The sequence below is a fragment of the Neolamprologus brichardi genome, chromosome 10 (assembly GCF_056152115.1).
Source record: "Neolamprologus brichardi isolate AB-2024 chromosome 10, ASM5615211v1, whole genome shotgun sequence".
Taxonomy (NCBI): Eukaryota; Metazoa; Chordata; class Actinopteri; order Cichliformes; family Cichlidae; genus Neolamprologus; species Neolamprologus brichardi.
In genome coordinates, this window is record NC_142113.1 from 4953441 (window position 1) to 5025529 (window position 72089).

General features: G+C 39.1%; 3 protein-coding genes across 7 annotated transcripts in view; all 3 read right to left on the reverse strand.

The window, feature by feature from the left end:
• Nucleotides 1–1172: 1172 nt before the first annotated feature.
• Nucleotides 1173–4270, reverse strand: zgc:153990 (uncharacterized). 3 transcript variants are annotated; one of them, XM_006808605.2, is made up of 5 exons: nt 4182–4270; nt 3133–3350; nt 2474–2902; nt 2275–2328; nt 1173–2200 (listed from the first exon to the last, which is right to left on the reverse strand). In XM_006808605.2, the coding sequence occupies exons 2-5, from the start codon at nt 3257–3259 to the stop codon at nt 1758–1760; spliced, it is 1053 nt and encodes a 350-aa protein (XP_006808668.1). In that variant the 5' UTR covers nt 3260–3350; nt 4182–4270; the 3' UTR covers nt 1173–1757. The 3 variants fall into 3 exon arrangements, with proteins under 3 accessions (XP_006808668.1, XP_006808667.1, XP_006808666.1); XM_006808604.3 differs by lacking the exon at nt 4182–4270 and adding an exon at nt 3991–4102; XM_006808603.3 differs by lacking the exon at nt 4182–4270 and adding an exon at nt 3939–4102.
• Nucleotides 4271–28501: 24231 nt separating this feature from the next.
• Nucleotides 28502–37558, reverse strand: capns1a (calpain, small subunit 1 a). Of its 2 annotated transcripts, none has more exons than XM_087847092.1 (11): nt 37442–37558; nt 36205–36261; nt 36077–36113; nt 35885–35977; nt 33878–33935; nt 33679–33743; nt 32561–32629; nt 32024–32102; nt 30755–30871; nt 30598–30656; nt 28502–30490 (listed from the first exon to the last, which is right to left on the reverse strand). In XM_087847092.1, the coding sequence occupies exons 2-11, from the start codon at nt 36249–36251 to the stop codon at nt 30464–30466; spliced, it is 651 nt and encodes a 216-aa protein (XP_087703218.1). In that variant the 5' UTR covers nt 36252–36261; nt 37442–37558; the 3' UTR covers nt 28502–30463. The 2 variants fall into 2 exon arrangements, with proteins under 2 accessions (XP_087703218.1, XP_087703219.1); XM_087847093.1 differs by having other exon boundaries at nt 32024–32098; nt 32557–32629.
• A 14920-nt stretch (nt 37559–52478) lies between these two features.
• The window catches only part of nova1 (NOVA alternative splicing regulator 1), a 29688-nt gene continuing 10077 nt past the window's right edge, over nt 52479–72089 (reverse strand). The window contains exons 3-4 of one of the 2 annotated variants that reach the window (XM_006808606.3): nt 62255–62421; nt 52479–61887 (exon numbers count right to left, since the gene is read on the reverse strand). In XM_006808606.3, coding sequence (XP_006808669.1) covers nt 60868–61887; nt 62255–62421 — 1187 coding nt within the window. In that variant the 3' untranslated portion in view covers nt 52479–60867. The remainder of the gene's footprint in view (nt 61888–62254; nt 62422–72089) is intronic. The other variant, XM_006808607.3, reaches the window with a different exon arrangement.

Here is a 72089-nt window from a genome sequence, read left to right on the forward strand (position 1 = left end):
CCCATCCAGACACAATAATGCTGCCCCCTACCACTCAGCGATGGAGGAAACGGCATCAGATTGTTGAACTCCTGCTGGATCCCGCCCTCCTCCCCTCCCTGCTGCGGCACGCCGGCCCAGCCCTGGCAGCTGTTTAACCAACTGAGGCAGAAGGGCTGCAGGAGAACAATGCAGTTCGACTTAACCATTCCTCTTTCTCTCTCTGTGTGTGTGTCAGTATCTGTCACTGCATTTAATTAGGAGAAGCTCTCTATAAATGAGGCTACCACCACCCCAACATCTGACAATGCCAGGCTGCATATTTATGCCAAAAGACAGAAACTTCATTACGCTCATTAAATCTGTCAGCGGAGAGACGGAAATTCATGTTTTAGTCTACAGTAAACAACAGAGCGTGGATTTATTGGGATACATTCAGTTTATTTCTGTCAATCCCAAAAGAGAGTTTGGAGCACAGCCACAGCAATGCAGTAGATGTGCACTGACTTCTAAACTGTTTGTGTTCTATCTTGTCTTCTGTAAAGGTTTCAAGAGGTGTCGTGTACAGAAAGTTAACATTCTTCTTATTGTTGTTGTTGTTGGAATGATCCACAAACTAACAAGCTATTCTGAAAGCTTCACACAGTTGTGTCCATATAAGATGCGTTTGCACATTGATGTAGAGAATGCTTATACAAAAAAAGCACAGACCATCCTGGACAATCAGTGCAGCAGAGCCCCCTGCTGCTACATCTGTACTCCTGCAACACTTGCTGGGTGTTTCTGTCGACACCGCTGGTCTGCACTGTCAAGATTTAGTGAGAGCTATTTAAAGATAACACAATCTTGGGTGATAAAATACTACACATAAATGATAAATCTTTAAATGCATTTCTAAGATATTTAAGCTACTATGTGCAACAGCACTACTGTAATCTCCTGAGGGAAGAACATTCAGTAGAAATGACCCATATTCGCTAGATGTGCCTCAAACACAACATGACGTTTCCCATTTGACACACTGCAAGAGATCAACCAAGCATCTCAGATGTGCTAGTCGTCAGAATAGGACTTTCACGGTGTAATTTAAAGATGGTAGCTTCACCGGAAGCACTAAGTTCCTGCACAAAAGGACACTTGGAAATTGTAGAGTGTTTGCATGTTATAGATCACAGCTCAGAGGCTGGCTTAGGTTCTGTTTAAATACACCAGTTTATTATATTTTTAAAAGAACTTAGTGAAATTTTCATATTCAAGTGTTCATGTTTGCAATGTAAAAAAACAAAATCAATCACAAATAATATACTTACTTGTATTTTAAAAGTATCTAACACACACCACAGTTAGCGCTCAGACATAAAGACCATATAATGGTCAAGTGCAGACATCCACTCACCATTACAGTACACGTGATAATCTCCAGACATAAAGTAAGGGAAACGTACAACATAAGGACACACAAACGCATTCTGAGAACTTTTCAGAGGCTTTAAACAAGTTGTTTTATCAATAGAAAATGTGGTGGAGTCTCACTGTCAGTAGCAAAACGAAAAACTCTCCAGGTTCTTTCTTTATGGCTAATATTGGTTGTTTTTGCAATCCACTTTCATATAACCACACAAACAGTAATTCCAACGATACAATGAGTCTACCAATAGTTTTAAAATATAACCACAGAAAATCTGCTGATTTAAAAACCACAGGTGAAGTTCCTGCACCTGAAGGTCATGTATGACGTCAGTGAGATAACAGACCATCACCTCCATGTGTCACTGCTGTTATAACGCCGGCCGTCCATTCAGTTTGTCATGCATGAGTGCGATGGCTCCACCTGTGAAGTCTCTGAGCACCTGCACCGTCTCCCGCTGGAGCTGCAGCGACTCACGCACAAACTCCTGCTGAGTCTCTGCCAGCTGCTGCACCGACTCCGACAGAAGCTCCAGGGAGCGCGACACAGTCTCCAGCAGGATGTTGGTGGCGTGCTGCTCCTGAAGGCTCAGCGACGCACTGTGCAGCATGCTGTCTCTCGTGCTCTGCGAGGACTGACCGGGCGCCGGAAACGCAGCCGCAGATGCCGGCGCTCCAGTAGACGTGTGAGGTTGCGCTTGTTTCTGGGTGCTGTTGTTAGCTTGGTGATCATCTTTTGGCTTTGCCGTCTGAGTTGAAGGAAGCATATCGTCTCTTTGTTCATCGTCCGAGTCTCCAAATGCATTTTCAGTATCTGAGAAAAATAAGACACATCAGCATTTTCTAAGTACTAACATAAACCAGAAAAGCAATTTCTTGACAGCTCACCTTCTGCTGGAGGCACCTCATATTGCACATCAAAAGATGGCTGTGATGAGTCCCCTGCAACATTAACAGTTCATATAAAACTAATTGCAGGAATGTGAAAAAAGACACTGCATGCAATAATTTATAGGACGTGTGTGCATGTTCACAATGCACTCATGTTTAGACTGAAATGAGGTCAATATGTGACCCCCTTTGCTACCTGACTGTCCTATCTTGTAGGAAGAAGGTGGAGGCATAGGTGTCATGTCCAACCCGCCATTAGGAGAGCTCTGCATTGCAATCATATCGTCCTCGTCCAATTCTTCTTCCTCCTCTGGCACATCGTCGTCTTCCCCCAGCGGGCCGAAGTCGCCGGAGCTCTGCTCCTCATCGTCCATCTCCAGTATCTGGAGGACTATTTTCTCCGTCTGGTTAAGATCCCGGGAAAGGCGTGAGTTGAGGCCTCTGTTGGGCACTGTCCCCGACCTCATAGCAGCCACTTTCCGTTTTGTGTCACACTTTAGGTCAGACCACTTCTTGATGACTTCTATGACCTCACGTTGGCACTCTCCAATCTCATTGACCCGTGCAGTAATCTCTGCCCATGTGCGCTTTTTCATGTCTGTTGGCACGCCACGATTGAATTTGCCTTTGGGAATGAAAAAGGAAATCCGGTCACTGTCAGTGACTGCACAAGATTAAAGTTATTATAATTCAGAAATTCGCACTCAGTTCTTGCATACTTTTAACATTTAAATGTTTCAATTACCTCTGCTGGTAACGTTTTTCATGACCAGCCACATCACACTCATTTATTCATTCTCCAGACACAATCTTTTCAGAAAGAGCTGAATTAAAAACTGATAAGCTAATACATACCCACAACAACCATACGGTGCTTCCTAACTTCATCCAGCAATATGTGGACTTCACTGAAAGAGAAACGAGCCTTTCTTTTCTTGAAGCGTGTCACACTGTCTTGATTGTAGTATATGGGTGAAGACATTCTTCACACACTGTGTCGGTAGGTATCAAGCTGCTCTGAGGTCTCTGCTGTGCTTCAGCTCCTCCAGGTGTCTGATAGGAGGCTCAACAGTCTGATTAACAACAAAGTGTGGACGGTAAATCGTGTCTTGTCTCTCTGATGTGAGTTTAATGTTAGATTAACGGTTATACAAAAACAACTGGCATGATGAAAGGTCAGATTAGTAGTATTCATAATCTGTTATTCTCCTGCATGTTTAAAAGAGCCACGGACACCTCTGGAGCTCGAGTTAGTCGATAAGTTAAACTCATAATAAACTAATATAATTAAAATTTAAGTTGTAACAAACACAGCTTTCAAGGTTAAGCAGGAAAATAGCTCAGGCATAGCTTTACACTATCAGCTCTGGAGGAGTGAATGAACAATGGAGGATGCTGTGCTCACTTCACACATGCGATAGCATAGTTAGCTTGTTACACTTAGAAGCCACTCGGAGCTACTTGCTAAGGATACCTTTGCATACCGCTCGTTATTCTATTGAGTGATGGCTCTGTCATCTCCCATTACAGTACGCTGAACACTTAGCTAGCCTAAAGTAAAATTACAAAATATCCACTATGCTAGCTATATGCACCAAGGCAACGTTAGCTAACGCTACGCTTGTTTGGCTAACAAACACGTTGTTAAAACGCAACCTCACCTCAAGAGGTACATGCCGATAGCAGAAATAGCTAATGAGATTATGAACATACCCCCGAGTTAAATAAATTGGGATTTAGTCCGGAAACGTGAAGATAAACTTCCTTATCGCCAAGATAGCAATTGTCAAGTTACCCGCTGTGACGCCATCACTTCACAATTTGTGTCCGGTTAATATTAACTACATAGCTAAGTAAAGCTTGTTGACGAAAACAGGGGCATTAGAGTGGGAATTCAATCTTACCTATGAGTGTTTGGTTCACATCTAACATATAGCGACGACAATCATTTATCTGACCATTTAACTGCGGAGTTTTATAATCTATTTTAGAGCTGTGAGACTTTTATTTTGAAGGCTCTAGCCGGATTTGGGTATCGTTTGCTAGCTTGACTGAAATATAAACACAAGGTGGAACTATGGATGTGTGTCCCAGAGCAACGTGATCTCAGCAGAGGTAGCAAAAGTACATACAGTCTGTACTTAAGTAGAAGTACAGATACTTGTGTTTGAAAATACTCTAGTAAACGCTGAAGTACTGATTCAACTTCTTTACTCAAGTGAAAGTAAAAAAGCACAATCTCTGAAATGTACTCAAAGTCCGAAAATAAAAAGTAGCTCCTTGAAAGACAATTATACCATCTATTTTTATGGACAGGTAACTCTGCTCTATTAATGTCATACAAATACAATATTAGAATAGAATACAATAGAATAGCCCTTTACTGTCATAATATATATGGACAACGAAATTGTGGGTGCTCCACACCAACTGTGTCAGAATAAAATATTAATTATTCAGACATATGAGAATACAAATGTTATTTGAATCTAAATACTAATTCTAATGAATGTGCTTAGCTTCAATGTGTTATTTAGACCACAAGAGGGTGACTTTGCTCAGAATCATCAGCTTAAATGTAAATTAATCACACTTGATGTAAACCAGCACTAACCACCACAGCCACTGTGTAGCAGTGTTTTACTGTGAATTTACCATTTTAATGCAAACTAACCTTTTTATCCTTCACAAACTACAGAGTATTTTCATGTAACCCATAAAACACATCATCTGGTTGTAATGTTTTCAGTCAATCACCCAAGTGACTTCCTGAGTCTCAGATGAATGCAGGTTTCCCCATCCTTATAAAAAGTACATCGCAAATTCACTGAAACTAGCACCATGGGCAAACAATGAGATCAGTTTCTTGATCATTAATATGCAAATTGGCATGGCCCTTGATCAATGGGCAGTTGGGGAATGGCTGCAATCACAACATTGTAAGATGGTGAAAGATGTACCCTTAGGCCCCCTCCTCGATTCAGAGATGGTCTTTCCTTTTTCACCTAAGTGGCCTCCTTGACTCCCCACTCAAACCAGCGTTCCTCCCTGTCCAGGATGTGTACATCCTCATCCTTCTCCTTTATGTCAAGTCATGACATTTTGCATATTAATGACCAAGAAACTGACATCACAGCCCATTGTTCAGCAGTGTGTTTGCTGATTTTGTTGAGCTGATAGAAATGTTATGTCGAGTAGAAACGCTACTCCCTTCATGCTTACTCCTCATCTGTAGTGCTAGCTAGAAGCTGACTACAACATATGCCTACTTTAACCTACGAGTATAAACGCTGTAAATGATACCACTGAGCCTAAAGTACTGAGCCTGTTTTGAAAATGGAAGTAGTTGAAAGTACAGATATTTGTGTTAAAATGAAGGGAGTAAAAGTAAAAAGTTATCAGAAAAATACTCGTACAGATACAGAAAGTAAAGTACAGATACCTTGAAATTGTACAGCAAGAAAGAATTCGCACTTTGTTACGTCCCACCTCTGTTTCTCAATCATATATTTCTGACTCATTAAAGTAGGCGGCATTAGTACTTAAGCATCCCATCATGCAAAGTGTTTATTCTGAGCTTTGCAGAATAATTAATTTATTTTAATTTTAATAAGGTTTGCACAAAACTTCAAGGAAATATTTGACAAGTCTCAGTTTCACCAGTTTGTTTTTGCCATGACAACCTTGTGGATCTAGAGCAGGGGTAGGCAATTCCAGGCCTCGAGGGCTGGTGTCCTGCAGGTTTTAGATCTCACCTTGGGTCAACACACCTGAATCACATGATTAGTTTGTTACCAGGCCTCTGGAGAACTGCAGGACATGTTGAGGAGCTAATTTAGCCATTTAAATCAGCTGTGTTGGTTCAAGGACACATCTAAAACCTGCAGGGACACCGGCCCTCGAAGCCTGGAGTTGCACACCCCTGATCTAGAGAAAGTATATGATAGGATGCCAAGAAAGGAAATGTGGTGCTACGTAGGTCAGCAGTGGCAGGGTAGCAGTAACAGACATGTGTGAAGTCAGTGAAACAGTGTTGAGTGCATTATGAGCTGGGATCAAGATGGGGGTGGGATTTCATCAGGGATCTGCTCTGAGCCCCATCTTGTTTACAATGGTGATTGACCTCTTTAACTTACGAGGTCAGGTAGGAATCTCCATGGACTCTGATGCTTCCAGATAATATTGTTATGAGCATAGTAAGCAGGTGGAAGAGAATCTGAAGAGGCAGAGGATGCCCTGGAAAGAAGAAGAAGAGTGAAAGTCAGTAGAAGCAAGACAGAATACTTGTGGGAACAAGAGGAAACAGCTGGAAATGTGAACATGCAGTAGAGGTAGTGAAGGTAGATGAGTTTAAATATCTGAAGTCAACTATCCAAAGCAGTGCACAGATGAGGTGAAAATTAGACTACAGGCAGGATGGAGTTGATGGAGATGAGTGTGACAGGAGCTCAGGTGCAAGAGTAAAAAGGAAGGTTTAGATGGTGCTATAGAAGGTAGAGAAGGAGGCTGAGCAGTAGGTGGCAGAGATGAATATGTCAAGGTTTTCACTGGGAGTGACTAGGATGAACAAGATTAGACATGAGTACTTTACATCAGAGGTACAGCTCGAGTTGAGTACTTTGGAGACAAAGTTAGAGAGGCAACGCTGAGATGGTTTAAACACGTGCAGAGGGAGAGTGGAGATAGTGAACAAAAGATGGTGAATACAGAGCTGCCAGGAGGGAGGAAAAAGTAAGATCTCAGAGGTTTATAGATGAATGAACGCAGTAAAGTGCAGCATGCAGGGGGTCGGTGTGACAGAAGAGGATGTTGGAGACAGTGAGATGGAGTCAGACTGTATGCTATGGCAACATCTAAAAGGAGCTACATAAAGAAGATTTTTGCCATGCTAACATTTCATCCTTGTGGCCTGTATCCCAACCAAACATCAGACTGTGGAAGAAAGGTGATGTAAGTGACTGTCAATGTTAGTGCCAAACAGGCTGGTCTGAGTATTTTAGAAACTTCTTATCTACAGAGATTATCTACACAGCCATTATCAGACGTTGTCAGATCTAATGAGTCTCAATTACGAGAGGGTCAGTATTTGGCTGTAAATGACTGCATAGATCCAGCCTGCCTCGTGTTCCTTTAATGACCACAATGTGCTCATCTTCTGATCACTGTCAGCAGGATACTGGTCCATGCTTTAACATGACATTGAGTTCACTGTATTCTAACTGCCTCTGCAGACACCGGATCTCAAACCAATTTGGGATGTGATGGGATGTGTGATGCTGTCAAGTAGGGCTGCCACGATTAGTGCCAAAATCGTCGACGACTGATTTAATAGTCAACGCGTCGTTTGAAGCTTTGTACGATCACAAAAGACGCAGGAATAAGTAGTAGGATTTAAGAGTGTAATAACGGACTGAAACAGAAGATGGCAGCACTGCATGTACAAGGATGCCAGCTGCCGTTAAACCCCGAAGAAGAAGAAGCTGTGTCCCAGAATTCATAGCGCAACCCAGCTCAGTTTCCAACAATGGCGGCAGCTAGTTGTGTGGATGCTTTAAGGCATCCACACTATTGTTTTCCTGTTTCTCTTTATTGTGTGGATGCCCTCATAGGGCATCCACACTATTGAGTTCCTGTTTCTCTTTAATCTTTATTGTGTGGATGCCTGAAAGGGCATCCACACCATTGAGTTCCTGTTTCTCTTTATTCTTTATCCTTTATTATTCTGGTTGCTTCCGTACACTTTTTGGCGCTTAACTACTCCCTCAGTTTTTGTGCTATTTGCACCGTTCAAATCTTAAAAAATTCTGCTCTTTCTGCTAATGCCGGCTATGACTTTTGGTGCTCATAACTTCTATACTTTTTGAGATATTGAATTTTTTTTGCAATATTTATTGCTCTTTTCTGCCACATTATCAGTGGCCTCACTGATTTTCCTTGCCGGGTTGACCTGTGTTTTAGCTCAGTGAGATGAGCATCCGTTCTCAGACTGGGAGGCCCGGGTTCAAATCCCGCTTATGGCAAAATTTCTTTCAGTTAACAGTTAAACTTTTTTAAGTCTTTTCAGCAGAAATTCTGCTGATTGAACTCTTTTCAGCAGAAATTCTGCTGATTGAACTCTTTTCAGCAGAATTTTAAATTTTATCACTACTTTTAAGCACAAATCCCAGCTTTTTCAGCTGTTTTCAGCAAAAACCTCTTTTCAGCAGAATTCTGCTGATTGAACTCTTTTCAGCAGAAATTCTGCTGATTGAACTCTTTTCAGCAGAATTTTAAATTTTTTCACCACTTTTCAGCACAAATCCCAGCTTTTTCAGCTGTTTTCAGCAAAAACCTCTTTTCAGCAGAATTCTGCTCATTCACCTCTTTTCAGCGCAATTTTCTTCTTCTTCCATCTTTTCTGCAGAAATTCTGCTCATTCAACTCTTTTCAGCAAAATTTTAAGCCTTTTCACTTCTTATCAGCACAAATCTCAGCTGTTTTCAGAGAAAACTCTTTTGAGCACAAATTCTGCTGATTCATCTCTTTTCAGCAGAAATTCTTCTGATTCACCTCTTTTCTGCAAAGATTTCAGTCTTTTCACCTCTTATCAGCACAAATCACAGCTTTTTCAGCTGTTTTCAGCAAAAACCTCTTTTTAGCAGAATTCTACTCATTCAGCTTTTTTCAGCAGAAATTCTGCTGATTGAACTCTTTTCAGCAGAATTTTCACCTCTTTTCAGCACAAATCTCAGCTGTTTTCAGAAAAAACTCTTTTCAGCAGAAATTCTGCTCATTCACCTCATTGCCATCATTCAGCCTTTTCACCTCTTATTAGAACAAATCTCAGCTGTTTTCAGAAAAAACTCTTTTGAACAGAAATTCTGCTGATTCATCTCTTTTCAGCGCAACTTTCTGCTGCTTTCCATCTTTTCTGCAGAAATTCTGCTGATTGAGCTCTTTTCAGCAAAATTTTAAGCCTTTTCACTTCTTATCAGCACAAATCTCAGCTGTTTTCAGAGAAAACTCTTTTGAGCACAAATTCTGCTGATTCATCTCTTTTCAGCAGAAATTGTTCTGATTCACCTCTTTTCTGCAAAGATTTCAGTCTTTTCACCTCTTAACAGCACAAATCCCAGCTTTTTCAGCTGTTTTCAGCAAAAACCTCTTTTTAGCAGAATTCTGCTCATTCAGCTTTTTTCAGCAGAAATTCTGCTGATTGAACTCTTTTCAGCAGAATTTTCACCTCTTTTCAGCACAAATCTCAGCTGTTTTCAGAAAAAACTCTTTTGAGCAGAAATTCTTCTGATTCACCTCTTTTCTGCAAAGATTTCAGACTTTTCACCTCTTATCAGCACAAATCCCAGCTTTTTCAACTGTTTTCAGCAAAAACCTCTTCTTAGCAGAATTCTACTCATTCAGCTTTTTTCAGCAGAAATTCTGCTGATTGAACTCTTTTCAGCAGAATTTTCACCTCTTTTCAGCACAAATCTCAGCTGTTTTCAGAAAAAACTCTTTTCAGCAGAAATTCTGCTCATTCACCTCATTGCCATCATTCAGCCTTTTCACCTCTTATCAGCACAAATCTCAGCTGTTTTCAGAAAAAACTCTTTTCAAAAGAAATTCTGCTCATTCATCTCTTTTCAGCGCAATATTTTGCTTTTCACCACTTTTCAGCAAAAAATTTCTTCTTCTTCACCTGTTTTCATCACAATTTTCAGTTTCTTCACCGCCATATAACTTTTTGCAATTTTTTAACTTTTTCAGCCTTTTTCAGCAGACATCTTCAGCGTTAAGGCATCCACACAGCATTTTCGCAGGAAATGCAAATTTTTCTAGTTATTCTTCTAGTTGCTTCCGTACACTTTTTGGACCTTAACTACTCCCTCAGTTTTTGTGCTATTTGCACCGTTCAAATCTTAAAAAATTCTGCTCTTTCTGCTAATGCCGGCTATGACTTTTGGTGCTCATAACTTCTATACTTTTTGAGATATTGAATTTTTTTTGCAATATTTTTTGCCCTTTTCTGCCACATTATCAGTGGCCTCACTGATTTTCCTTGCCGGGTTGACCTGTGTTTTAGCTCAGTGAGATGAGCATCCGTTCTCAGACTGGGAGGCCGGGGTTCAAATCCCGCTTATGGCAAAATTTCTTTCAGTTAACAATTGAACGTTTTTAACTCTTTTCAGCAGAAATTCTGCTGATTGAACTCTTTTCAGCAGAATTTTGAATTTTTTCACTACTTTTCAGCACAAATCCCAGCTTTTTCAGCTGTTTTCAGCAAAAACCTCTTTTCAGCAAAATTCTGCTGATTGAACTCTTTTCAGCAGAAAGACTGCTGATTGAACTCTTTTCAGCAGAATTTTAAATTTTTTCACCACTTTTCAGCACAAATCCCAGCTTTTTCAGCTGTTTTCAGCAAAAACCTTTTTTCAGCAGAATTCTGCTCATTCACCTCTTTTCAGCAGAAATTCTTCTTATTCACCTCTTCTGCAAAATTTTCAAACTTTTCACCTCTTATCAGCACAAATCTCAGCTGTTTTCAGAAAAAACTCTTTTGAGCAGAAATTCTGCTGATTCATCTCTTTTCAGCGCAATTTTCTGCTTCTTTCCATTTTTTCTGCAGAAATTCTGTTCATTCAACTCTTTTCAGCAAAATTTTCAGCCTTTTCACTTCTTATCAGCACAAATCTCATCTGTTTTCAGAAAAAACTCTTTTGAGCAGAAATTCTGCTGATTCATCTCTTTTCAGCAGAATTTAAAATTTTTTCACCACTTTTCAGCACAAATCCCAGCTTTTTCAGCTGTTTTCAGCAAAAACCTCTTATCAGCAGAATTCTGCTGATTGAACTCTTTTCAGCAGAAATTCTGCTGATTGAACTCTTTTCAGCAGAATTTTAAATTTTTTCACTACTTTTCAGCACAAATCCCAGCTTTTTCAGCTGTTTTCAGCAAAAACCTCTTTTCAGCAGCATTCTGCTGATTGAACTCTTTTCAGCAGAAATTCTGCTGATTCACCTCTTTTCAGCAGAATTTTAAATTTTTTCACCACATTTCAGCACAAATCCCAGCTTTTTCAGCTTTTTTCAGCAAAAACCTCTTTTCAGCAGAATTCTGCTCATTCACCTCTTTTCAGCAGAAATTCTGCTGATTGAACTCTTTTCAGCAGAATTTTCACCTCTTTTCAGCCCAAATTCTTCTGATTCACCTCTTTTCTGTAAAGTTTTCAGACTTTTCACCTCTTATCAGCACAAATCCCAGCTTTTTCAGCTGTTTTCAGCAAAAACCTCTTTTTAGCACAATTCTGCTCATTCAGCTTTTTTCAGCAGAAATTCTGCTGATTTATCTTTTTTGAGCAGAAATTCTGCTGATTCATCTCTTTTCAGTGCAACTTTCTGCTTCTTTCCATCTTTTCTGCACAAATCCCAACTCATTCACCTCTTTTCAGCGCAATGTTCTACTCCTTTCCATCTTTTCTGCAGAAATTCTGCTGATTTATCTCTTTTGAGCAGAAATTATGCTGATTCATCTCTTTTCAGCGCAATGTTCTGCTTCTTTCCATCTTTACTTCAGAAATTCTGCTCATTCAACTCTTTTCAGCAAAATTTTCAGACTTTTCACCTCTTATCAGCACAAATCCCAGCTGTTATCATAAAAATCTCTTTTGAGCACAAATTCTTCTGATTCACCTCTTTTCAGCGCAACTTTCTGCTTCTTTACCTCTTTTCAGCAGAAATTCTTCTCATTCAACCCTTTTCTGCAAAGTTTTCAGCCTTTTCACCTCTTATCAGCACAATTCTCAGCAGCTGTTTTCAGTAAAAACCTCTTTTCAGCAGAATTTTCACCTCTTTTCAGCCCAAATTCTGCTTGTTCACCTCTTCTGCAAAAATTTCAGCCTTTTCACCTCTTATTAGCACAAATCTCAGCTGTTTTCAGAAAAAAAAACTCTTTTGAGCAGAAATTCTGCTGATTCATCTCTTTTCAGCACAACTTTCTGCTTCTGTACCTCTTTTCAGCAGAAATTCTGCTGATTCACTTCTTTTCTGCAAAGTTTTCAACCTTTTCACCTCTTATCAGCACAATTCTCAGCCGCTTCTGCTCATTTCAGCAAAATTGTCAGTCTCTGGGCCTGCTCTTTGTGAGAATGACTTTGGCTCAGTGAGATGAAAATTTCTCCATCTTTACCCCTTTCAGTAGAATTTTTTGCTTTTCACTACTTTTCAACAAAATTTTCTGCTTCTTCACCTCTTTTCAGCAGAATTTTATGTTTCTTCACCACCATACAACTTTTTTCAACTTTTTCAGCTTTTTTCAGCAGACATCTTCAGCGTTAAGGCATCCACACAGCATTTTCGCAGGAAATGCAAATTTTTCTAGTTGTGTGGATGCCCTCAAAGGCATCCACACTATTGAGTTCCTGTTTCTCTTTATTGTGTGGATGCCCTCATAGGGCATCCACACTATTGAGTTCCTGTTTCTCTTTAATCTTTATTATTCTTCTAGTTGCTTCCGTACACTTTTTGGACCTTAACTACTCCCTCAGTTTTTGTGCTATTTGCACCGTTCAAATCTTAAAAAATTCTGCTCTTTCTGCTAATGCCGGCTATGACTTTTGGTGCTCATAACTTCTATACTTTTTGAGATATTGAATTTTTTTTGCAATATTTTTTGCCCTTTTCTGCCACATTATCAGTGGCCTCACTGATTTTCCTTGCCGGGTTGACCTGTGTTTTAGCTCAGTGAGATGAGCATCCGTTCTCAGACTGGGAGGCCCGGGTTCAAATCCCGCTTATGGCAAAATTTCTTTCAGTTAACAATTAAACGTTTTTAACTCTTTTCAGCAGAAATTCTGCTGATTAAACTCTTTTCAGCAGAAATTCTGCTGATTGAACTCTTTTCAGCAGAATTTTAAATTTTTTCACCACTTTTCAGCACAAATCCCAGCTTTTTCAGCTGTTTTCAGCAAAAACCTCTTGTCAGCAGAATTCTGCTCATTCACCTCTTTTCAGCAGAAATTCTGCTCATTGAACTCTTTTCAGCAGAAATTCTGCTCACTGAACTCTTTTCAGCAGAATTTTGAATTTTTTCACCACTTTTCAGCACAAATCCCAGCTTTTTCAGCTGTTTTCAGCAAAAACCTCTTTTCAGCAGAATTTTGGTGATTGAACTCTTTTCAGCAGAAATTCTGCTCATTGAACTCTTTTCAGCAGAATTTTGAATTTTTTCACCACTTTTCAGCACAAATCCAAGCTTTTTCAGCTGTTTTCAGCAAAAACCTCTTGTCAGCAGAATTCTGCTGATTGAACTCTTTTCATCAGAAATTCTGCTCACTGAACTCTTTTCAGCAGAATTTTGAATTTTTTCACCACTTTTCAGCACAAATCCCAGCCTTTTAAGCTGTTTTCAGCAAAAAACCCTTTTCAGCAGAAATTCTGCTGATTCATCTCTTTTCAGAAGAATTTTAAATTTTTTCACCACTTTTCAGCACAAATCCCAGCTTTTTCAGCTGTTTTCAGCAAAAAACTCTTTTCAGCAGAATTCTGCTGATTGAACTCTTTTCAGCTGAAATTCTGCTGATTGAACTCTTTTCAGCAGAATTTTAAATTTTTTCACTACTTTTCAGCACAAATCCCAGCTTTTTCAGCTGTTTTCAGCAGAATTCTGCTTATTGAACTCTTTTCAGCAGAAATTCTGCTGATTGTACTCTTTTCAGCAGAATTTTGAATTTTTTCACCACAAATCCCACCTTTTTCAGCAGTTTTCAGCAAAAACCTCTTTTCAGCAGAATTCTGCTGATTGAACTCTTTTCAGCAGAAATTCTGCTGATTGTACTCTTTTCAGCAGAATTTTAAATTTTTTCACCACTTTTCAGCACAAATCCCAGCTTTTTCAGCTGTTTTCAGCAAAAACCTCTTGTCAGCAGAATTCTGCTCATTCACCTCTTTTCAGCAGAAATTCTGCTCATTCACCTCTTTTCAGCGCAATTTTCTGCTCCTTTCCATCTTTTCAGCAGAAATTCTGCTCATTCAAGTCTTTTCAGCAAAATTTTCAGCCTTTTCACCTCTTGTCAGCACAAATCTCAGCTGTTTTCAGAAAAAACTCTTTTGAGCAGAAATTCTGCTGATTCATCTCTTTTGAGCAGAAATTCTGCTGATTCATCTCTTTTCAGTGCAACTTTCTGCTTCTTTCCATCTTTTCTTCAGAAATTCTGCTCATTCACCTCTTTTCAGCGCAACTTTCTGCTTCTTTACCTCTTTTCAGCAGAAATTCTGCTGATTCACCTCTTTTTTGCAAAGTTTTCAGCCTTTTCACCTCTTATCAGCACAATTCTCAGCCGCTTCTGCTCATTTCAGCAGAATTGTCAGTCTCTCCACCTCCTCTTTGTGAGAATGACTTTGGCTCAGTGAGATGAAAATTTCTCCGTCTTTACCCCTTTCAGTAGAATTTTTTGCTTTTCACCACTTTTCAAGAAAATTTTCTGCTTCTTCACCTGTATTCAGCAAAATTTTAAGTTTCTTCACCACCATACACCTTTTTGCAATTTTTTCAGCTTTTTTCAGCAGACATCTTCAGCGTTAAGGCATCCACACAGCATTTTCGCAGGAAATGCAAATTTTTCTAGTTCTTTATTATTATTCTTCAAGTTGCTTCCGTTTTTTCCGTTTTTTGGACCTTAACTACTCCCTCAGTTTTCATGCTATTTTCACCGTTCAAATCTTAAAAAATTCTGCTCATTCTGCTCTTTCCTGCTATGACTTTTGGTGCTCATAACTTCTATACTTTTTGAGATATTGAATTTTTTTTGCAATATTTTTTGCCCATTTCTGCCACATTATCAGTGGCCTCACTGATTTTCCTTGCCGGGCTGAGCTGTGTTTTAGCTCAGTGAGATGAGCATCCGTTCTCAGACTGGGAAGCCGGGGTTCAAATCCCGCTTATGGCAACATTTCTTTCAGTTAACAGTTAAACTTTTTTAACTCTTTTCAGCAGAAATTCTGCTCATTCAACTCTTTTCAGCAGAATTTTCAGCCTTTTCACCTCTTATCAGCACAAATCTCATCTGTTTTCAGAAAAAACTCTTTTGAGCAGAAATTCTGCTGATTGAACTCTTTTCAGCAGAATTTAAAATTTTTTCACTACTTTTCAGCACAAATCCCAGCTTTTTCAACTCTTTTCAGCAAAAACCTCTTTTCAGCAGAATTCTGCTGATTGAACTCTTTTCAGCAGAAATTCCGCTGATTGAACTCTTTTCAGCAGAATTTTACATTTTTTCACCACTTTTCAGCACAAATCCCAGCTTTTTCAGCTGTTTTCAGCAAAAACCTCTTGTCAGCAGAATTCTGCTCATTCACCTCTTTTCAGCGCAATTTTCTGCTTCTTTCCATCTTTTCTGCAGAAATTCTGCTCATTCAACTTTTTTCAGCAAAATTTTCAGCCTTTTCACCTCTTATCAGCACAAATCTCAGCTGTTTTCAGAAAAAACTCTTTTGAGCACAAATTCTGCTGATTCATCTCTTTTCAGCAGATATTCTTCTGATTCACCTCTTTTCTGCAAAGTTTTTAGACTTTTCACCTCTTATCAGCACAAATTCTGCTGATTGAACTCTTTTCAGCAGAAATTCTGCTGATTGAACTCTTTTCAGCAAAATTTTCAGCCTTTTCACCTCTTATCAGCACAAATCCCAGCTGTTTTCAGAAAAAACTCTTTTGAGCACAAATTCTGCTGATTCATCTCTTTTCAGCAGAAATTCTTCTGATTCACCTCTTTTCTGCAAAGTTTTCAGACTTTTCACCTCTTATCAGCACAAATTCCACCTTTTTCAGCTGTTTTCAGCAAAAACCTCTTTTTAGCAGAATTCTGCTCATTCAGCTTATTTCAGCAGAAATTCTGCAGATTGAACTCTTTTCAGCAGAATTTTCACCTCTTTTCAGCACAAATGTCAGCTGTTTTCAGAAAAGTCTTTTGAGCAGAAATTCTGCTGATTCATCTCTTTTCAGCAGAATTTCCACCTCTTTTCAGCATAAATTCTGCTTATTCACCTCTTCTGCAAAATATTCAGCCTTTTCACCTGTTGTCAGCAGAAATTCTGCTCATTCACCTCTTTTCAGCGCAATTTTCTGCTTCTTTCACAAATTATACATCAAAGCGTAGGTATTTTTGCTGGCTTTAAGACAGTGTCACTATAATTATCGTGCGAGTTACGGTTTTTTCACAATTTGCCTCGAAGTGACACGAAGTCTAAAAACTCCCCATTTACAGTCTATAGGGAGGTTGTGAAACTCAGAGCTGAAATACTGAAACTGAAGGCATTTTCAAATCGTCATATCTCCTTAACGAAGCAAAGTTAAGACATGAGGCTTGTGCCAATTCATCTTCAGACACTGCTGACACTCACGGTCGAAGAAGTTTTTACAGTCATCTTACCGTTGAGCCATAAATTACGTTTGTTTGAGGGGTGGAAATCTGTCCTCCTCTCAGTTTTCAAAACTCCGAAAATGAAGCCGTTACTTCTCTCGTCATATCTCCGCGACCGATGTACAAAGAGCTATGTAAATCGCAGTTAAAGTTCACTAAAGTCCGCTGATTCACCCAGTACAAGAATTATGCTTCTATCCCACCTAGTTTTTGAGTTACACGACGTTTTGTAACTCCAAAAAACGGCGTTTTTCCAAAATTCGGATGATTCATCTCTTTTCTGAAAAAAATTCAGCCTTTTCACCTCTTATCAGCACATTTCTCAGCCATTCTGCTCATTTCAGCAAAATTGTCAGTTTCTCGACCTGTTCTTTGTGAGAATGACTTTGGCTCAGTGAGATGAATAGCCGCTTTGAGACCAGGAGGGCCAGGTTTGAATCCTGCTCAGGGCAAGTTTTTTTTTTTTTTTCACCACTTTTCAGCAAAAATTTCTCCGTCTTTACCCCTTTCAGTAGAATTTTTTGCTTTTCACCACTTTCCAACAATTTTTTTTGCTTCTTCACCTATTTTCAGTAGAATTTTACGTTTCTTCACCGCCATGCAACTTTTTGCAACTTTTTAACTTTTTCAGCTTTTTTCAGCAGACATCTTCAGCGTTAAGGCATCCACACAGCATTTTCGCAGGAAATGCAAATTTTTCTAGTCTTTATTATTATTCTTCAAGTTGCTTCCGTTTTTTCCGTTTTTTGGACCTTAACTACTCCCTCAGTTTTCATGCTATTTTCACCGTTCAAATCTTAAAAAATTCTGCTCTTTCTGCTCTTTCCTGCTATGACTTTTGGTGCTCATAACTTCTATACTTTTTGAGATATTGAATTTTTTTTGCAATATTTTTTGCCCATTTCTGCCACATTATTAGTGGCCTCACTGATTTTCCTTGCCGGGCTGAGCTGTGTTTTAGCTCAGTGAGATGAGCATCTGTTCTCAGACTGGGAGGCCCGGGTTCAAATCCCGCTTATGGCAACATTTCTTTCAGTTAAACTTTTTTAACTCTTTTCAGCAGAAATTCTGCTGATTGAACTCTTTTCAGCAGAAATTCTGCTGATTGAACTCTTTTCAGCAGAATTTTGAATTTTTTCAATACTTTTCAGCACAAATCCCAGCTTTTTCAGCTGTTTTCAGCAAAAACCTCTTTTCAGCAGAATTCTGCTGATTGAACTCTTTTCAGCAGAAAGTCTGCTGATTGAACTCTTTTCAGCAGAATTTTAAATTTTTTCACCACTTTTCAGCACAAATCCCAGCTTTTTCAGCTGTTTTCAGCAAAAACCTCTTTTCAGCAGAATTCTGCTGATTGAACTCTTTTCAGCAGAATTCTGCTCATTCACCTCTTTTCAGCAGAAATTCTGCTGATTGAACTCTTTTCAGCAGAATTTTCACCTCTTTTCAGCCCAAATTCTGCTGATTCATCTCTTTTCTGAAAAATTTTCAGCCTTTTCACCACTTTTCAACAAAATTTTCTACTTCTTCACCTGTATTCAGCAGAATTTTAAGTGTCTTCACCACCATACAACTCTTTGCAACTTTTTCAGCTTTTTTCAGCAGACATCTTCAACGTTAAGGCATCCACACAGCATTTTCGCAGGAAATGCAAATTTTTCTAGTTCTTCTAGTTGCTTCCGTACACTTTTTGGACCTTAACTACTCCTTCAGTTTTTGTGCTATTTGCACCGTTCAAATCTTAAAAAATTCTGCTCTTTCTGCTAATGCCGGCTATGACTTTTGGTGCTCATAACTTCTATACTTTTTGAGATATTGAATTTTTTTTGCAATATTTTTTGCCCTTTTCTGCCACATTATCAGTGGCCTCACTGATTTTCCTTGCCGGGTTGACCTGTGTTTTAGCTCAGTGAGATGAGCATCCGTTCTCAGACTGGAAGGCCCGGGTTCAAATCCCGCTTATGACAAAATTTCTTTCAGTTAACAGTTAAACTTTTTTAACTCTTTTCAGTAGAAATTCTGCTGATTGAACTCTTTTCAGCAGAATTTTAAATTTTTTCACCACTTTTCAGCACAAATCCCAGCTTTTTCAGCTGTTTTCAGCAAAAACCTCTTTTCAGCAGAATTCTGCTGATTGAACTCTTTTCAGCAAAAATTCTGCTCATTGAACTCTTTTCAGCAGAATTTTGAATTTTTTCACCACTTTTCAGCACAAATCCCAGCTTTTCAGCTGTTTTCAGCAAAAACCTCTTTTCAGCAGAATTCTGCTGATTGAACTCTTTTCAGCAGAAATTCTGCTCATTGAACTCTTTTCAGCAGAATTTTGAATTTTTTCACCACTTTTCAGCACAAATCCCAGCTTTTTCAGCTGTTTTCAGCAAAAACCTCTTTTCAGCAGAATTCTGCATATTGAACTCTTTTCAGCAGAAATTCTGCTCATTGAACTCTTTTCAGGAGAATTTTGAATTTTTTCACCAATTTTCAGCACAAATCCCAGCTTTTTCAGCTGTTTTCAGCAAAAACCTCTTTTCAGCAGAATTCTGCTGATTGAACTCTTTTCAGCAGAATTCTGCTGATTGAACTCTTTTCAGCAGAGTTCTGCTGATTGAATTCTTTTCAGCAGAAATTCTGCTGATTGAACTCTTTTGAGCAGAAATTCTGCTGATTGAACTCTTTTCAGCAGAATTTTAAATTTTTTTTACCAATTTTCAGCACAAATTCCAGCTTTTTCCACTGTTTTCAGCAAAAACCTTTTTTCAGCAGAATTCTGCTCATTCACCTCTTTTCAGCAGAATTCTGCTGTTTGAACTCTTTTCAGCAGAAATTCTGCTGATTGAACTCTTTTCAGCAGAACTTTGAATTTTTTCACCACTTTGCATCACAAATCCCAGCTTTTTCAGCTGTTTTCAGCAAAAACCTCTTTTCAGCAGAATTCTGCTGATTGAACTCTTTTCAGCAGAATTCTGCTGATTGAACTCTTTTCAGCAGAGTTCTGCTGATTGAATTCTTTTCAGCAGAAATTCTGCTGATTGAACTCTTTTCAGCAGAATTCTGCTGATTGAACTCTTTTCAGCAGAATTCTGCTGATTGAACTCTTTTCAGCAGAATTTTGAATTTTTTCACCACTTTTCAGCACAAATCCCAGCTTTTTCAGCTGTTTTCAGCAAAAACCTCTTTTCAGCAGTATTCCGCTGATTGAATTCTTTTCAGCAGAAATTCTGCTGATTCACCTCTTTTCAGCGCAATTTTCTGCTTCTTTCCATCTTTTCTGCAGAAATTCTGCTCATTCACCTCTTTTCAGCAGAAATTCTGCTGATTGAACTCTTTTCAGCAGAATTTTAACCTCTTTTCAGCCCAAATTCTGCTTTTTCACCTCTTTTCTGAAATGTTTTCAGCCTTTTCACCTCTTATCAGCACAATTCTCAGCTGCTTCTGCTCATTTCAGCATAATTGTCAGTCTCTCCACCTCCTCTTTGTGAGAATGACTTTGGCTCAGTGAGATGAAAATTTCTCCGTCTTTACCCCTTTCAGCACAATTTTAAATTTCTTCACCACCATACAACTTTTTGCAACTTTTTCAGCTTTTTTCAGCAGACATCTTAAGCGTTAAGGCATCCACACAGCATTTTCGCAGGAAATGCAAATTTTTCTAGTTCTTTATTATTGTGTGGATGCCCTCAAAGGCATCCACACTATTGAGTTCCTGTTTCTCTTTAAACTTTATTCTTATAGTTGCTCCACGTTTTTCGGCACTTAACTACTCCCTCAGTTTTCAGCCGATTTTCTCCATTCAAACTCTAAACTGTTCTGCTATTTCTGCTAATTCCAGCTATATCTTTTGGTGTTTATTACTATTATACTTTTTAAAATATTACACTTTTTTCCTTTTTTTGTCCCATTGAAATGAATGGAAAACTTCCACAATTCTGCTAAAACTTGCTTGTTTTTCAAACTTAACTACTTCCTCATACTTTCACCTAGAAACTCCATTAAAACTTTAAAACGCTCTCAAATGATTGGGCTTTTCGTGTGTGATTCAGCTTTTTCATATCTGTTACCATTTTCATTTAATGCCTTTTTAAGTTTTCAGTTGCAGATTTGTGATTTTTCAGAAAATACATGCGTTGCTATGGTTGCTATGCAATTAACTCAGAGTGAGCACTGGTGCGTTCTGAATTTTCTCTTAATGTCTGAACAACTTCTTGCTACTCGCTCAATTTCCACTCATCCCCGACAAATTATATATCAAAACGTAGGTATTTTTGCTGGCTTTAAGACAGTGTCACTATAATTATCGTGCGAGTTACGGTTTTTTCACAATTTGCCTCGAAGTGACACGAAGTCTAAAAACTCCCCATTCAAAGTCTATGGGGAAGTTGTGAAACTCAGAGCTGAAATACTGAAACTGAAGGCATTTTCAAATCGTCATATCTCCTTAACCAAGCGAAGTTAAGGCATGAGGCTTGTGCCAATGCATCTTCAGACACTGCTGACACTCACGGTCGAAACAGTTTTTACAGTCATCTTACCGTTGAGCCATAAATTATGTTTGTTTGAGGGGTGGAAATCTGTCCTCCTCTCAGTTTTCAAACTCCGAAAATGAAGCCGTTTCTTCTCTCGTCATATCTCCGCGACGGAGGTACAAAGAGCTATGTAAATCGCAGTCAAAGTTCACCAAAGTCCGCTGATTCACCCAGTGCAAGAATTATGCTTCTATCCCACCTAGTTTTTGAGTTACACGACGTTTTGTAACTCCAAAAAACGGCGTTTTTCGCCTCTCACCGCGATCTAATTCTGACTGCTCATCAGCCTGTTTTCCAGGTGCCAACTCTCTTTGCCAGTGGCGCAGTTGGTAATGACACGGGTTTGAAGCCCAAAGGTCGTGTGTTCAATTCCACCTTATCCACATGTTTTTTTCACTACAAATTAATACACTATCACAGACCAGTAATTCATATTGATCATTTATTACAATTCTGCAAACTTTTATCATTTTAGCAGCTTTTCTAATGTGGACCTCAGATTCTTGTTAACAGTCCATGGCAGAAATACATACAAGTACACAGCCTGATGAAGCAGACAGAAGCAGTACCTCTGATTGGTGGACTGAAATTGAGCAGAACCAGATTGTTCTGCCTCTTTTCACCAGAAAGATCAATGTTTTCTCAGCATCTTCTGCTGTTTTTAATAAGAATTTTCAGCTTTTTCACCTTTTTTCAGTTATATGAGAACCAGTTTGGCTCAGTGAGATGAGTATGAGATGAAATTCTGCTGATTGAACTCTTTTCAGCAGAACTTCTGCTGATTGAACTCTTTTCAGCAGAATTTTAAATTTTTTCACCACTTTTCAGCACAAATTCCAGCTTTTTCAGCTGTTTTCAGCAAAAACCTCTTTTCAGCAGAATTCTGCTGATTGAACTCTTTTCAGCAGAAATTCTGCTTATTGAACTCTTTTCAGCAGAATTTTCAGAATTTTCACCTCTTTTCAACCCAAATTCTGCTTATTCACCTGTTCTGCAAAATTTTCAGCCTTTTCACCTCTTTTCAGCACAAATCTCAGCTGTTTTCAGAAAAAACTCTTTTGAGCAGAAATTCTGCTCATTCACCTCTTTTCAGCAGAATTTTAAATTTTTTCACCACTTTTCACCACAAATCCCAGCTTTTTCAGCTGTTTTCAGCAAAAACTTCTTTTCAGCAGAAATGCTGCTAATTGAACTCTTTTCAGCAGAATTTTCACCTCTTTTCAGCTCAAATTCTGCTTATTCACCTCTTCTACAAAGTTTTCAGCCTTTTCACCTCTTATCAGCACAAATCTCAGCTGTTTTCAGAAAAAACTCTTTTGAGCAGAAATTCTGCTAATTCATCTCTTTTCAGCGCAACTTTCTGCTTCTTTCCATAATTTTGCAGAAATTCTGCTCATTCAACTCTTTTCAGCAAAGTTTTCAGCCTTTTCACCTCTTTCCAGCACAAATCTCAGCTGTTTTCAGAAAAAAACTGTTTTGAGCAGAAATTCTGCTGATTCATCTCTTTTCAGTGCAACTTTCTGCTTCTTTACCTCTTTTCAGCAGAAATTCTGCTGATTCACCTCTTTTCTGCAAAGTTTTCAGCTTATCAGCACAATTCTCAGCAGCTCCTGCTCATTTCAGCAGAATTGTCAGTCTCTCCACCGCCATGCAACTTTTTGCAACTTTTAAACTTTTACAGCTTTTTTCAGCAGACATCTTCAGCGTTAAGGCATCCACACAGCATTTTCGCAGGAAATGCAAATTTTTCTAGTTATTCTTCAAGTTGCTCCTGTTTTTTGTCCGTTAACTACTTCCACAATTTTTGTGCTATTTTCACCATTCAAACTTTAAACTATTCTGCTATTTTTGCTAATTCCTGCTATGATTTTTGCTATTTATAACTATTATACTTTTTAAAATATTAAGCTTTTTTCCTTTAATTTGTCCCATTGAAATGAATGGGAAACTTCTGCAATTCTGCTAAAACTTGATAGTTTTTGAAACTTAACTACTTCCTCATACTTTCACATAGAAACTCCATTTAAACTTTAAAATGTTCACAAATTATTGGGCTATTGATTTATGATTCAGCTTTTTCATATCTGTTACCGTTTTCATCTTATCCCTCTTTAAGTTTTGAGTTTCATCTTTGTGATTTTTCACAAAATACATGGGTTGTTATGGTTGCTATGCACTTGGTTCTAAGTGAGCCACTTTAAGTTTCGCAGTCTTCTCTTCATGTCCGAACAACTTCTTGCTACTTGCTCAATTTTCACTCAACTTCCACAAATTATACATCAAAACGTAGGTATTTTTGCTGGCTTTCAGAAAATGTCACTGTCATTGTTGTGGGATTTATAGAATTTTGGCAAATCTCCTCAGACCAACACAAAGTCTCAAAACTCTCCATAGAAAGTCAATGGAGAGTTTGTTCAAAATCACCGCTGGATTTCTGTCATGAGAGGCATATTCGAATCGTCATATCTCCTTAACGGAGCGAAGTTAAGACATGAGGCTTGTCCCGATAAATCTTCAGACACTCCTGACGCTCACAATTCAAGAATTATTTTCTCACCTATTACCATTTGGCCATGAATTACGTTTGTTTGAGGGTAGGAAATTTGTCCTTCGCTCAGATTTCTTCAGCTTTCAAACTCTGGAAATGAACCACTTTTTTCTCTCGTCATATCTTTTTAATGGATTTCCACAAAGACCTGAAAATTTCCATGACTGTTCACCAAAGCCTGCTGTCTCTTACGGTGAAAGAATGATATCGATACTCCAAATAGATTTAGAGTTACAAAGCGTTCTTTGATGGCAAGTCAAGGCAGTTTTCGCTTGACTCTACTCAGTTATGGTGCATTACAAGTCAAATATCTTTAATAATTCATATTTTAATGATAAATTGTGAACACTTGAAGATTCCCCCATCTCTTCTGAACAAAACGGTGTAAGAATGACCGTTCTAGCCCTTACGGTTCGGAAATTATGGCCATTTGTTTGGAGGGTAGTCCTCACTATGAGAAATAGACTGCAAAAATCCTGTCTCTCTGCTGTGTGTGTAAAAACGGCAGCACCTGTTTTGGCGGGAAAAAGTACACAGCCTCTCTGATTGGTGGATTCAAATTCAGCAGCTCCCAGGCTGCTTGACTGACCTACAAAGTTGCTTCTCTCTGTTTCTGTGTCTGTCTGTGTGTGTTATAGTATTTCTAAATTATAGTATTTCTGCTTTTTATAGTATTTCTGCTAAATTATAGTACTTCTGATTAATTATAGTTTTTCTACCAAATCATAATACAGTATTTCTGCTTTTTATAGTATTTGTACTTAATATAGTATTTCTGCTTTTTATACTATTTCTGCTTAATATAGTATTTCTGCTTTTTATAGTATTTCTGCTTAATATAATATTTCTGCTTAATATAGTATTTGTGCTTAATATAGCATTTCTGCTAAATTATAGTATTTCTGCTAAATTATAGTATTTTTGCTTTTTATAGTATTTCTGGTAAATTATAGTATTTCTGCTAAATTATAGTATTTCTGCTTTTTATAGTATTTCTGCTAAATTATAGTATTTCTGCTTTTTATAGTATTTCTGCTAAATTATAGTATTTCTGCTTTTTATAGTATTTGAGCTTAATATAGTATTTCTGCTTTTAATAGGATTTGTGCTTAATATAGTATTTCTGCTTTTTATAGGATTTGTGCTTAATATAGTATTTCTGCTTTTTATAGGATTTGTGCTTAATATAGTATTTCTGCAAAATATAGTATTTCTGATTAATTATAGTTTTTCTCCCAAATCATAGTACAGTATTTCTGCTTTTTATAATACTTGTGCTTAATATAGTATTTCTGCTTTTTATAGTTTTTCTGCTTTTTATAGTATTTGTGCTTAATATAGTATTTCTGCTAAATTATAGTATTTCTGCTTTTTATAGTATTTGTGCTTAATATAGTATTTCTGCTAAATTATAGTATTTCTGCTAAATTATAGTATTTCTGCTTTTTGTACTATTTCTGCTTAATATAGTATTTCTGCTAAATTATAGTATTTCTGCTTTTTATAGTATTTCTGCTTAATATAGTATTTGTGCTACAACATAGTATTTCCACTAAATGTAGTATTTATGCTTAATCATACTATTTCTATATATTACTGCCAGGTCCCCAGGCAGCCAATCCTCTGCGAGGACTTAGACATTCAAATTTACAAATCAGAGCCTGCACGGCTTCCCAGCCAGCCAATCATATCTGAGGGCTCAGGCATTCAAATTTGCATATTGGGGCCTTCACGGCTTGTAAGCCAGCCAATCATATCTGAGGTCTGCCGTTTCTTCTCTCGTCATATCTCAGTGACGGATGTACAAAGAGCAATGAAAATCGCAGTCAAAGTACACCAAAGTCCGCTGATTCACCCAGTACAAGAATTATGCTTCTAGTCCACCTAGTTTTTGAGTTACACGATGTTTTGTAACTCCAAAAAACCGCGTATTTCGCCTCTCACCGTGATCTAATTCTGACTGCTCATCACCCTGTTTTCCAGGGCCTTGCTCTCTTTCCCAGTGGCGCAGTTGGTAATGACACGGGTCTGCAAGCCAAAGGTCGTTGGTTCGATTCAACCTTGGTCAACATGTTTTTTTCCCTACAAATTAATACACTATCACAGACCAGTAATTCATATTCATCATTTATTACAATTCTGCAAACTTTTATCATTTTAGCAGCTTTTCTAATATGGACCTCAGATTCTTGTTAACACTCCATGGCACAAATACTGTTCCCTTTAGGCTCTGTGTATGTGTGTGTGTATCAATATTTCTCCCATTTTAAAGTATTACTCCACCATAATTGTATTTCTGTTAAATCAAAGTACTTTTACTACATCTTAGTACTTCTGCTCAATCATAGTATTTCTGCTAAATCATAGTATTTTTGCCAAATCATGGTTTTTGTGCCAAATCATAACACTTGTGTTATGTTATAGTATTACTACTAAGTGGAGGAATTTCTGTCATGTTACAGTAAATGTGCTGATTACAGTATTTCTGCTAAATCATACTATTTCTACTATATTATATTTTTCTTTCTAAATATAGCATTTCTGCTATATAATTGTATTTCTGCTATGTTATAATATTTGTGCTAAACCAGAGTATTTGTGCTGAAACATAGTATTTCTGCCAAATGATAGTATTTCTGTCAAATTATAGTATTTGTGCTAAAACATAGTATTAATTTAAAATTACAATATTCATAGTTCATCACAGTGTCTCTGGTAAATCACAGTATTTCTGCTATGTTGTACAATTTTTCTAAATCATAGTGTTTCTGTAATGTTTAAGTATTTTTGGCTAAATATATTCTTTCTGTTATCTTATACTATTTCTCCTAAATTCTATATGCTATTGTATTTCTGTCAAGTATTATGTTTCCTCTAAGATATTGCAGTTCTGCTAAGTTATTACTTTTTAGCAAAGTTCCTTTGCTTCTGCAAAGTTTTTACAATTTCTGCAACTTTTCAGCTTTTTCAGCTAGTTTTTGCAGACAGCTTCAGCTTTAAAGCATCCACACTGCATTTTCGCAGGAAATGCAAATTTTTCTAGTTAGTTTTAATATTACTCTTATTATTCTTTCTGGGTCACAAAATAAACGTTTAACATATTTTGAATGTAACATATAGAATGTTACTGTATAAACCTCAAATATCTGCTCAGTTCATCAAGACACCACATATTTTCAAAAGCGCTCTGACGTTTTCGGAGACGTCTGTTACCCACTAGCTCGATAGCTAGCCGGGGGCTAGGCTAACTAGAGCCGTGAGAACACCGGACTCCCGGCAAATCGTTTTCAAACCCACCGCCGTCTTTCGCTACTCAGGTTAAACATGATATATAAGTCACTTGGATAACTTAAAAATGTTATTGTTTGGCTTTTTTCAGTATTTATTTGTTCCTGAGTAAATCGGTTTGGCTGAGATTAAAGTTATAGTTTTTACACAGCTGAACAAACCTCAGGCAGACAAATGATTATCATAAGTGTGAGATGCTCATCAATTTTTGGACTTTCAACTGTATCTGTAGAAGTCGTACAAGTTTTTGGGCTGATAAAGACCTCCCATTATTAGATATTCAAGTATTATTAGATAATCAATGAAATGACAGAAAAGCTCCTGTTTTTTCACCATCTACTAGAAATGGATATTTTCATTAATCAATAAAAACTACAGAAAGGTCTGGGAAATAACTTACCAGAATTTTTTCTGCAATTTTACGCATTCACCATATAGCAAACGGAGACATTAAGATCAAAGTGAGTGAGTCTGACAGCTCTGCCTTAGAGTAAATGCATTTTAAACACTTTTCCAAACAAGAAGCGTCTTTGTTTAAAAGTGATAAGATGCACATGAAAACCAGAAGATGATGTGCCACATACAGAATACAGAAGGATGTTTTTACAGAACTTTGGCTGTATCCCAATTCAGGGTCTGCAGCCTCAAAGTATGCAGCCTCAACGATCCTCAAGGGCCGCGTACTTAAAGACCGCTAAGGCCGGAAGTGCGAGGCTTGTGAAATGGGACGGTCTAGCCTCCGTTGCGCTGCCCAGGTTGCCTAGCAACCATGATACTAACAGCTGGAAACGTTTCATACAGCTTTGTTTGACAGAAATGAAGGAGAAAATCTTTTGTTCATTTGTTTGTTTGTTTCTACATGAGCTTTGATCATTCTCTGTAAGATTAAGGTCAGCTATTGAACGGCGTATATTTTAAAGTAAAGGCTTTAAAACCAAGTTAGTACAAACGTCACTAATGTCACATAACTTTGCCGACATGTGGCCAACAGTAATGTTTTAATGTTCTTCGTTATTAAACATTTGCACATAAATAAGTGACATAATATTCAGTACTTACTTAAAGTTTACTCTTCGGGCGCCCCTCATTCGCCGTTTTTTTTCTGCAAAATTATCCACACCCACCGCTGCGCTATGCATTCTGGGATATGTTGGGCCACGAAGTCTACACCGCCACGTCCTTAAAATTCAGGGAAATTAAGGACGCATTTGAGGGCCGCATTTCGAGCAGCCTTCGAATTGGGACAGCCTTCATCGCGTCGCGGTGACGTAATCAGCCTTAAAATGCGGCCTTCAAGGCTGCAGACCCTGAATTGGGATACAGCCTTTGTTTCAACTTTCAGAGTCTAAGATCACATTGAAGCCGTTTACAAAACATCCATCACTGATTATCTTCCGCTTTAAACTGACCAAGGTGTCACTCTTTAATAACCCACGCAGAGTATTTGTCAGCAGTACACCAATAATAAGACTGACATATTTAACATGATGTTTTTATTCCAAATGCAGTGCAGCTCATTTATCAAGCAAATCCAATAACAGTTTAATGGCTGTGGCATAAAGAGCTACAGGATCAAAACCCCTTAATTATGGCATTTCACTTTGGGCTTCATGCATTAGTGGCATACAGCATCAGCTCACACACTATGCTGGCATCATCTAATGGAGGCATAAGTGATCAGAAAGCTGAGACACACAAAGCTATGGCAGACTTTCACTTCAAACAGAAAATATGGCACATTATCTTTCGAGCAAAGCTCACACCTTTCACACTTTAATCTACATTACTACTATAGATGGAAGATAAAGTCAGCTGTGTTGGGTCGTTGCATTAACTTACCATTAAGTGCAGGACCCAAAAAGTACAGGATTTATATGTTTAGAAACCAAGTAGCCATCTAGTGGCCGTAAAAGGCATTCTGATAGTGATAGTGATGCAATAACAGTCTATGATGCAAAAGAATGGAGTGTAGAAATCAATAATTCATGCTGTGTGTTCCTACAGTGCTGTAACTCACAAATCTGTGAGCCAGTACAGTCTCAGTGAGCACAAATCTACAGTCAGAGGAGCTGGGGCTGGTTTCACAAACGCTGGATATAACCCAAGGTTGAAAAGTTTAACATCAACGGTCTCTTCCATGGCAGAGTGTCAGCAAGGATACGGTGCACATACCTGTTTTTAAAATTAAACCTCTTTCTCTGAGCTGCATGGGTGTGCACAGGCTGACAGCCTGTTTATCCTGTTGCTCATGCTTGCTTAGACACACACCCATAACACACCCATAACATTTAGAACTGCAAGAGATGTGGCCACATGTTGCACTCTTCAGCCACAACACCTGAAAACAGCTCTTGGTATCACTGCATGAGTGACAGCCATGATAAGAGGAGGTCAATGGAAAGGTGTTTATTTGTTAATAATAATAATAATAATGTCTCTACATAATTTCTTCTGGAAGGAATATTCAGAGTGACACATCATTCAGCTAGGTGTGAGCTGCCTTTGGGGGGGTTTTTGTCCTCTGCTCAGGATGAAATTGGGTGGAACTACTGAGAATTTATGAAATTCTAAGGACCTACATGTTTACTAATGAAATAGGCTACCTGCCCCAACAGGTGTAACAGAACTAATAGCAGCCACAAAGAGTTGTGAACACAGCAATCAGCGCTCACACACCCACACAATTCCTAGAAAGATCTAATCTAGTAGAACGGGTGGAAAGAGGTGTGCGATGCCTAGTCTACCACACCGCAGCTGACCTCTGACATCTTTAATAAAGTGACACCTGAAGGAGGTTTGTGTGTCTTTTACAACACTTGTGCAGCCCACAGGTGCATTCGAGCAAAGTTTGGAGTTAAAAGGCAGAAAAAGAAGGGAAAAAAGCCAGCTGACGATCAGGTTTTAGGATAAAAACAACCAATGAGCAAAAACATGTTTCTACCAATTCTCTAAGACATGGTGATTGTCAAATCAGCCCCAGACAAAGAGCAATACTGCTTTCACATTAGATTTTAAATTACAAATCCCAGGGCGGCAGAAGCAGGATCTTCTTGTGCCATTTAGAAATTTGGGGTGTGAGGAAGATCAAAAGAAAATGCCAAAAAAATGGCAGCAATTCAACAAACTATCACTTTTACACAACTATGTGATTTCACAGCTGTCCAAAGCGTTTAGTAGCATTCACCTTTGATCATCGTCAGCTACGGGCAGCATTCTGCATGCAGCTTTGTTAACAGTGTTTTCCAATCTTTCGTGTAAGTTTTAAGAGCTGTGAAGAATGCCACCACGTTTCCATTAACATGCAATTGTGAAAATAAGCCTGCACGCACAAGGGATTTGCTAACACAGGAAGTTATTGGGATGATGATTAAAATATCTCGAATTGTGTATATAAACAAAGTGGTTCCATGAAACAAGCCGGAGAAACATGATCTGGACTTAAGAGTACATGGTGAGCTGCAGCCACTGAAAAGACACAAAGAAGAGCAAAGAACAAAACAACCAGTCAAATACTTTAAAACGGTCTGAACTGAAGTCAAAACCACTGATACAAACAACTGAGATTACTTTACCTCTTGAACATTAACTTTGATGGTCCCGTTGTTATCCTTATCCAAGGTTTTGAAGGCACCTGATTCAGAACAGGTATTAAACTTCCGAGTCAATCATTCCTATCACACTAAACTATAAAGAATTAATTTAGTGATTGGTCTTTTAAATGAAACTTACGGCACATTGCATCCAGCCTTACGAGACAGCCAATGTAGTTGTCAAAATCCATGTTTCCATTTTCATCGCTGTATCTGCGAATGATCATCTGGTACAGCTGACCATTGAGAGGGAAGCCTAACGAAGAGACGCACAACTGTGTGTTACAATTAAGCAGTACAACAACAGGTACATGTGCATTATGTCTGGATAAGGCTGTGCTGCTTATATCTAGGGATGGATATTGTTTCGGTTTTATCCGATACCGGTGCCAAACCTGTACTTTTGAAACGGTGCCGGTGCTTAAAGAATGGAGAACACAAAATTGGTCCAAAAACCTCTCATGTTCAGCTGTTTTTTTGTAAAAAGATAACAATGTTAGCCTTTTCTGCAGCTATGGGGCATATATGGTATCACTCTTGGCTGGAAGCAGCTTAAACAATGGAAAAAACACAAACTTTGTCCAAAATCCTCTCGTTTAACTTTTTTCCACTTTTTCTTTGGTCATTTTAGCCTTTTTGTCCAGGGTGAAGGGAGTATCTGCCATCAAACAAGAAGTCAGCCGCATGTAACTACGATGGTGTTTGCTAGTTCACCTTACATGCATCAATGTAATAACGTGGTTAGCCTACTCAACGTAAATTACACACGAACAACATTGAGCTACTCATGCAGAGAAGAACGGCTGCTGCTGCATCATCATCCGTCATCATTTCTGCTACACTGGCAGGGCTAGGGGCCAGGACTCTCCTCTTCGGGTTCTTGGGAGATGTTGCTAACTCCGGGTCCGATAACAGGCACCACACCCGTAGTAGATACGGTGCATTTCTCAACTTTAAAAATAAACCTGCTATGCGTCGCCAGGTGTTTCATCAGATCCGAGGTCTTACCTCCTTTGCACAGTATCACCTTAAAGCACTTGTTGCAGGCTGCTGAGTTTGCATTGCAAGTGAAACAATGTGAGTCTACATACTGTATCCATTCCATTGACATTTTCAATCTTCTATTGTGAACATGCCGTTTTCTGTTTTTCATTACATTTCATACAGTGTCCTAAATTTTTCAGACCTGTGGTTGTAAATGACTAATTATTAAACCAAGCCTCAAAGTTTTTCTGGCTTATTAAACTAAACACGAACCTTAACATCATATACATACAACAGTTATTGTATGTATAGGTATTGTTTTTCCAGTGTCTCTTCTTAGAGGATTAAGTCAATCTTTTCCCTTCATTCTTGTGAAGTGCTGTGGAACCATTTGAACAATGCAGAAGAACAAAAAAATTCTCACCAGCAGCTCTGAAAGCATCAGGCAGCTCATTTGCCCCAATGACACCGGAGTGATCGGAGTCGTGGGCCTTGTACACTCCCTAAGTAAGAACAATAGAAGCAGTTAAAACATTTGTGGCAACACAGGTTTCCTGGTAAGATTACTGACAACCTAAAAAGGGTAAAAGAAAAAAAGGAAAACAGCTGCTTTCACAACTCCCAGGCCATTAAGGTTTAAATTCAATCACCACCACATACAAGTTACAACTTGTATCTCCTTCAACAAAAAAAAATGATACAGATCACATACCTATGTTGTAAAAACATGGCGGCTAACCAAATTAGGGAGAAGTTTGGCACAGTGTGTATTCAAATCAGCCCGCCTAAGCAGCTGATGCTGTAAAATCTTTAAGCCACTTATTCTTCTGTGACCACCCCCCCCCCCCCCCCCCCCCCCCCCCGCCCCTGCTGTAAATAGTTAAGCCTGACCACAGTAATGCCTTACACTATGCAACAGAGAAACAGATGTGCAGGATAAATAAAATGAAACTGTACTTGCCTGCCATCTTTTTATATTGTCCCAGAGGTGTTTGAATTCATGAAAGCCAAGTTTTCCAGTGCTGTCAGACTGAAAAAGCGTTAAGGCCAAAAGACAACAACTTCTCCAGTTAAGCAAATAGTTGCGAAGTTACTTGCACAGTGTTTGCACACTGGGTTTCACGTGCCTTTTCAGTAGGGACTCCACAACATATTACAAAGATCTCATTTAACTGTTCTTTTCATAAACATGCAAATAAGAATGTCAGCTGACACTTTGTGGTCCTCTCAGTGTTCAACTTCCCAAACATTTTAATGTGATTCATCCACCCCATCCACTGCTACAATATTATGTTGGCTCAGGAGAAAAAAAGTCTTTAAGTTTGAGTCCGTCAGATGTTTTTTAAATCCACAACTTAGCAATACACGAAGGGCTAGCTAAAGCTTTTTGTTATTGTTCAATTAGGACAATGAACAGAATTACAGAATATATACCCCTGTCAAACAGCCAACTGCGGACAGCAGAGATGAGCAGTCATTCCTGTCATACTACAACAACCCAGTGAACTATAACGTGCCTATAAGTGCGTCACCTATAGTGCTACGTGCAGTGCTATATTACCAGACCACCTTGAACTGTTAAAAATGTTTCGTTGCCTTTCAATAGGCCATTCAGATTTTAACTAACACACTTCCTTATATATATAATTTAACAGTGCTCAAGTCATTTTCAAAAGACATATTTAGACATGTTCAAAGCAACATCCATTTCTGCATTTTGTAAAGTTGCCGTTCTAAATTGTATAATGGCTTAGTGTCATTTTTTTTACTTTTACCCAGATATGAACTGTGTGATGGCAGGGGCCTAGAACAGAGAAGGTAAAAGAAAATGTGTATGAAGGCTTCAATTTATTTTGGTTTTCTCTGGATTTCAGTCCACTGCAGGTTTAAGGTTTTATTCGGTCCATAGTGTTAGTAAGCCACAGGTATGAATGGACCTGTTGAGCCAACATATCCCCACTTTAGTTGTCTGTTTCTATTTGTTCTGCATCATTTTTTAAACTTTTGCTGTCAGTGACAGTTCAATACTGTCACCCAGATTATATAAAACACACAGAGTACTAATGAAGGAAAAGATACATCCATGACTGCCACCATGCTCCTGCAAGACTCAATGCTGAAACCATCTGTCTTCAGATCCTGATCTAAAACATAACAAAAAAAATATATTAGTAAAAAAGAGAAAGAAAGAAAAGAGACCCTAAAACGTATATGTATTCTGAAGAATTGAATCATAAACATAATGAAAATAAGTATGACAAATGCAGACACATCTTACGCTTTGCAATGATTCTGTTCAGGATGTTCATCAGCTCGTTTGGGCTCACTTCCATATCCTACATGACAAATATGGAATATCATTAAAAAACATGAAGAAACCTGCAGAGACACAGCTGTATGGTTTAGCTAAATGATCAAAACAACATCCATATTACTGCTGGGCCATGCACCTGATGTATAGGTTTGATTTTATTTATTTTAATGAGATGAGTTTTTCAAAAGAAGCATAACATGGCATACTCTTTTAACCACTGGGAAGGGCTCTGGGGCTACATTCAGCAACAGTATAACAGATGAAACAACCCACGACTGTTTAACAGTTAACAGGTATTGTGGAGCTCAAGCAGCTCCTCCACAATGACAGACGGGTTTATTGTGAACACAGTCAGGCTTTTTTTTTTTTTTTTTTGCCTTAGCTGGCCCAGCAAAACCTAAAACTCCAGCTGGGGATTGAATTTAATTAAATTTAAAGCCGTCTCTTCAAATACAAAGTCTTGGATAATCTCGCCCCATCATATCTTAAAGAGGTTGTAGTACCATACTGTCCCAACAGAGCACTTCACTCTCAGACTACTTGTGGTTCCTAGAGTTTAAAAGTAAAATGGGAGGGAGAGCCTTCAGCTTTAAGGCCTGCAGTGCCAGCTGCCCATTAGAGCGCTGCAACTTAAAAATGTTTAAATGTATCCAGTTTAATTAGCCTATTGGATAGTGACCTAAAGAGTTATCTTTTTTAGCTTTATTATGTCAGTACATCAAAGTGAAATTATTTTTTCTAATTAAACCAGTATTCTTGGTGTGTGTTCTTAGCAGCAGATTAGAGTCACATATAAAAACATTGATATATTTTTCTGCATCACAGTAATATATTTACATTCCTGTGGCAATAAAATGCACCATGGGCCAGGTTATGTGTTTGGCATGAGTTACTACGGCGAATTATCCAGATAACAAGAGAGCCACTTTTGGGACACAGAAAACTCTTTAAGCTCAACTCAGTTTGCGAAGCCATAAACTTAGCTTCATAGTACACCCGTCAGAAGAGAAAAAGGTAATTATTCAGTCAATGAAAAATAAATAAAACAGGTGTGAAAAAATGCGATAGTCTAAGTTCAAACTGAGTTTTTTAAGCTGCATTTGACAGTTCTGCTGGACACATTAACATTAATGTCAACAAAAAGCAAACAGGGAATCCCAGAAGTTAGAAAAACCAAACCAAAACACCATAATACAATCTTTTGGCCATACCTCTTAGCACTAAATTACAATTGTATGTTTTCACATTAAAAATGAAACAGATTACTGCAAAAAAAAAAAAAAAAAAAGCAACAGATTTAAAGAGTAGAGGTGGGGATCACCATACATCCCACGATACGATATTATCACAATACTTAATGCACGATACGATATTATTGCAATTTTTTTTAAATATTTTGCGATATTCAGATTCTGTACATAAAGGTAAACTTTATCAATATTCATTTTATCTAGTATCAGAGTCTCACACTCAGTCTTTCTCTCATTTCAGTTTTATTTTTGACAAACTGAACGGTTTGTATTACAGTCTAGTCCAACTTAACTGAATCTGGTACAATTATAGCTATTCTGAACTATGCAGTTTATGAAAACTATGCAGCCCCTTCAGCAACTGAAGAATTTGAAAGTAAATTAAAACAAAATATAATTTTACATTAAATAAAAAAAGTTTTAAACTTAATTAAAATAAAACATGTCTTAAATTAAAATAAGTAAACTGTCATGTTAATTGCTGCCAAAAAACAAGTTAAACACATTTGGACAGTAAAGGAATGTCAGGATTCTTGCTCAGAAAAAGGAGCTGAAGTCAGAGCATGTTCCAGTCCACAAAAACTTTTTTTGTAACAAAATATCGATTTCTGCTGTCCCTGTATCGATACATTATTAGCAAACAAAATATCACGATACTACACAGTATCGATTTCTTTCCCCACCCCTATTAAAGAGAAGCATAACTAGGCATTGCACTTACATCTCCAGCAATCTGTTGGAAAACTCTGCGGAACTGCTTTTCTTCTTCACTCTCATTTTGTGCTGCATACGTAACTGGCATGCGTGGTGGAGGCTGTGGGACAGATGCCCAAGAAAATATTAGAAATGCTATCACCAATCACCAATCTAGAAATTAGAAGTGATGGGCAGTGATGAAACGATGTAAACTCACGGGTTGAGAAGGCACAAACTGGTTTGGGTCGATGTTGCTACAAAGGCAGGAGCAGAGATCAAAAGCAGATGTTAGACCAACAGACTGACCAAATTTTTGCCTACCTGGTACTTTGTTCAGAATCTTACCCGGCAGCATCAATGATGCCTCCAATAATCGCTTTGACAAAATTCATCTTCTGTCAACTGTGAATGCAAAATGCAAATATTTATTTGTTTTTTCTTGAATAAATATATAAACACACAGTAAAATGAATGACACCCTTCACAAACACTGAATCACACGTATCGCACTCTTGATCAGTGGTTATGAGAATTTGCATAATTATGATGAAGGAACTGACCTCCCAGCCCATTGTTCCTTCAGTGGGCTGGTTTCAGTCATTATGCAAATGTACTGTTTATAAGATTGGGGAAACCTGCAGTCAGCTGAGACTGAAAAAGTCATTTGGATGAGTGAGGAAACGTTTCTCCCACTGAAAATGCCCCGTCCAGATGAACAGAGTCAACTTTTGGAGATTGAGCATGCATCTTTCCTATCCTATCCTTCTCTCACCCCAACCGGTTGCAGCAGATGGCCCCCCCTCCCTGAGCCTGGTTCTGCTGGAGGTTTCTTCCTGTTAAAAGGGAGTTTTTCCTTCCCACTGTTGCCAAAGTGCTTGCTCATAGGGGGTCATATGATTGTTGGGTTTTTCTCTGTATCTATGAAGCGCCTTGAGGCGACTTTTGTTGTGATTTGGCGCTATATAAATAAAATTGAATTGAATTGAATCGAATCAAGACGCACAAACACTGTAGTTTTTAAACACATTTTTTGTTTTCTTCATAGACTCATTAATTAACGACACACCCAAAAGACCCTGTTAAAATGTTTCCTGATATGGAAGAAAATCCATGACGCACCCAGACTGAAACGGGATGAGATTTGAAAAGTTATCTTTGTCCTTCGCAAATCGATAATGACATCTCTGAACATATATGAGGGGTATAGTCAGTAAAACGTGCCCCTCTAAACAGCACTGCTAGATTGTGTGGTTAGGTAACGACGCAAACTGAATATATATCCGCATGCTATGTAGCGTAATGCTTCAAAACTAGCATTGTTTCAGGTCGGCTTGTTATTCGCCCTGCAGCTGCTCAGTGGTGTTAAAATACCGTGTAAAAACTAAAAACTCGTAACGTCGCAGCACGCACTTAAACTAACGATATACTGGAAAGCAGCGGATTTACACTTGCTATCTTAGCGCTGAGCTAATTCAGCTACACGAGTAAACATAGCCGTCATATTCAGGAAAACTTGACACTTAACTAAACCCGAACTGTTTTCATTTGTTCTATGAAATCGCTACGTTTAATGTATATTTACCTGTAACGCAGCAAGCTTTGTAAAGTTGACCGCAGGATATTTGGGGAGGCTTGCGTGACTTCCACTAACTCAGCTGGTAGGAGGAGCTCTTCAACACGCCCCAACTGACGACCACACGTCGGAGGAAGGAGGAGGGCTGGTGGTTTATTTCCGCCTGTGCTCCGGGCTCTTTACCAAATTCAGTATGATGAAATACAAATGATTTCTGTCTTTATACTACTCGGTGATACTAACAGCGTTTTATGACGTACCTTCAAATCGTTGTCTTGTGTTTGTTATCAGACACGCATAATGTCATAATGAAAATACCACTTCCCTTGTATTAGCTACTTAACGATTTGTATTTACAAAGAAACACATTTTCCATAAATTAGCTCTGTTTGTATACTCTTGTTGATGGACTTTAGATCTCAGTCAAAAATAATTCAAGACACTGAGCATCAACGCAAAGACAGAAACTATGATACATTAATGCCAGGATTTTTTTTCCCTGCAAAGCCCTAACTGTAAAATCACATGATCAACATTGCCGCTTCTCATTTGTGAAGTGGGTGGGGCAGGAATCGAAAAAGAAGGTTTACCTTGAAAAGGCGGAAGGAGTATTTTTTTTTTACAAGGTCTAAATACTTCCAACAGATTGTTGTAATTATTGTTGTATGTGGTTCCCAAACTGCAGTTTGGAGGACTGGTATTTGTGACCTTCTAAACCCATACACCCAGAGCTCCTGCTCATGAAACTGGAACACTTACTTGGTTGTAGTGGTTGCTAATGTAGTAATCCACTTCCCATTCTGAGTCATGACATGGCACATATAGTACACCTAAAAAAGGCGTGTACTGTGAAAACACAGTGATAGAAGCAGCCATGTCATGCTCACCTACTTTAACAGGTAAGGGAACTGGTGAGGCAGTGAGGAAAGGCAGCTTTTGAGGTCTGGGCCCTTGTAATTGTATTCTTTTAAAAACAAAACAGTAAAACTTGGCACAAATAATTATCTGACAATCTGGATGGCATTTACTTTGAAAAGACTACGGGATTTCTACAAGGTTATGGCTGGACCTACAGTGCCCCTCACTGGATTGTGTTTGGGGGGAATGTTGACCCATGACTCAGAATTGATAAATGGTTGGTTTAGGCACCAGGACTGAATCAGATATACAGTAGGGTTAGGGCCATTGAGTAAGTTTTTTTCTTTGTGCTGCTTTCATTTCAAGTGAAGAGATAATTCTGTATTTTGTTATTTTTGTTTTATTTCAAACCAGCTATGGCAAGTAGAGAGACTCTAAATCTTAAATCTATGACTGGAAAAGCGAGCGAGCTGGTTGATATGATGGACAAAACAAAGGTAGATCTATTGTGTGTGCAGAACACTGGGTGAAAGGGAAGCAAGGCCATATAGGAGCTAGATTCAAAATGATCTGCCATGGTGTACATTGGAAGGAAAATGGAGTTGGGAAATAATGAAGAAAGAGTATGGGAATAGTATTGTGGAGGTCGGGAGATAGATAGGATGGAAATGGTTGCGGTGAACAGATAAGTATTACATAAATTATGCAAACACATATTAGACAATCGTAGTAAATACAAAATGCAGGTTTTTTTCATTGATCTGAAACATTTAATCGGAAAAGGCAAAGGGAATGATTAAATGGTGGAAGTTGAAGAAAGAATGAGTTCTAGGAGGAGATGCCAAAGGCAACCTGTTAATTGTGAGTGCACAGCACTTAGTACTTAAAAAATACTTAAAGCTTGATTTTTCTGAGTGAGCAATAGTAACAATACTATAATTAGTTAAACTGATATAAACTTTTCAAGTGAAATTAAAATACATAATTTGTGGTAACAAACTATTTTTAATTTAGTTTGATAGAAATTAAATGCAATTTATTCAGCACATAATTTTTTTAATGCAATAACAGATTAATTTATCAATATGAACAAAGTCTGATTAAAACTCATTTAAAACGCTAATTTAACTACGTTCCAACTTTTCAAATCCAAAACAGTATATCCAACACGTGATCCTGGACAGTTCTGCAGAATGATAAACAAATATACTGACACTATTGTAGTTGAAGTTATTTAAGAATTATTATTTATTGTCAAACCTAAATTTATATTTGCTTGTTATGCAATTTAGAACTTTAATAACCTTACAATAAAACAGTAACAGTAAATAACAGTCTCAGATTTAATATTCATTTGAAAAGTTTAACTTCTCCTTAAACTTTGTAAGACTAGTTATATTACTGAAAAAGAAACATGAAATGTATTTATTGTTCAGTCTCAAGTGCATAAATCAATTTTCAATTCTCATTTTTTTAAAGTATGAAGCAGGGGCGATTTTAGCCCATTTTGGGGGGTGCTTCAGCACCCCCAAAACGAATCAAAGCACCCCCAAAGATTTCTTACTTTTTTGACAATATGTGCTGTTTGTGTGACACACTACTAAAAATATAAAAAGCATACAGTACTTGGTTGAGACGTAACACTTTAACAACAAAAGTATAGATAACCTCCCCCCCTCCCAAAGTGGTTTGTTCCAGCTCGTCTCTCCCCTGCTCTGGCTCTAGCGCCGTTGCTGCCAGAGCGATGGTGGCTGACACACAGCGGAGCGGAGGGGTAAGTGCCTGGCTTAAAACAGGACATATTAGCTGCATTTAACTTTCAGTTACTCTTTATGTAGTTAGGTAGGAGTCAGACCATGTTTCTTTTTAGCTGAAAAACATTACACCAGGTAACCTGCTGTGTTGAAAACGTGTTTTCCGACGATGTTTGCTACTCTACAATCCGTCCTGCTCTGTAGTAAAATCAGCAATATTTGACCGTCCTGTTGCTCCCATTGAAATGTATACAGCCTATTTAAAATCTAAAACTTATAATTGTCCGTAGCCTAGTGCTGGTACCACTGTCCTGTTTTAAATGGATACTAACTAGCTAACTGACTGGATGCCCATTAACCTTATAACTCCTGTTGTGTGTGTGTGGTAATTAAAGTTCTCTGGAGTTGGTAGTACGAGCGGTTGACTCAGGAGGAAGGTCACAAATCATAGTCAAACTTGTACTCATGTGCAAGGTAGAGAGACAGCCAGGTTCATAAAGGATATAAGGAAGTTTTTTCAAAAAAAAGGAGCCACATTCAGGTAAAAGTGTAAAATCAAATGATCCGTTAATCAATATTTATATATTTTATTAGATGTTTGTGTGGTTTGGTTATTTGCCTTTTGGTTGAAAGTACACTGAGAGAAGACTTTTTGTTAGTGATCTTAATAGTATTTTTTTATATTAATTTAATTTTTCATCTAATTGAATACAATGTATTTGTGTGTGATTGTCAGTCCGAAGAGGGAGAGAGGAAAGAGGGAACGTGAGGAGAAAGTACAAGATCAGGAAGAACCAGGTAAGAAAACAGACAGGGAACAGTGACAGGCACAACAGAAACTGTTAAATGCGATCGTGGCTCGAGAATTGGGAGTTCGCCTTGTAATCGGAAGGTTGCCGGTTCGAGCCCTGGCTCGGACAGTCTCGGTCGTTGTGTCCTTGGGCAAGACATTTCACCTACCGCCTAATGGTGTTGGCCAGCAGGGCCGATGGCGCGATATGGCAGCCTCGCTTCTGTCAATCTGCCCCAGGGCAGCTGTGGCTACAACTGTAGCTTGCTTCCACCAGTGTGTGAATGTGTGTGTGGATGACTGGGTGTGTAAAGCGCTTTGGGGTCCCTAGAGGGGACTAGTAAAAGCGTTATACAAATACAGGCCATTTACCATTAAACTGACAAAGAGAAAAAACCTGATTTTACTCACACAATCAGGAAGTTGTGTTCTCCCTATATTAAAGCTGCTATACAGAATCTGCAAAACAAACTGAGTTGAAACATTTTTGACCCTCTTTAACAACATTCCAACATAACATTATCATTGATTGGGGAGATTAAAATTAATGATATATTTTTATGTGGTTCAGCCACAACTCTACTAAAACCTCAGCCAGTAATAGGTAGGCCAACTTTTGGACCGTCCAGTTGTCTGTATGACTGCCACAGTACGTGCACCACATTTGCACACTATCAGAAAGTCCCAAACAGCCCTGGTGGAGTGAGGAGCTGTAAAGAGAAGCAGATGCTCTGTTTATATTCTAAAAATGTTTTAAGCTTGTTTCAAAGATTCTGTACAGCAGCTTTAAATGTTTTCCAAAAGCACACATACACTTATCAGTGTTTCTCAAACTTTTTACAGTGTGTACCACCTGATAAAAAATGTTAAGCTCTCCTAAGTACCACTATGAAAGCATGAAACTCATAAATCTTACAACACAAAATTAGTATCTGCAGTAAAGATTTTTTCATGCATTGTATACATTCTACCACAGGCAAAGTTGCCTCCATTTTTATATTCTTTTTTAAATATTTTGTAATAATTTATTTGTAATAATTTATTCTGTTTCCGGAGTGTTTTTTATGTATCTGTATTATATTATACATACACATTAAAAGTGAATCTCTGTCCAAAAAAATGCACTCAGTTTACTTTTTACTCACTGTGAGCATCATTCATTATTCTCCTGCAGTAATTAAGGTTAGGATATGTTTTTTTTTTATTCCAATCCATTCTTCTTTAGCAACATTTAAATAACCTTGATCAGATTTGATGGTTTTGTTACAGACTTTTCAAAAAAGTGTTTTGCTTTTCTTTCACAAATGTGGGATTAAATTGTTAAAATGTACAAAACAGTGAAGTCATGTTTTGAGACGAGGACCCAGGCACAGAGAGACTTGATGAATTTAAGAATCTTAATGATTTAATAAAGAAATTTGCAGACTTGCACAGAGATGGTAAAATTATGATGACTGATAAAGGAGACGAAGACAACAGACGATGAGGACAGGGAGGATGCAGGGACCGAAAGAGACAGGGAAGAAGTCTCATTGTGATGAGTAAAGTGTATCTTAGCTGGCTGGGCAGCTCTCTGGGTGCTCAGCACCCCCAAAGCTCTGATCCTAGAATCGCCCCTGGTATGAAGCACAAAAACAAACAATAATTTTTCCTTGCATTCAATCACAGAACATGAAGCTTGGTTGGAGGGTTTTGCTTCCTGATCCAAGCATTGCTGCCTGAATGAACCAGATTGAATGAAATGAAAGCATTGTTTTAAATGGACTGTTCATAGTGTTAATGGAGCACTTCGATCTCAGACTGTGGGCTTACCTGTGGTTCCTCGGATATTTAAAAGTAGAATGGGAGGCAGAGCCTTCAGCTTCCAGAGCTTGGACTCGGGTGACAGAGACAGACACCTTTTCTACTTTTAAGATTATGCTTAAGACTTTCCTTTTTGACAAAAATTACAGTTAGGGCTGGTCAGGTGACCCTGAATCCACCCTTATTAAGCTGCAATAGACTTGGGCTACTTCCGATACACTCAGCATTTCTCCTTCTCTCACCCCTTTTCACTCACTATGTGTTTATAAACCACTCTGTATTTAATTCTTAATCTCTATTTCTCATCCACAGCATGTCTTTTGTATGTCTTCCTCCCTGAGCCTGGTTCTGCCGGAAGTTTGTTCCTGTTAAAAGGGAGCTTTTCCTTCTCACTGTTGCCAAAGTGCTTGCTCATAGGTGGTTTTCAGATTATTGGAGTTTCTGTGTATTATTGTAGGGTCTTCACCTTACAATATCAAGCACCTTGAGGCAACTGATATTGTGATTTTGGGCTATATAAAAAATGTGGAGGAGTAGAAGCTCTAGTCTAAGTCCCTTCCGGATGGGTGAGCTCCTCACCCCATCTCTATGGGAGACGTCAGCCTCATTTTCACTTCTTATATCTGTGATCTCATTCTTCAAATCTTGTTTGAGTTTGAGAGATCGACCAAAGAAGAATGAGCTGAGATTGTCAGGACATATGTGTGAGATTTGTTGAAAATAACAACCAACGACAGGCTGATATCCAGCAAAGGGATACACAATTGACTTTTAGCATAAGGCGATCATAATTTTGAACCTTGTAGTTTTTGGTTTTTCTGAAAATATTTGTTTTTGTGTGCAAATTAAAATATGTACTTTAAAAATTTCAGTTGTCATAGGTGGCTGATATTTCTGTTCATTGTAAATGAGCAGGTCAAAAAGGAACAGGCATGATGTGGGTGTGTTTTGGGACACTGGAAACATCTTTTCTTTAACCTCCTAGGACCTGGCATCCACATATGTGGACATCACATTTTGGGTTATTTAGACCAAAACACTCAATTTTGCTCTACAAGGGCCTGATATCCACTTACGAGGACATTATATTGCTACTGTTCTATCGAATTTTTAGACAAATATGTGGCTCTTATTTTTCTTAGAAGCAAAAATTAGGTGGAAAAAAAATCTGGTAATTCTGTGTTTTTACATTCATCAGGTTACAATCAGCCCAAATATCAAAGAGAAATTAAAAATGCATGCCGTGGAAGAGTTCAGGTCTTTGGAGGTTAAAGACACTTTCAAAAAAGTTATAATATTGAATTAGATGGGTGTCAGTATTAGATATTGTACTATTCAGATTCAGATCAATGTAACATAAATCAGATGATCTGACTTTTATTCATAGCTGTATTTTGAACAACATTTGAATCTTGATGTGCCGACCCAAAAGCTTTTTGCACCAGTCCCTCTCTCATTCATAATCAGTGATCACTCCTAGTGGCAGTTACAGCAACTACACTGGATAAAATCAGAAATTACCTTCACAGAATTACAGTCAGCACAATATCAATAAGCATGTTTGCCTTCTCATTTGCCCTAATGTGCTCAAATATTTACAAATGCTAATCGGGTTGTTGTGACAGATATCACATATTGCTTTGACAACTGCCATTCAAGAACTGTGCCTAACAATATAGAAAAAGTGTAGCAATTATTTTAAAATTGAGATGAAATGCATAATGATGAGCTGCTTGAACCATGTTCAAGGACAAACACAAATTCAATTTCAATTCAATTCAATTCAATTTTATTTATATAGCACCAAATCACAACAAATGTCGCCTCAAGGCGCTTCATAGATACAGAGAAAAGCCCAACAATCATATGACCCCCTATGAGCAGCACTTTGGCGACAGTGGGAAGGAAAAACTCCCTTTTAACAGGAAGAAACCTCCGGCAGAACCAGGCTCAGGGAGGGGCGGGGCCATCTGCTGCGACCGGTTGGGGTGAGAGAAGGAAGACAGGATAAAAGACATGCTGTGGAAGAGAGACAGAGATTAATAACAGATATGATTCAATACAGAGAGGTCTGTTAACACATAGTGAGTGAGAAAGGTGACTGGAAAGGAAAAACTCAATGCATCATGGGAATCCCCCGGCAGCCTACATCTATTGCAGCATAACTAAGGGAGGATTCAGGGTCACCTGGTCCAGCCCTAACTATATGCTTTAGCAAAAAGGAAAGTTTTAAGCCTAATCTTAAAAGTAGAGATAGTGTCTGTCTCCCGAATCCAAACTGGAAGCTGGTTCCACAGAAGAGGGGCCTGAAAACTGAAGGCTCCCCCTCCCATTCTACTTTTAAATACTCTAGGAACAACAAGTAGGCCTGCAGAGCGGGAGCGAAGTGCTCTAATAGGGTGATATGGTACTACAAGGTCATTAAGATAAGATGGGGCCTGATTATTTAAGACCTTGTATGTGAGGAGCAGGATTTTGAATTCAATTCTGGATTTAACAGGAAGCCAATGAAGGGAAGCCAAAACAGGAGAAATATGCTCTCTCTTTCTAGTCCCTGTCAGTACTCTTGCTGCAGCATTTTGGATTAACTGAAGGCTTTTCAGTGAGTTTTTTGGACAACTATTGTCTAATTATAGTAACAGGACTGTATAGCCTATAGCCATTTCTTCATGTTCACGATTAAAATACCGCAAGATTTTTAGTTTCACAAGACGTAGCCTCTCCCATTATATTCTAATCTATTATCATTTAATTCTATCTATATTATTATCCATTATAATATTATGTAATAATTAACTAAATGTAGTATTTCTTGGGCAAACTAACTGTTAGTCAATTAATTGTGGATGTCAATTGCTATAGTGACTTATACCACCAGATAACAACAAACTGATATTCTTTAGTATATGTATGACAAGTCTAGGTAATGATATTTGTCAGAACTGAAGGTATTAAGCCAATCAAAGGCTTCTGTTGTCATCTATTATTTCCTGTTATTCATGGTGTGCTATTTCTCTCCTGTGCCTTTTGTTTTGTGGCGAATCAACATGTGCATCTGTCCATGAACATGAACAGGCCTTCATGGTCATGTACAGTTAACTGTTGGGCTTAAAAACTACTCAGACTGTTATTGCTTAGGTTACATTATCCTATTCCGTATTCATAAGATTCATGTTGGTGCATCTTTAAGCATTCACATTTGGTCATTTAATAGACAAAGAATTAATAAGCAATGTTTAATGATTAAGCTCTGCAGTGCACTTAATGGTGTATAGATGGATAGAAGGACAAACAGATAGATATTCCTTGCCATAAATCCTTTCACTTCACTTTGTTATATGTATAAATAAATGATTTTATAGAAATTTATGACAGTTTCAAAGAGGAACTGGAGCACTGTTTAAAGCTCTTAACAATTCCTCTGAAGATTTGCCAATGGACTTCAGGCGTGTTTGAAAATGGCAGCACAACACATTGAATCATTAAACAGAGCTTAATGATAGAGGAGAGAAAACTGTGTCTTCGTTTATTTTAACAAAATCCTATTCTCTGATAATTGGATTGTATAAGCAGTGATTACTCTTTACTCGTAATAAATTATACCTTTTTTTGTTGTTGTCTGGGAACAACTGTGTATAACTTCTACAAGCAATCATAGCTACAGCTGCCAAGTTAGAAGCTGCTATTCCTCCACTGGCCTGGAGATGCTGACCATGAAGCAAAATACGCCTGGTACTTATATAAATTACTTATGGAAAGGTTAAACATAAATAATTTGAATAAGGGTACAAAGATCAAAGATCGTCACTGGCTTTAATTAGGCGTTTCCTGTCACGGCTGTACACAGGCCAAGCTGGAGGACAGCAGAACAGCATCCGCCTTAGGTTCAATTAGCTCCACATGGGATACCAGTTTGTGTTTATCTACCACCTGCAAAGTAGCAACCCGTCACATTATGACTGTGGAATATGACAGTGTGTGTGTGTGTGTGCCTGTAAATGCAGAATAAAACCACTAAGTGGAGTCAAAGAGCATTTGAATGAGGTTGAATGACAGCGAACACACAACTGTATTTTTGCATCCAGGTACGAGCCATTTACCCAAATGTAGCTCAGCCATTAATCATCGAAATACGGACACTTTTTCATGGCTGAGATCACAGTTTTCTTTCATTATTGTTTATCTCTCCGTTTGCATTGCTACTTATCAACTAGGCTGGTGAAGCTTTGTATAAAGTATAGAGCTTTGGGGCATAATTACCTTTTTATAGCTACAAGGTTTGTGATGGATTTCTTGAAATGAAATAAGAAAAAACAACCAGCTTTCCTGGTACAATGCTAACGCTACTTCTTTACTTCCTGATTTAATACGTCTTTGTAATTGCCACATTTTATGTTTCCTTCATTGTTAAATGAAAGAACTGTGGACAAAGAAAACATTTTAATGTATTTTTCATGCATTTATCCTAGATCAGTGTTACAGCTCCATGACATGTTGACACTGCGTCTTTACTTCAAGAAACCGAGTTTGTCTCTGAGCTGCTGTGTTTTTATCATGGCTACATCTCCTCTTAATCCCTCGTGCCCAGCGCTATCATGGTTGCCTTGACAGTGGAGACAGTTCACTCACGTTCTCTGCAGCTACTTTGTCTCAGCTCTACTATCCTCTATTCCCACAGCACAAAGACACAGCAACGTGTCCATGAAAAAGTGTTTCAGAAGTGTTAATAACGGCTGCTACCAGCAGTAACATACAATATCCCTCCTGTTTGTGTTCCTCACAAACTCATGTAGTACAAAAATGATTTGTTAGTATCGATGATGTCATTATTATTATTTTTTTCTTCCTGAAATCAACTCTGTAATTCTTTCTCTTTCTGGAATATCATCTGTAAGCTTGACTATGACACCTGCTGTTTACTATAGTTCAATAAAATGAATAGAGCGCCGTCACATATTGCATCAGTAACACCTGCCTGCATATTGTGAATATACTTTTAATGCTGCAAACAACACATCCCATATGTCAGTAGTTGTCTATGGAGTGTATGCAAGAGTACAAAGCATACACATTTCCAGGACTTTCTGATTGCGTGACCTTCAGCATATATGCTCTTTAACTTTCTATTTACGATGTGATAATATCTGATATTTAGTGCAGGAACAGTGTTATGTATCCTTCAGATCCCACTCCAGCTAAAATTACTCCATCCATGAAATAGAGGTATCCATGGTTACTTCAGGAGCCATGTTATAGGGTGCTGAGTGTATCTCTGCACAGTTTCCACCTTTTTCTCTCTCATTCATCATTTGAAAGAAATCATTGTGCCACCTCAAGGTTTCTGACAGCTACAATTTGGTTTTGCAAATGGGATTTGCAGTGACTAATCTCAATAATATTGATGAAGATAAACTGACTATTAAATGTCTCTGAATTATGAATGCGAGGCATATTACATCTGCAGTTAACCTGCTTGACTCTAAGGGAGGGAAACGCATAGCTTGTGTAGTTCGGTGCTACACAGGCTGCAGGATGAAATATTGTATGGGAGCATCCCCAGTACGACATATTTGCAGTCTTCAGAACAACCTGTTACCTTGACAACGCAATTTTATCATTCAAGCCCATTGCTACCTTCTCTTACAGCAGGAATCAAATGTGCCTTAAACGTATAGTGCTGCAGGGTTTTACACCTCAATTCAAGGTAGAAATGAAAAATTAAATGGGTTAAGATGTGCAGAATTATGATTTCACTCCATCACTGCACCGTGTGCAATATCAGATTTGCCATTTCTTAAATTTACAGGATTTGAAAGATGGTTTATTCTATAGGGCTTAACAGAAAGCAGGTAAGGCAGACCGCAGAAGGTAAGGTTATAAGGACTTGAAATGATTTCGTTGTCCAAGAAATACCACATGAAATATTTTAAGCTTTTGGGGTATGTGCTATACGTGGCACTATGATAACTACAGGGGGATTGGACAGATGAGTTCATCAGTTCAAAGTGGCAACATGCAATTTCCCAAAATACAAGTGACCTCATGATGTTTAGCATTTCACCTGACTTATTCATGCAGTTATATGCGTAACTGTCAGGTCATGTTCGCAAGTCAGTAATTCTGATAATTCTTATGTGAGCTTTTCACGAGGAGAGCCCATCTGCTGTCGTTTCTTTTTCACAGCATTCAGGAAGATTTCCCAAAGGCATCTAAATCAAATTAGCAATAAACATTTATCATTTTTATCATATGAGAAAAGAGATAAAATGCACATTTTTAGCAGGACTGGATTTATATGACTATTGGTTGATATGACAGATATACAATCTTACCAGTTTTAGGAAAATGAATTACTTACGAGTGCATTTTTTAACCTATCGCTGCACAAACTGATGTGAGGTGATTGACTTTCAATAGCTGATGAAAAGGCATGCTTGAAGATTGCTTATTATTTATTTATGGCGTTTGAAATTCCTGAAAATAACTGAAGAACATATAATGCAAGTAGCTGCAGTGCTGTGCAAAATATGGAGCCATCCCTTGTTTCTTTATATTTTGCTTCCAGACTTAAAATTGTTCGCTGGGCTTTTTAAAGGTCTTTCAAAGTTTCCTTTGGACACTGGCTGCTCTTTCACTCATTTTGAGTTGAGTTTTTATACCAGACGATTTTCAGAGGAAGGTTTTTTGTTTGTTTGTTTTTAAACAATGGCCTATGAATTATTCAAGCATGAAGCTAACTCACATAACTGAGATAACTAGCTGAAAAATATGTCTAATGTGTTTTTAAATAACTTAAGGAAACTGGGAGGGTAGAGGGAAAAAGAAGAAGTGGCAAGCCTAATAAAAATGACAGTATCTATATGGACAGTATCTGACAGTCATGTCCTTAAGCTGGTCTTTCAATTTACTGAAGCCTCAGGGTGGCTACCAAGGAGGCATTTTAATAAAGACGATAGAACTACACAGTAAATCAGTGGCAACAGTTAAAATGGAGTGATGAATCAAAATCTGAGCTTCCTGGTTCAACTTCTCAATATGTATGGAGGAGTTCAGGAGGAGAGAGGCGCAACAATCTGTAAAACACAGTGGAGCTTATCGTGGTTTGGGGCTGCATTTAAACCAGTGCTGTTGGGAAGCTTGTCAAAGTTGGTGTGATTATGATGCAACATCATCTAGAAAGCACTTGATTGGCAACAGTTTAAGTTTTCAGTGTGACAATTCCAAACACACTGACAGTAGTAAAAGTATACGTAGGCAGGTGAACACAGAATGGAACACAAACATGGCCTCCACAGAGCCTGGACCTCCACGCTTTTAAAGCACTTGTAACTGTATAAACTCTGTTAGCACCTTATATACTGTATTTCTATGTACAGTATTTTTGCACCTATTTTCCATTTTCCTAATAAAATATAAAGAAACAAGGGCTAGATCAGGACTTTTGCACAGTACCCTACATCAGCGGTCCCCAACCCCCGGGCCTCGGACCGGTACCGGTCCGTGAGTCGTTTGCCGCGAGAGTTGAGGCTCAGGTGTGAAATGTATGGTTTTCAGGGTTTTTATCGGTTTTCAGCGTTATTTTGTTATCGTTTTTATCGTTAACTCGGTTTTCCTGGGTCTTTTCACGTGTGTTATGAATAAATCTTCTTTTTTCGGTACCGGTACTAGTTTTATTTTGTTGTATTTATCCGCGACACCTTAAAGGCCGGTCCGTGAAAATAATGTCGGGCATAAACCGGTCCGTGGCGCAAAAAAGGTTGGGGACCGCTGCCCTACATGGTCTAGGGTTTGACTAATAATAGATTACTTTAGTTAAAAATAGTAAGGTGTAAACATAAACATTATACAGTGCTCAAAAAAAAATAAAAAGAACACTTGTTAATCAGAGTATAGCATCAAGTCAGTTCAACTTCTGGGATTATGATCCGGCTAGTTAAGTAGCAGAGTTAATCAGTTTCAGCTGCTTTGGTGTTAATTAAATTAGCAACGGGTGCACAAGAGGGAAACAATGAGACAACCCTAAAAATAATCATGGTTTTACAAGTGGAGGCCACTGACAATGTTTTCCTTCCTCATCTTTTTTGACTGTTTTGTCACTAGTTTGATAAGGCCAGTCCACTATTGAGCCAGTCTTGGTATAACTTTGTGCTTTTACTAGCATGAGGCAATACCTGGATTCTACAGAGGTTGCACAGGTTGTCCAACTTCTCCATGATCGCATATCATTGCCCCTTGCATGGAAGAGATTCCAGGAAACAGCCAGTTACTGTCGGAGAGCTGGACAAGGCCGTAGAAGGTCCTTAAGCTTTAGCAGGAATGGTAGTTGCTCCTTTGTGCAATGAGGACCTGACTTCCTCTTCCTAGAGGATGAAGTAATTGATAACAAATCACACAAATCAAGTGTGTGATCATGTATAAGTTGTATAGCTTTAATGTTTTATTTGGGAACAGAATGGTGTGTGTGTGTAAGTTTGGTGATGGAGTTTTTATTATGAATGAATGATGAATTTTTATGAATTATTATGTCTATTTTTTATGTTTAAGGACAACAGATGGAAATTAGCCCTTGGCTATAATCTGGTATGTTGACATTCATGTAATTTTTTTACATTCATGTAATTTTTTTACATTTATGTTCATTAACATGTACTGTCCTAAATAAATTAAATTAAATTAAACACTGGCCCCCAAAATCACCTGAACCAAATCCAATAGAACAGCGGTCCCCAACCCCCGGGCCACCGGTACCAGTCTGTGAGTCGTTTGGTACCGGGCCGCGAGAGCTGAGGCTCAGGTGTTAAATATATAGTTTTTAGGGTTTTTATCGGTTTTCAGCGTTATTTTGTTATCGTTTTTATCGTTAACTCGGTTTTCCTGGGTCTTTTCACGTGTGTTATGAATAAATCTTCTTTTTTTTCGGTACCGGTACTAGTTTTATTTTGTTGTATTTATCCGCGACACCTTAAAGGCCGGTCCGTGAAAATATTGTCGGGCATAAACTGGTCCGTGGCGCAAAAAAGGTTGGAGACCGCTGCAACAGAACACCTCTGGGACATTATGTTTTTGTCCATCCAACACCACCAGGTTGCACCAAGAACGTCCATGAGCTCAGTGATGCCTTTTCTCTAGGTCTAGGATGAGATCCCCCAGGAAACTATGCCGTCTCATTATGAGCATGCCCGGACGTTGTCAGGCATGCCTAAAAGCACTTGGGGGCCATAAAAACTACTGATACCATTTTGAGTTACTACAATAACATTTCAGTAAAATGGACTAGTCTGCCACATCATTTTTGTTCACTTTGATTTTCTGAGTATTTTGGAATTCAGTGCTCTGTAGGTAGGTTGATAATTTTCTTTTTTTTTTGGTCTTTTCTTTCCTAACAGATTACCCAGTCCATGTCAGTATATAGATACCCCACATGATTTTCTTTCCCATTGAGATCTGATATGTTTTTAAAGTGTTCATTTAATTTTGTTGAGCAGTGTAGCAGTGACAATGATGTCATTTATTAGTTTAAGACTGCATTTTTAAGATTTAGCATTTTATTTTGGCATTCATGCTAGTTCATCAAGCCAAAGTCGTTAAATTTTAATAAGAGGTTGACATGCTGAGTAATCAGCCAACAGTAGCAAACATTTTTAGAAAGCTGTACATGTTCATCAGATAAACAAACATACTAAACAGTCCTAGGTTACATGCTAATAAAATACTAGCATTGTACTCACCAAAACAGAATCACACCTTCTTGGAAAGGCTGCATCAACAGCAAGCTAGCGTTAGCCACATGGTACCTCTAAAAAAGGCAGCAACACCATAAACAAGGTGGAGAGCTCCAGTGAAAATTCACAAGCCTGTTGTTGTTTAATTTGTTAATGTCCAATAAGAAATTATAAAGTGTAGAAGCTAAACTTTTTCCAGCTACAGCATGACGTGAACTAGCTAAAAAAAAAAACATCTGAGAACTATTGTTAGCCCAGGTACTCTGTTCCAAACACCATTAGCTATCTAGCCAGACAGTTAGTAGCTGCTAATTAATTTTTATTTGGCAAATGATAATATAAAAACCACAGACATTATAAAACACTGGTGTAAATTCTGATTCTGAGAAATGAAGCCATTACAGAATCCATTGTTTTATCTGACGGCCACCAGATGGCAAAAACTGTGATTACAAAAAGATTTCTGGTCCTAAAGAAGTCTATGGGAAAATGACTTTCTGACCTGATCTTAATAAACATGTTCCTGATGGGTTTATTGCCCCAGGGTGCATTTTGTGTCACGCTAATTAAAAGTTTAAGTCTGTTGTGTAAATATTGGTCATGCTGCATTTTAAAAAGTGGGGTTACGTGTGGCACGTTCACTGTCTAACGGTTTGTGATCGACAAATCATTTGCCAAGTCAGAGTCACTTACATTCATGGATAGAGCCTGGTCAGAGCGTAATTACTGACTCACAAATACACAAAACAGTGGCAGTAGATTAAAATGCTTACAGCTTTACTACAGTTTATGTTTAGTGCCACTATCTTCGATTGTTAGCTTGCAGTTGCAGGAGCTGCTCCAATTTTCCAAGTGAAAAATCCAAGTTGAGGGGACATATTCAAATTACAGCTTATTCAGGAAAGCACCATCAGGATTGAGGACTTTAACAGTGCACCTGCCCTCCCTCACCAGTGATTACTGAGCACATTTTGATTAAAATTAGTAAAACTAGCGCAGGATGTCTATCTTCACACTGTGTCACGCTTACATTCACTTACCAAAGTGTTTTCACTGCAGTTATTTTTGTATAGTGTGTCATCCTGACAGGTCAGTGAGTATAGTTATTGATCAGGTCATCGTAGCATAAATTCACCCATTTTAATCAACCCAGTAGGGTAAAAGAAAAATACCAGGGTAAAAACTGTGGACTGGCCTCCACCTATAAAATCCCCCGTTTTGACTGTGATCACAGAAAAGTCAAACATTTCAATGTTTCCCTTCAATGCTTAACTAAATGAAATAAAATGTTTATATTTGTATGTGAGGTCTGATCAAAGTCACTCAATGCAAGGCAACACAACACGCCGAGCAACATAATGATGTAAATATAGTATCGACTGTCTAAAACTCTGTCTTCAGTAAATAAACCCAGCTATTAGATAAATCCATGGCGTGAAATTGATGCTGCTTTCCCCTCACATAACTAGTCCGATTCCTCGTGCGAGGACTGCGTCTACGTAAACATACTCGCCGTTCACGTTTAGCGCCTGCTCAGATTCGGCTCTTCAGAAATCGATCTATTCATAGAACGTGTTGGTTGCAATTATGTAAACACTCAACCTTTCACTCAAGTGAGACAGAGCAGAGGGACGGGGTGGAGAATAAAAGCAACGGAAGACAAGTGATGTTAAAATGAACATTTATAATGACTCTTTGTTGCCGTCGCAAAAATAATCTTTAAAAAACAATTCAATTATTAACACTGAAATGCTGACTTCACTGGTAGTCCACGAGTCATAAAACACAACTCACTGAATTTTCTTTTACAAACACAGTACTACAGTTACATTAAATAGTCATTACCGTTAAATCTATTAATGAATAATGTTCAAATTAACTAAATAATAAAATCAATGACACTTTTAAAATCCTCTCATTCCCTCACCATAGTAGCTGTTTTCTTTTTATTAACGGTGTATCATTTAGAAAATATACTGCTTCTGAGATGTTCCTTTAACAAAAGCAGAAAACAGACTGGCAGCATAACAATAATGGTACATGAGCTCAAACATTGTACAATTAGGGTGATGTTTTTCAAGGGGAGTGGAAATGGGACGGAACCATTCCAGTGATCTCACATTTAGAATGTAGGCTGGCTGCCTTTTGGCTCAGTATGGAATTATTTGGCACTCTTGCTGACAAACATTTGCCATAAAAAGCTTTCGCACTTTTTCTAAAATGGCACAAGAAGGCATTTTCCTTTCTGAATATATTTAAATGCTGTCCTAGAAAGCCCTTTAAGTAGGTAACACTGTGGACTTTCACAGATTCTCCGCGCTCGTCACAGATGAAAGACAGAACTGTCGTCGCTAATATCAAAGAGAACCCAATCAACAAAACATCACTTTGCTTAGGTTGGAATATTTGATCTTATGCTGTCAGTCCATTTTTTTTCTTCTGAGATGTAAAGAACAGAGGTTAAACAACATTAAAACCGAACCCCGGAAAGAAAATTTACAATGGCATGAAAATGTTTGCAAGGTACGGCATGCTTTACACTTAAGCAAGCAGTCAACCCCGCAGAGTAGTCCAAATAACTGGAAAATGAAAGAACAGTCTGGCAGAGTTTGACAGTTAAAGTGGCGTAAAATATCCAACACATATATGAGTTCTCGAGGATGGAAAAGGTCAACAAAGTTCATGGGAGGTTCAGAGGGTCAAACACAATAATGGCCTCATGTGTGGTTGGCAAAGAATCCTGTATTTTCCTCAGACGAAAGGGCTCAGAAATACCTAAAAACCATTTAAAGGGTGGACACGGTAGCAGGTGCTCCGTGTAATGAAACAAATTGTGATATTGTGTTGGCTGAGAGCGTGAGACTCAGGTAGAAGAGGTTTAAAGAGAGGAGCGACCAGCCTTAGCCAGTTTGTAACATTTAAAACCAGTCCTAGCCTTCTTTGTGAAAGGGCTCCGTGGGGCTGGATGGATGTCCCGAATACATTTGGACTGAAAACCAAAAACAAACATCACAGCTTTTGGAATGATACCGCAGCTCGGATAGCGCTCGGATGGGAAGCAGTCAATGCAACAACAGGGGATTTGCAACACAGAATGAGACAGAAACATCACTCGCGTAACTAGACCTTAACCGTTCGAACGTTTCCTCTGATTTTCATTACGTTGAGGTGGCAGAGGCAATCTTCGTGTTTGCTGGTGCCGATTAAGTCTCTCAGACCCGGCCTTTGTGTCAGCCGGACCTCGAGCTTGCATCCTTCAGTCCAGTGTTTCGATGCCAGTGTGCTGGATACGTTAAAACCGCTTTCAGATTTTGGAATTTCAAAGCAAAAGAGGGATAAAAAGGCATACAGATCCTTTGTGGTTTCACATTCTAGTGCCAAACAATGCACACAGTGATTGACACAGACCTCTGCTGAAGGAAATGTGAAGGAGAAGCCTTCGCGTGAGGAAACAGATGCTACTTTTCGATTTCGTCTGAGACTCCAGCCCTTTCCATCATTCATGAGACCCGACAGGATCAGGGAATAAATAAAGTCACATCATAGCAACAGCAAAGAATGGCAACCAAATCAAATCGACTAAACTGGTTTGCTTCATTTCACACCCAGTATGACCCACTGATCAGTAAAGTGCATTTATGCAACACCAAACAAACAAGATAATGTTGACAGCGAATCGGAAGTTGTGTTAAAACATATCTGATTCATGACTGTGGCCATGTTAGGCCTACCTGACTGTAGCTGAAATCTGTTATTGACATAGATATTCTCTACATGTATTTGACATTCCTGCCCTGAATTTACATTAAAGACCATTTGACAGAACGTAAAATAAAAGAAACAGGAAATGGTTACATTCATAGATTAGATCTGGGCTTTCAAGCTGTGACATAAAGAGATTATGGGACGTGAGGTTCAACCTGTTTGTAAAAGAAACGAATGCCTGATATCCTATAAACACAAGGAGCCAATGCACTGAGTAACATTTTCACGTTTGCTTGTTTCACATTTGTAATACTCCTCACTGCACCTAAAAATCTAACGATGCGTTCAAAGACGACTGACGAGGAATTTTGATCTCAGATGTGTATTCGTGTGTGTGGGGTTTTTTTTGTTTGTTTTTTCGGGCCAACATGACAATAATGAGCTCCCTCCCAACTCACAACATAAAATAAAAAAAAACAACTTTCTTTTTTTTTGTTTTCTAAACATGAGGCGAGTAAAACTGAAGTGCTTTACATTTGACTGCATGCAGCGTTATGTCTTTGAACGTTTGCGAGACACCTCGCAAACTTTTGTACGTTTTTTTTTTTTCCTCCATAATTTACTTTGATACCATGCAATAGAAGACGTGCAAAAAGATAACACCTAACTCCACAAACACATTTTTGATTGTTAATGGCTATGTTATGAATGCTTATAACATGTTATGCTTAGTCCATGCTGGCCTATAGAGACATTTGTGAGAAAACAGCAGTACTTAAGCCACAGGTCAAACAAACACACAAGGGATGCATGGAGTGTAAAACAACATGGATCCATAAAAATCACAATCTTTAACTCTTACTCTATGTACCTATGGGATAAAACAACGCACAAAAAGTTCTTTGTCCTTTGTTTTCTTAAGTCATGTATTTGATTATCTTTTCTTAACTTAAAAGACAGTGTTTGATTGGCACTTGATCAGCACTTCTAAACAAGTTATTGATATCTAACATTTGATCGCACATCTACAATTTCAGAAGCTGCAGAGGTCTAGTTTGGCACAGGTTGTACTATGGAGTCTATTATTACTTTTGCTATCTTACCAATACTGTATAGTATTCTATACACCTCGTTTTATGCTCCAGCCTTTTAGAGCATGTTTCTAATCAACAGACCAGACATCTTTTCAACTAAAATATTTTGTATAGTTTACTTATCAAATAGCAGCATTTTCATAACTTACAAAAAGTACATGTAAACCTATTCATTCAAAATCTTAGTAATTTCAAAGGTTCATACAACAGACATAAAACACAAAACAGGACAACATGCTACTATATTGCTTCCAATATTCTTTACATTTTCTTACTGTCAAACTAAATCATCAATGACAGAAATATGGACACCACCGGTCGATGATGAGTCATCGTAATGCACAAACAAATCGCGAAGCTAATCTTAATCAGGCTTAGTTGGCACTCTCATCATCCACACAAATATAACATAGTTTCACATTGTATCGACAACGCTGGACTGCATTTGGACTACAAACTAGAATAGCTACAATAAAGTACATATAGATCATATGACATGACATATTGTATTCCACAGAAATGAAGTCTAGTCATTTTCAGATAAGAGGATATGCATAAAGGATGTCATTGTTTCGGCTTGAGGTCACAAACGAGTTCCCACCTTATTCTCGCTAACCTATGCGCTCTGTCCGTACTATGCTTTCTTTTGGAGGCTGTAACTTGAGCTCAGCCAGTGTATGAATATTTATTCGACCTTGACTCGCTTTCTTTTGGGAAAAAAAAACAACGCTTCCTCTTCCCTTGAAAGGCCATAGTTCACTATCTAAACCTGTCTGCTTGTTCTTCTTAGAGAGGAAATCTGATACTTTGAGCTGACGCTGCTGGTTGGTCTTGGTGGGTGTCACAGTTTTTGGAGGCAGGTGTTTTTTCTATGCATGTTAGCCTTGTGAACTTTGCGGCCTGCAGAAATATTTTCATACCCTCATGACCTACAGTGCATAACTTGCCCACCAGCAGCACATCCAACACACCACCCATGAGAAGACAAGACAGGAGCAAGGAGAAAGAGGGGGAGAGCACAGTATAGGAAGAAGCACGGACAGGGAGTAGGACACAGGAGGGATCTCAGAACAGTGAGAAACGACAGCATGCAGGGGAATAAAATGTTGAGAGAAAGAGGAAAGTTAATGAGGGGCAGAGAGAAATAGCGTTTGGCACGATGTATCGATCAGAGAGCCGTCGAAGGACAGCTCTCTGCAGTCAAGCAGTCCAGTTGCATTGATAGAACATATCCTTGTTTTGTGCTTGTATCTTATTACTTGCTAAAATTTTGGGCAGTAAAAGGTTAGCCTATGCTGTGAATTCACTGGTGGCCAGATTGGATTAATGGATGACCGCGAAGCCCTCCAGACACAAAGTGAAAGGAAAGATTTAAGAAGGCTCACAGCTGTTGCAGTTGTCACGCACAATGTTCAGACACCAAGAGTTATTTCGAATGCTTTCATAGCCATTTGACTTTCAAACATGATTCGTGAAAATGAAAAAGGCTCTTCGTTAAATTTTTCCAAAACATGGGTGTGGTTCTGGTTTTCTTGGACATAACTCAGCACCAACCCTCACAGCTGTGTATTCAGAAAGCTGATCATAGAGCTTGGGTTGATGGGGACAACAATTGAAAGATGCCTTTAGAGCTGGGTGGTGGGGGGGTGTGGACATAACAGGACTGTGCAAGAAAATGCGATGGGAATAATTTGTCGTTGGGAAAAAAATGTCTGCTAATTTAAGTGCAGTGCATTGGTAAACAGAAACGTCACAAGATCTTGTGGCAATATCCCTTCTGTCAGTATTGGTAGTTTTTGTGTATGTGACATACATGTGCACATTAAAATATACTTATGTCCCACGCAGGGATAGACACACCTTACATTGTGTTCTTAATGTCTCACAGTGCAGTCTTCAGAGACCCAGTGTACTCAGGATGAACACTATGGATAGCAGCACAGAAGGAAGCCAAGGTAATCTTCAAGTGCTTGGAAATACTCAAGACAATTAGCCTGCCTGCCTCAGACAAACAATTGCCCATAAAAGACAACAATGCCAAAACATTTTATGTTGTAATATGTGCTTCACTTGAGGTTAGTGAGCGTTAACATGTTTTGGGAACAATAAAAGGCTGCCTGGATGAACTGCAGAATCATCCTTTTTTTTCCCTTTTTTGTCTTAATGCAAATTGGCAAGGACGGCTCACACAAAAAGTGAATCCAAGCCTCTTTTTTTTTTTATTTCAAGTGTCGTTTTACTTCCCTTTCATTAGTGTATGTCTCTTGACTATTTGGTACCCTTAATGTAAAGGCAATAGTTTCTTTGTTCACAGACATTGGTTCATACAGCTTTACTTATCAAAATGCTTTTGTAGTGCTTTGTTCCTTTTGCGAACTGAACTGGTTAGACACACTGCTTGAAGGTAGTCTGAGCTTTCAGTTAAATCTAGGGAGTTACAAATGTCTAAGGTAGAACAAAAGATTTGCATTGAATGGATTTAATTATTAAGACTGGATTGCTTTCTTCATCTTTGATCCTGAAATCGATCGTTTGTCATTACGTGAGAGGCTGCGTCAGATCCAATGGGCTACTAATGGCTGGACGAGGCAGCAGCTCTTTTTAAAATAAGTCGCGAGGTTAGTCGCCACAGAGAGATTCTGATTCCATGGTAAAGGAGATATCAACCTAATTCTATAGCACCAAAAATGGGTTAAATGACATATTTCTGCATGTTTTGTGACTGAATATGCAACTATGTTTCAGTGTTTGTGCGTTTGTGGGAGCATCGTCTATGTGTGTTCGTGTAAAATATATTTATACATTCCTGTGTGTCTCCTCTATCCTCTCACATTGATTATTTAACCCCTGAACTATACTTGCAAACAGCAACAGTGAAGTTCAGACTGGGTTTGAGTTATACATTTCTTTCACTGCAACACAATATTTGATCCCTGTAAATAAAAAATAGCAATAGTCTAATAATGTTTTTACATTCAGATCAACCTGCAGTCACAGGTTTAAATAATCTATTTGTGTTTGAATGAGACCATGTCAATAAATAAAGGATGAAAATATAAAATACCCAGATTTAGAAACTTCAATTATGATATGAGCCAGAATTGAACATATGTCAACAAAGATGTTTTTTTTGTTTTTTTTCTTAGAAATTATTCTCAGATTGCTTCCCCATAAACTGAGATGACCTCAGGTGCGTGTCATAAAACCACACCCCTGTTCACAATGCCTTCTGCATTGTATACAACAAGCAAGGTTTGTAAAACAGCTCTATTAGCTGGCTGGAACTTCATCTGACACACTCAACTCACCGGGAGCCGAGGTTTGCAATGAAATTAAAACCAACAAAACCAAACACAAGAAATAAAATAAAAGCTATGAGGTTTTGGAGGAGGGTGAAACCCTTTGGCCTCACCCTTGAATCTGCAGCTTGGCAGTGGACCAGTTCAGCTTACTCTGATCACCATCATCAAAAGGACTCGACACAAACTTTTAAAAAACATCAGGACGTCAGTCCTAAAAACACATTCACATATCACACACACTTATCTTGGTTGTCTCCCCCACCTCCTCCTTTGTGATTCTCTCATTTGATACTGAAATATTGAACAGATATTTGGACGTTTCTTTTCTTCCTTATCCATTATGACTCTCTCTCAATTCCCTTCTATCTCTGTCTTCATCCTTTCCTTCTTTCCTCTTCTTTTTCCTTTTAGCCCACTTTTTGTGGGTTGGTAGCGCGCACGCCCTGCTCGTAGGTGATCCGCTGGCTGATCAGATACTGTGCTGCTTGCGTAGCGGCTGGCGACCCTGTTATGGTAACTTTACGGTTCCGAGTACCAGGAATGAACTCTCCTTTTTTGGAGATCTGGATGCGGGCTCCTGTTAGCTCCTGGTACTCTACCAGCGTTTTCCCTCCTTTCCCTAAGATGGCACCCACCAGATTCTCGGGCACAGCAATCTCAACCACGTCCTTGGCACCATCTGCCAGCTTCTCTGTTGCCAATAGGGAGGAGGCCATCAGTGGGGATGAAGCATTTAGGTAACCGTTGGAAGCCCCAGTAGCAGCTGCTAGAGACCCCAAGGAAAACCCACCGAGACCTGTAGCAGGGTGGCCCGCACTGCTGGAGGCATCGCTAGCATAGGAGGCCAGAAGGTTAGCTGCAGCAGCAGCAGCCGGGTTAGCACTAGCTGCTACTGCAGCAAGGACCCCTGAAGCAGCTGCTGGGTTGAGGCCCAGGCCGAGGGTGTTAGTGTTGTAGCCGTAGCTGGCCAGTGTGTTGAGAGCTGAGGTGATGGCCAGCAGATCATTACCGGATAAGCTGGACATGGCGGCAGGGAAGGCGCCCATTCCTGTCAATCCGGCCTGACCCAGAAGGCTAGAGGCAGTGGCAGCCGCTGCAGCTGCATTGGGCAGCACTTCGCCTGTATTAGCATAGGGGGAGCCAGTGGGGTTGGAATTGGCAACTGGGCCTGAAACATTGGAGTAACTTATGTTGAGGCAGCTGCTGCTCTGAGGGTCCTCCTGAATTTTCTGCACTATGATTTCCACGGCCTTTCGGTTCTGTTCGGGCTCCCCGCTGATGGTTACTACTCGCTCCTGCAGGTTGATGCCTTCTGGTTTCTGTGAGAGCTGCACCCAAGCCCCTGACTGCTCCATCACCGCTTTCACTGTGGCTCCACCCTTGCCAATGATCAGCCCAGCTGTGCTATTGGGCACAATCAATTTAGCCTGTAGAGAAACAGAAACACTTTGGTAGCAATAAAAGATAACATGAGGAATATACCATGCCTCAAATGGCTGACAGAAAGAGGGATGTCTCTCAGTGAGTCAGAGTACTATACCAGCCCCCGCTTTACTCAGCGATTTGTTAATCCCAGGGGTTTAAGCTGCAGCTGCCACACGGCTCTGTCTAGCTATGAAAGAGGTAAAAATAACCATATACCCTCACATTTTCCTGACCCTACCGGACTGTGGGTCATGGCCCAGAGCACAACTATTACTCACAACTAATAAACGAGGTGTTGTGGAAATGAAGTGTTACTATCACACAGTGAATGCACACCCTAATGACCCCACTAACTGCCTAGGATCTCACCTGTTTGACTCGGTCAGGGTTGACTGTGGTCTGTGGCTGCAGTATGCTGACTGGCTCTGGTTTCTGGGCGCTCTGGGGCATCTCGCGAACTTTCTCCGCAATGAAGTTGTGGACACCATTGAGGGCTTCGACCGTACCCTGTATCAGACAGACTCGTTCTGTTGTTCCTGTTACGAGAGAGCAGGAGAGGACAAACACAGCAGAATGGTTACTCTAACGTGCTCTGAGCGGGTACTTGGCAAGCAGATTTAAGGGATTTGGACTGAACTAAAATCTACATTTATTTTAAGATGTCTTGGCAATGAAGACTGCTCTTTAACCTATCACAAAGACACCCAATTACTAAGCTATTGCTCGCTTCCTCCATTTATCCAATCAATAGAGAAACAGCTGAAAGACTGAGCCATGCTCGGTTAGCAAGCCATGGGGGGGGGAGAAGGATTCCTCTTGAATGATGTAATACTTTCAGTGCTGTAACACTCAGCTTGTCCTTGCCTTGCAGCTCTAATAGACTAAACACACAGTTGTCCTTCCTCTGGACTTTTTTCTACACCCACATCGATGACCCAACCGGCATTCTGTTGCCATGGTAAAGGGGCTGAGCCATGGAAACAGGTGATGCAACAGTGAGTCCTTTATACTCGCTTGCACGATTTTTAAAACACTCTTCCTTTTGTATCAAGCTTCCTGCTCTGCTTTTCTGTTTTCTGGCTGAAATTGAAATGTCTCTCGATTTCCTTTGCCGGCCTGACATACGGATTACATTTGAGTAAACAATGAAAGCAACATGACCAATGATAAGAACAGCTGAAGAGCCTCATTGTTGGCATTTCCATCTTTAATTAAATTTCAATATTTCAATATTTTATACATGTATCTGCATCTGTCCTCCAGCAATTTAGGAAATACTTAGTGAAAATTTGTCACATGTTATCAGCTTCATGCCACACACATGTCAAATAATGTATTTAGACAGTCAATAGGTCAGTCCAAGCATATTAAGAAAATCTAATTGGATAAAAGTTCACCTGTACTGCATTAGACTTTATTTCCTTTGTTTCTTTTGGGTTCCTCATAACAGACATTCAGTATTGCATCATGTAAGCAGAACGGAGACTTGTCCTTTTACATTTTATTAGGTGTGTATACATCGATCAACCACATATATCAGCCCACGTCACATCAGAGTTAATTTACGTCTCAGAATCGACTGGATTGTTGATGTCATCTCATCCAACTAAATTCTTATTGGTCAGACAATTGACAGTGTTATTCTCATCAGGAGAAAAGCAATCACTTAACCCAACCAGAGATTGACTGAAATCAGCTCCAAACTAACTGACACCATGTCAATGAAATCACAGGTGTGTCTGGATTTTGACAGAAGTCCAAAAGGCAGATAAACTGTGCAGCAGTTTCCATATCACAGCTCATCAACCAACAAGTCATATCTAAAAACATTAAGTTACCATGTCTGTCAAATGAGGCGACTGTTGCTCAGAAGGTAGAGCAGGTCGTCTGCTAATCAGAAGATTGGTGATTTGATCCTTGGATCCTCCGTCAAAGTACACTTGGGCAACATGTTGAACTCCGAGTTTCCCCCGACACGTCTATCAGATCATGAATGTGTGTTTGACAGTTTTGAGGCTCAGTTGGAGTAGAAAAGCACTATGCAAGTATCACTCCATTTATCATATCCCACCAAATGTAATCTTCCAAGCTTTAAGCTTCTGAACATATCAAAACTAGTATATTTAAACATTTTGGGTTGAATAAAAGTTTCATAACAAGCAGATGCTTTTTACAACTTCACTGCCATCAGCATCTGTCAGCAACAGCAGCTGAACCTGCTCACTCATCTAAGTGGAGAAAAATCAGAATCTGTTACACTTTCTGTTTAAAACAGCAAGAATTGTGCTCAAAATGCTAATAAGTACAGTGTTAACCTAGCGGTAACGCACACACTCGTCAAATAAATTGCACCCTGCAGCCCTACTTATGCCTAATGAAGATTTTTGTTGTTTTTGTTCTCCACACACAAAAACAGGAATAAGCTAAATTTCACAATCATTGTACTCTTACTCTTTTAACTCCCACCATACTTTTTCACACAGTTATAGTATGTTAGCACCAGTGGCAACAAAAGCTCATTTGGCATCTCTTAGTGTTTTGCTGCACCTGCCTGTCCTTCATGAAATAACAAAGTGACAGACTGCAGCTTGTGCGTGCAAGAGCTTCACTGGCTGCAGACTCTTATGTCGGCACATGTATCACAGAACACTATTAGCAATATTTCATAATGATAATGAATATCATTCATTATATAAAACACACAATACTTTCTAGATATATGCTGCATTGGGGGAAAAGCCCAGCCATTAGAAAATGAATCTGTGACTGAACAGTGGGGTGTTATTCCCTATTAAGCCTAATTGCTTCCATTTCTCTATCACGTCTATTAATAGCAAGTATGCTGTAGGAAATGGTAAAAAGATTAATTCTTGTGTATGAATTGAACTTTAATATGCAGTCAGGATACGAACAACAAGGACAAAATCCCAGGAACCTGGATGTGTGCAAAATTGAATCACACCCACACAGAACTGCGACTTCAATAAATTCACTTTAGCCTGACTTACTATAATTTTTTAGACTGAGCAACCTCATTCCTTGAAAAAGCCCCATAAACTAGGCCATCTTAAGTGATGTAACGCATCCTTAGAAGATACGTTGCCCCGAGTCTTTGTTGTTTCTGCATTAAATGCTGAAGAGGTCCTTCCTGCTTTGCTTGCTACAGTAGTTATCAGTTAAACGTCTCTGCTTCTGCAAAGGTTTTCACAGACTGACAATTCTGCTCCCGTATCAATACGGTTGTTTTTGCTAAGAGCACATCTCATGATGTGTTACTATAACTTTTGTCACTAATGAGTCACTATACAGAGGATGTGAAACTGTCTGAATTTTTCCCCCCACCCTTTTCACATCCTCGATTGTGTGCATCAGATGACAGTGTTGTAAGAAAAGCTCCACTCTTGAGTCACAGAGTAAGACCAGCAGCAACAGAGAGAAATGTGTCAGTGCCCCTGAGATCAAACATCTCAGTCTTCAGCTTTCCCCACGAGACCAGCGACTTAGGTCTTCTATCTCGATCCTAAAGTAAGAAAGTTTCAAAGTTTCTCTCTAGTTGACAGAAAATACACATCTGCATTAGCCGGTCCAAATCGTTTGCCTGATTTATTTAGACTCGTAGCCTGCCACACATAAAATATCACCCATAATTACTGTCATCACATCAGCAGATTTTCCAAGTAATTATTCACACTACAAATTGAGCCGAAAATTCTTTGTTGGAAAGCTCCATTCTGAATATATTCATGCCATGTTGTTGCAACATGGCATGCCTCTCCAAAATGTAAACACTGATTTTAAATGCGGGGATCTTTTTGTAATCCGCCATTGATATCCACAAATATTTCATTTTTGCCTGACCAAAAGTTTCAGCCAATCCCACTGTCAATCTTTTAAAAAACACAGTAAACACATCCAGCACAACAAAATAAGCCACTAAATTAGACACCAATGCACTGGGTTCTAGGACACTATGAGACAAGTAGTCCTTCTTTCTCACTGTCGGCACTAATGGGATTTCTGTAAGAAAAAGATTCTGTCTGATTTCATGAAGAGCAGCTATTCCAAATATGGTCATATCAGCACTAGCTGTGAGAACAGGAACCCCACACACCTGCTGCCCCACCCTTTTGTTTGCAATGGAAAGCCAATCAGGAGAAAGCTGGCTTAAAGCAGTGGCATTTTTTTAAACACCTAACACTGAAAATATCTTCTCAATTATTTAAAAAGGATCCAAGTTGTCTTTTACTTAAATTGAGGTTAGTACCAGTAACAGATCACATTCATTTGCCTTAGTTTTACTGCATATCTCCAGCAGTTCCCCACCAAACCACACTGTTTATGAACCACTAACTTAAAGGGAGAGTTTAATGTTTTCAAGTTTTTTTCAAACTGTACATTATGCAAATTATTCTAATAGAATCCAAGCTGAAAATGAGAATAATAGTTTTATGCTACATGACATTTATGACTCAAAAAATAAAAGTACAAAAGTTAAGAAAATAAGGTATTTGCAGGTAGCAGAACCTCAGATACTGTAGGTACAGGTACAGGTACTGTCAAATAAATAAGGCCACTAACAAGTGACTGGACCAACTGCTAATGTAGCACAAAAGGTAGTGTGTTACAGCCAAGTCGAGGTCTAGCAATACCTGACCTTACAATATAACAAGATCCTTCAGTTGTACCAGTCTCCAATCTAAGGCCAGTTCCACATACTTCCACCCAGGAAAAAAAAAAAGACTGGTGCCAAAAAACCTGGAGGGCCCAAGCTTCGAACCAGTGACTAGTGGGTATGGGAGGGGCTACAACAACAAAAAAATTCTGCAATGATTGACATAGAGAGGCAGATTGTATGCATCCATTACCTTAAATGCTGCTTGTAGTGCTACATCATTTTTAACTGTTAAACCCCTGCTGTAATGTAGGGTGTTGCTCAAAAGACAGAACCTGTTTGGAACCAGCTGACTGACATTGATTAAAAATGTCTATTTTGTTGGGTTTAATACTAAGTTATAACATTTAGTATTAGTTTTGCACGTTATATTTACTTTACTCTTCATTCCAAAACCAACCTTTCAGTTTGAGGCTTGCACAGAAGTCCTGTGAAGGACGACGTCATTTGTAAATCTGTGTGCAGACTGCAACTCTGTGCATGGAAATTTCTATTCACGGTTTATTAAGCCATGTGTGCAAATTTACACACAGCTCTTTTTCCCTCGACAAAACCCAACAGGGGGGTGGGGGTCTGTAGTAAACTGACCTCTGAGTGTAAAACTGGTGTCCTTTTAATCAGCTGACCTTTGTCGATCACCAAGAACAGCAGTGATTGTGTTGTTGTTTTTTAATGCAATGATACATCCTGTATTGTACTTGCAGCTCAGGTCATCTCGCTTTCTGCATCATATTAGCACCAGAAAGTAGAACAGCAGAGACACAATAGCACACAATTATGAGTCACTGGAGGCACAGCCATAAATCTGGGAAAAGTTCCAGTTTTAATCAGTTTGAAATCCTCACCTATAGTGACACGGTCCATATGGGTGCATGAGTATGTGATGCACATAGATAGTAAAACAGAAAGTTAACTTTAACACAGTTTCTTTGTCTGCTCTTCTTTGAAGAAAAGACCTCGTCTTATACTCTGTGGAATAGTGGTGGTTTCCAGCATGATGTCATGATTTTTTTATGATTAGACAATGAAAAACATACTTCAGCGACGTCACGACAACCTCATCTGTTCTGTGCTGTACAAATTAAGATGCTGGCTGGAGGCCAACTGCACAAAGTAAAGGGTTGAAATCTGGCTCTAAGTTTATGTTCAAATCCCAAACTCCCACGGGTCTCTTTGCAGCTGCTTGTCTGTGTGTGGGTGTGTGTGCGTGTGTGTGTGTGCATGCGTGTCTATGTGTGTGTGTGTGTAAGAGGGTGCAAGTAGAGATGTATATGTGCTTAATGCATAGTGTACAGCATTTATACAAGCTTCAGTAATACATTCAAGGAACATCTCAGATGAGGCTGCTGCAGGTCATTAAAGAGTCAGCATTCATGTGTTAAAAAGTGAGCACGCAAACTAAAATTTAGCTAAAGAATTATGTCATGGTATCTGGCCCGAACTCTCCAGACTACCAGGAACCAAATCTGAACAAAACAGTGTGTGGAGAGGAGGGAAGGGGAAACTTGGCGTGTGCTGGAGAAGCTCGGGTGCATCTGGGAGGGGTCAAGTCCACAGAGAGAGATTAAAATAGGCTATTTCTGGGCCTGCCCTGCTGTCCCCACGCTCACATACAATCATGCATCATCCACACCCTTCACTATCTCCGGTCATCCATCACAGTCGGCCGCAGCAGGGCCCGGTTGTACAGATTCCCACCAAGACTACTGAATTCACGGTTTGAAGCTGTCCACTGACGGGTGGGTGATGTGGGGAGGGTGAGAACTAGTACAGAGAAAACTGCAAAAGAAAATGGCTGCACTGGTTTCTTTAGGATGCAATTTTGAGCATTGTGAGCGAGCTCAGTCTGCTGGTGGGTGCGCAACGATGGTGTGAACTGTGTGCAATGGCATTAGCATGCTACGCTAACCCAAAATGCAGCAGATTCATCACTGAAGGTCACATAGATGTGGCGCGGAAGTTTAGGAATCCAGAAGAGTTAAATCAGCATCGTTTAGTCTCCACAGGCTACTTCGTAAAGCAGCGCTCTCAACTGTTGTACAGCAGCAGTCCTAATTTGACTTGTGTGGGCCAGAACAACCACCCAATCAAATTCTTGCCAGCTCCCTCTCCCTGAACTCTTCTTCTCACTCAACACGATGATGAGTAGGGGGATGGGCAGAGCAGGTGGTGGCCTATGAGCACATCCAGAGACCAAGCGGGAAATAAGGATATACATATCACTCCTTTCATTTGTTCCAGTGCTTGAGTAGTAGCTGTAATCCATTCCCTCAAAATGGCTGGCCTCCTTTGTTGAGCATTTCAAGCCATGCCCTCCAAACATGCATCCTCTCACCGGGGTTAACAGAAACACAGTGGAAAAATATTTCCCAACACATCCTCATTCTCCTCTCCCCCACGTTCAGTAATTCTTTGCCGCAGTCCAGTACGTCCAATAGACCAGCGGTCTCCAACCTCTTTTGCGCCACCGACCGGTTTATGCCCGACAATATTTTCATGGACCGGCCTTTAAGGTGTCGCGGATAAATACAACAAAATAAAACTAGTACCGGTACCGAAAAAAAGAAGATTTATTCATAACACACGTGAAAAGACCCAGGAAAACTGAGTAAACGATAAAAATGATAACAAAATAACGCTGAAAACCGATAAAAACCCTGAAAACCATACATTTCACACCTGAGCCTCAACTCTCGCGGCCCGGTACTAAACGACTCACGGACCGGTACCGGTCCGAGTCCCGGGGGTTGGGGACTGCTGGACTAGACTATGTGCACGTTAGCATATGCTACTTCCGGTGCAGAAACTCCTGTGGGGAGCTTTGTTTCCGGTGTCCTATTCGCGCCCTGTTTACGGTCCAAAACAAGTTAAGCAAATGAATGAATCAAGCGGCGATTTACATTTCTATAGATGTCTAATATATCTGTAAATGATGTTCATCGACTTGTCGATATTTTTTTCCCGGGCCTCAGAGCAAAAGAGAAAATGGATTCAAATGTTATATTTCTCAGTATCTGTAAACAGCTGTCCCTCGTTTATCGCGGGTGTTATGTTCTAAAAATAACCAGCGATAGGTGAAATCAAGTAGCCAATTTTATTTTTTGACGGTGCAAAACGTTTCGTGGACATCGTAGACATACAGCACTGCACTTCAGAGTCACACTGCTAGCGATCGATGCAGCGATTCTGTACTGTACAGGAGAGACGTCACGGAGGAGATCGTCTGCAGCGATCAGGACGCAGGACACAATGTGATGTAAAAATAAGCATGCAAACTTGCACTAAAAAAGCTGCGAAACAGCGAGGTGAAAGGTGAACCGCGTTATAGCGAGGGACCGCTGTAATTTTGAAGGTAAGTCACAACATACCCTTCGTAAATACTAATGTATAGAAACCGTTACCAGCAATCATTCATTTTTTGTGTGGCTTTTTTCACGGTTTGTTAACATGCTGTGTGGGTGTGTACTTGACTAGCTGATATCGACATAACGGGGAAACATCTGGTTTGACTGTTGTTCACCTGTAGTTTGAATGCTGAACATTTACCTGTTTAAATCATAAGACCAGTCACTATACAGAGATTCTGCAAATATTCAGAGATTCTTCTGAATGTGGACGATGTGTCTTCTGCATGCAGTAATGGAGTTCTGCTTGTGTTTAGTGATGTAAACCAGCGGTCCCCAACCTCTTTTGCGCCACGGACCAGTTTATGCCCGACAATATTTTCATGGACCGGCCTTTAAGGTGTCACGGATAAATACAACAAAATAAAACTAGTACCGGTACTGAAAAAAAGAAAATTTATTCATAACACACGTGAAAAGACCAAGGAAAACAGAGTAAATGATAAAAACGATAACAAAATAACGCTGAAAACCGATAAAAACCCTGAAAACTTTACATTTCACACCTGAGCCTCAACTCTCGCAGCCCGGTACCAAGCGACTCAAGGACCGGTAGCGGTCCGATGCCCGGGGGTTGGGGACCGCTGATGTAAACAACTGATCGATCTAAACTCTTTAAACGTCAAAATTGATCATTAGATTTTTTATGACACAACAGTGGTGAGTGTTCCCACCTTCTGCTCTTTGTAACTTAACGCGATCTTTCCGTTTTCGAGTTTTGGACATGATTTTGGAGAATATCTTCACAGTAGCGATTGACCGCAAAGTAAAGCTACCGGAAATGTACAACCCCACATCCGGTCTCAAACCAGGAAGTTAGCATTTTCTCGTGCACAGGGTCTATATATCACATCCAGGTCCCAAAGGAACAGGCCACATTCAAACGATACTGTGTAGTTAAATTAAAGGAACCTTGTGATGATCCTGCTGTCACCAAGCAAAAAACCTAATACAAAGTGTTCAGTGTTCAAAACTTCAAAAATAAATTTGAGGATAGCATGTAGCAGCTGCTAAAAGCAATTTGAGAACTGTCTGTAAGTCCAATGTGAACACATCTGGAGACTTTCTCACAAATCTACACACCTACATTTCCCATCAAAAGAGGTAAATTGCTCTTCAATACATCTAAACTAAAAGTACACTCCTACACAGGGATTATTTGCTTGCATCAGATATCACAGAAAACATCTGGACCTAATGAGCAGCAAGACGCTAAGCACCTGTTATTTTTCAGCAGGTTGAAGTGTCCTCTGAGGCATGAAGGACAAACAGCCAGACTCCTCTACAACTCAGCCGTTTTGTGTTTGGAGGATAAGATGGTTCAGCTTTGACCTCCGTATGATAGGGGTCAGTGAGCTGCACGGACATCCGTCTCCTGGTCTGAGTGACACCCTCCAACACAGCTAATGCTTTGGATGCATCTCCTCTGCAGCACAGCATTTGCACTTGCATTTCAGAGGAGGCGAACAAGATGGCAGCCCTGCGTAATTCTTTCCAGAAGTGTGAGACAGTTGATGTATTGCAATGATATAAATACATCTAACAAATAAATGCGCAACCTGCTAGCTATGTAACCGCGCTGAATACGAGAAAGCTTGGCATCTCTTGAACCTGGTTCACCTCCCAGCAACGGGACTTTTGTTCCCTGCAATAATAGAGCTGGGCGAGATATCGATATTTTAAAAAGGTTAAATGTCATGAGAATGAGTTTTTATGGTGTTATAAGATTTCTGAAGTCTAAAGTCATCTAATGTCAGCATTCGTCTGGGACCCTGGCAACAAACCACCTTCCAGTGTTACAAGCCAATAAGAATCTTCTCTTTTTTTCTATAAAGAGATTAAGTAACCAATAGCAGCTGATCCCCAAAAGTTGATTCTGTTCATCTGGACGTAGCGTTTTCTGGGAGACGAAACGAGAAACGTTTCGTCTCCCAGAAAACGCTACGTCCAGATGAACAGAATCAACTTTTGGGGATTTATTTTCCTGGATAATTGAGAATGCAACAAGACAATAGCAGCTGAGCTAAAATTCGTTCATAGTCCTGCCCACTCACTCTTTACTTTTTTCTGGGGTCAGTGAAAGTGGAGGATCATAGCCTGCTGCTAACAGGGATTGGCTAGATATGCA

Excerpts from the sequence above, each read along its gene's own strand:
- zgc:153990 (XM_006808605.2), bottom strand. The coding sequence starts at position 3,259 with ATGTCTTCACCCATATACTACAATCAAGACAGTGTGACACGCTTCAAG. Across the intron at positions 2,903-3,132 it reads GCACCGTATGGTTGTTGTGG|GCAAATTCAATCGTGGCGTG; the intron begins GTATGTATTAGC and ends TCATTCCCAAAG. Across the intron at positions 2,329-2,473 it reads CTACAAGATAGGACAGTCAG|GGGACTCATCACAGCCATCT; the intron begins GTAGCAAAGGGG and ends TTAATGTTGCAG.
- capns1a (XM_087847092.1), bottom strand. The coding sequence starts at position 36,251 with ATGAATTTTGTCAAAGCGATTATTGGAGGCATCATTGATGCTGCCGG. Across the intron at positions 33,936-35,884 it reads TCCAACAGATTGCTGGAGAT|GATATGGAAGTGAGCCCAAA; the intron begins GTAAGTGCAATG and ends TTTGTCATGTAG. Across the intron at positions 30,872-32,023 it reads TGATGCTTTCAGAGCTGCTG|GCTTCCCTCTCAATGGTCAG; the intron begins GTGAGAATTTTT and ends TCTCTTCGTTAG.